General features: G+C 35.0%; 6 protein-coding genes, 2 long non-coding RNA genes and 1 pseudogene across 11 annotated transcripts; 2 read left to right on the forward strand and 7 right to left on the reverse strand.

Annotated features, from left to right (window-relative positions):
- Positions 1-1,106: 1,106 nt before the first annotated feature.
- Positions 1,107-4,083, reverse strand: LOC133700528 (uncharacterized). The gene has a single exon (XM_062124091.1). The coding sequence runs from the start codon at positions 3,925-3,927 to the stop codon at positions 1,360-1,362; it is 2,568 nt and encodes an 855-aa protein (XP_061980075.1). The 5' UTR covers positions 3,928-4,083; the 3' UTR covers positions 1,107-1,359.
- LOC133702027 (uncharacterized) lies at positions 4,003-7,213 on the reverse strand. The gene is made up of 3 exons (XM_062126207.1): positions 7,196-7,213; positions 4,128-7,088; positions 4,003-4,068 (listed from the first exon to the last, which is right to left on the reverse strand). The coding sequence occupies exons 1-3, from the start codon at positions 7,211-7,213 to the stop codon at positions 4,003-4,005; spliced, it is 3,045 nt and encodes a 1,014-aa protein (XP_061982191.1).
- Positions 7,214-7,237: 24 nt separating this feature from the next.
- LOC133700468 (uncharacterized) lies at positions 7,238-7,989 on the forward strand. Its single transcript, XR_009843413.1, has 2 exons — positions 7,238-7,312; positions 7,444-7,989. It is a non-coding gene; the product is annotated as an uncharacterized LOC133700468 (long non-coding RNA).
- An 11,260-nt stretch (positions 7,990-19,249) lies between these two features.
- Positions 19,250-23,107, reverse strand: LOC133702384 (multiple C2 domain and transmembrane region protein 5). Of its 2 annotated transcripts, none has more exons than XM_062126719.1 (2): positions 22,781-23,107; positions 19,250-22,186 (listed from the first exon to the last, which is right to left on the reverse strand). In XM_062126719.1, the coding sequence occupies exon 2, from the start codon at positions 21,750-21,752 to the stop codon at positions 19,434-19,436; it is 2,319 nt and encodes a 772-aa protein (XP_061982703.1). In that variant the 5' UTR covers positions 21,753-22,186; positions 22,781-23,107; the 3' UTR covers positions 19,250-19,433. The 2 variants fall into 2 exon arrangements, with proteins under 2 accessions (XP_061982703.1, XP_061982704.1); XM_062126720.1 differs by lacking the exon at positions 22,781-23,107 and adding an exon at positions 22,281-22,586.
- Positions 23,108-26,910: 3,803 nt separating this feature from the next.
- LOC133702343 (dehydrogenase FPY6) lies at positions 26,911-31,832 on the reverse strand. 2 transcript variants are annotated; one of them, XM_062126668.1, is made up of 12 exons: positions 31,660-31,832; positions 31,447-31,587; positions 30,865-30,913; positions 30,591-30,608; positions 29,602-29,717; positions 29,402-29,515; positions 29,094-29,144; positions 28,406-28,494; positions 28,250-28,310; positions 28,093-28,170; positions 27,796-27,906; positions 26,911-27,287 (listed from the first exon to the last, which is right to left on the reverse strand). In XM_062126668.1, exons 1-12 carry the CDS (start codon positions 31,783-31,785, stop codon positions 27,162-27,164), a joined length of 1,080 nt encoding a protein of 359 aa, XP_061982652.1. In that variant the 5' UTR covers positions 31,786-31,832; the 3' UTR covers positions 26,911-27,161. The 2 variants fall into 2 exon arrangements, with proteins under 2 accessions (XP_061982652.1, XP_061982651.1); XM_062126667.1 differs by having other exon boundaries at positions 26,911-27,290; positions 31,660-31,829.
- LOC133702344 (uncharacterized) lies at positions 27,205-30,244 on the forward strand. Its single transcript, XR_009843708.1, has 2 exons — positions 27,205-27,307; positions 29,803-30,244. It is a non-coding gene; the product is annotated as an uncharacterized LOC133702344 (long non-coding RNA).
- Positions 31,833-32,699: 867 nt separating the features above from the next.
- On the reverse strand, positions 32,700-38,445 carry LOC133700922 (DNA topoisomerase 6 subunit B). 2 transcript variants are annotated; one of them, XM_062124652.1, is made up of 19 exons: positions 38,126-38,445; positions 37,984-38,036; positions 37,782-37,879; positions 37,589-37,694; positions 37,357-37,494; positions 37,151-37,202; positions 36,962-37,026; positions 36,431-36,537; positions 36,063-36,165; positions 35,840-35,925; positions 35,534-35,730; positions 35,330-35,445; positions 35,102-35,187; positions 34,861-34,933; positions 34,194-34,285; positions 33,941-34,079; positions 33,762-33,856; positions 33,478-33,652; positions 32,700-33,046 (listed from the first exon to the last, which is right to left on the reverse strand). In XM_062124652.1, exons 1-19 carry the CDS (start codon positions 38,217-38,219, stop codon positions 32,900-32,902), a joined length of 2,022 nt encoding a protein of 673 aa, XP_061980636.1. In that variant the 5' UTR covers positions 38,220-38,445; the 3' UTR covers positions 32,700-32,899. The 2 variants fall into 2 exon arrangements, with proteins under 2 accessions (XP_061980636.1, XP_061980637.1); XM_062124653.1 differs by lacking the exon at positions 37,782-37,879.
- Positions 38,446-43,405: 4,960 nt separating this feature from the next.
- Positions 43,406-50,495, reverse strand: LOC133701169 (beta-glucosidase 13-like). Its single transcript, XM_062124996.1, has 13 exons — positions 50,300-50,495; positions 50,117-50,186; positions 47,906-47,964; positions 47,683-47,758; positions 47,167-47,244; positions 46,980-47,067; positions 46,134-46,389; positions 45,824-45,939; positions 45,441-45,658; positions 45,305-45,336; positions 44,083-44,185; positions 43,869-43,977; positions 43,406-43,734 (listed from the first exon to the last, which is right to left on the reverse strand). Exons 1-13 carry the CDS (start codon positions 50,459-50,461, stop codon positions 43,566-43,568), a joined length of 1,536 nt encoding a protein of 511 aa, XP_061980980.1. The 5' UTR covers positions 50,462-50,495; the 3' UTR covers positions 43,406-43,565.
- Positions 50,496-52,588: 2,093 nt separating this feature from the next.
- LOC133701492 (beta-glucosidase 12-like) lies at positions 52,589-57,109 on the reverse strand (annotated as a pseudogene).
- Positions 57,110-71,372: the final 14,263 nt, after the last annotated feature.

Raw genomic sequence — 71,372 nt, forward strand, 5'->3', positions numbered from 1 at the left:
ACTTTAGTAATACCCTCTCCCCTTGTCAATCCAAGGACATCCAAAGATGTTTATAGTTGCACAAGATATCCCCCAACATAGACAGCCATTGAATATCTGGCACCATATCACAATTGCTTAGTTCAATGATAAAGGCATCTGCCTCCAAACACACTCCTTGCATTTTCCACTTGAGGCCCTTACATACTGACTTGCACATCATCTTCTCTCCATTAGCAGCTTGTACTATCATTGGCTTAATATTAGTCAGCTTGCACTTCAGCTTAAGAGCTACATCTGTGTTTAGGAAGTTGTGGGTGCTTCCTAAATCCACTAGTATATATTATCTGATTTTATAATATATTTTGTTCAATAAAATTTCACAGGATTTGTGATTCTGAAGTGGGCGGGGGCGTATTTTTTCGATGATGAAGGTTGTTTTCAGAACAATCTGTGGCTTAATCGAGTCTAAATTATTTGATTGAACTATATTAAAATTATACCATTCACATCGACATGCTACATTCAAAGATCTTTAATGATTGTTTCTGGATATTTACACTAAAACTTAAACCTAAAGAATTAAAAAAATGAAACATATTTTCTTAAAATTAAGTTATATATATTTATATATATGAATGTACCTGGATTCTTTCCTTTTTTAATTGATATCTCTCTTTAAAATGAGAGAAATCTAAGGAAAACTTTAGAGGTCATTTTCAAATAAAAAATCAATCCCAATATTTTTCCTTCATATGGTCTATATATCCTCATGGGAAAGAGCGGGGCATGAATGAATCAGATTTCATGCTGCTTCTTTGGTATGTCACAAGTGAATTGTGATGCTCAAGAGTAGAGACACTCTCTTTAGCTAGTAGTCAACCCCAAATTAGATAATCTTGTTTTCCCTTTGATATATGCTATGATAATGTAAATGTCTTGGACTTGTCTAGATTAAATAGAAAAATCCCAGTTCAAATTTGCAGAAATCTCCCACTTTTGGCTAATGAGTTGAGCATTTTTTTTCAAAACGATGTAATTTTAACTTTTTTTAAAAATTTTTGAAATGATATGCGTTTTGGATCAATCAAGTTAACTTACTCCATGATCTATTTCTTGAACAGGACTGGACCGGGTATAATAACTTTGTTGTGAGACATTTTCTAAGTATATTTCAATTTGGCTTTCACCTATGCTTAAGACTTGTAGGCATCGGAAAGAATCATGACAGAGAGAGGCAGGAACCATGACACATTTCCATTAATATACTTTTCCATTTTTAAAATACTGGTAATATATTGGGGAGACCAGCTTTATTCTTAATGCATAAAGAGATAAGTTGGGCGGCTGCTATTTCAGCAGCAGGCATGAACCATTAATTCACATAGACCTAACAATTTCTTCTTTCATGGCAAGAGAAAGAGCACTAAGATTGCCTCCTATTTCTACTCTAACACCAGGCATGGCAATTGCTCTACTCCCTACAAATCCACCTTCTCCAACTCTTATCCTGCCAAACTTAACTTTCCCTCCTTCACCTTCATATATATGTCCAAACAGTAAAGCTTCTTTTCCCACACAACCACCTCTCTCAATCTCCACCATTTCTGGATTCAATGCTGCTCCCATGCTATCTACGTAGGCTCCTTGGTCCAAATCAATGTCTGAACCCATGAGCTTTAGCCATAGCAAAAATAAGATAGACCCACTAGTCATTTCCATGAAGTAGTCCCCTACTACAGTTCTGAAAGCTTGCCACACAGTGTCCATGAAGACTCCTATGCTCCAAATGTGTACTGTTTGGCCTTCTTTCTTTTTCCCCACAAGAATCCACTTGGCCACAACACATGCTAATGCTGCTAGAACTCCTGAAGAAACCCAAACCAAAGGAAGCAACCAATGCATTGTGACTTTCTTGCTTTCCTTCAAGAGAAGAATCCAGTTCAGTGGAGCAAAGATGAGCAACCCCATCAGGAAGTATGGAAGAAATGTTTGCAGCAATGGTTGAGCAAAAATGACCCATAAGGTCTGATACCATTGCCTTGCTAGTGTAACTTTTCCCGAGTCCTTTTTCTCCAATGCTGCTGCCATTGGACAGCCTGAAAGGTCCACTTTAACATCACTTTGTTCTAAGAAGATCCTCCAAGCTTCTGGAAGTGGTTCTCCATTCCTCAAATGCTGACAAATTTCATAGATCAATGAACGACCATGATCAATTGAAGCACTTTGCGAGGATGAAGTGGCCCGGATCACATCCACCTCATGGCATCGAATATAGGGATTAAACTCTAGTGCTTCTGATTCTGCACCGGTGAGATTTTGATCAATGTGAACTTCCCCTATGTCAATGTAAGGGAATTCAGACTCATCCCATGGTTTGGTGCAGTCAAGTGCAATGTCACAAGTGGCATCATCATGTGGAACAGGTCGGATTTGCAGCTGGAAAATGTAGCGAATGCCTCCTGGAGAACTTACCCGGCTTTGGAAATCTTCGGCTAGGAAAAGTAAGGGACGGGTATCCTTTTCATCCCGTGGAATTGCACCTGTTTCTGGTGGGAGAATGCCCATAGGCTCAACTTTACCTGAATCCTCACTTATGTTTTCGTCACCAGGCCGCAATTTGAATTTCACATACATTTCCTGTCCGTCCGAAAACCTGAAGAGCCTGCAGATATTTGAGTAGTAGTGTAGATCAGCAAAAGAATTCGCATTGCGAAGAGACATCCAAACTGCATCACGGATATGTGGGGCTCGCTTCACATGCTGCTCTCTTGCAGGAAGTCCACAAACTAACCATGTTGCAAAATCAGCAATAGTGCGTGCAGATAATGCCTTGCCTGTCTTCAATGTTAGATCAAGAATCGAAGAGGAGTTGCTTCCATTGTCATCTGAAAGTATTCTTATCGCTGCTCCACGTACATCGATTCTTGCATCATCATCAGCACTCATGCCGTTGCTATGCCTGACTACAATAGGATAGCTCTTCCCAGCCTGGAATATCTTGTGGTTTGGAAATCCTTTCAGGTTGTCATAAATCTTCAGGTATCCCTTCCCACTAACACCAATTCGATGGAAATACCTTGCTTTAACCTTCAGAGTATTGGCAGCCAAATTTGCAGCTAAATTGCCAACTATCTTCTTGTATTTGTAGTCCATCTCTTCTATCCTGTCATCCAAGGCATGCATGGTGTTCTTGATCATCACTGGAGTTTGAGATCCAATATAGACACCGCCTTGTTGAAGAACTGAATTTGCAGGAGCCACTGAAAGAGCTCCAAGAATGACATCCTTTTGAACAACCGAACCAGGGAGGATGAGGCTTTGACTCCCGACAACCGAATTGTCCTGCACTTCAATTTTTCCTTGAGTAAACCCACTGGATGAATAGAAGCCAGCAATCATCCGACTGAAGTCACCAAGGTGCACACCATCACCAATTGTAATGAGCTCTGGGTCTGATACAGGATTGACAGCCCTGATGGAACAATGCTCACCGACACTTGCACCCAAAAGGCGCAAATAAATGCAGAATGCTTCTGTTCCTGACAGGAGTTTGGCAAATCTAAGGTGGCAGGCAATGGTAATTCTATGCCGGAGCCAGGCTTTCATGTGGGATTCCCTTTTCTCTTGTTTTTCAGCAAGAAAATGGGTCAAAGTGCATGTGAGGAGGCTGAGTATCAGGCCATGAGCCAAGTAAACAGTAGCAACTGACATTGCAAAGGTGGCTGGGTTTGATGGGACATTAGCAATCATTGTAGCATAAGCAATGATGGTGAATGGAGTCCAGTGAAAGGCTCCAGAGATGCAGAGAAATGAGAAGTGTTGAATGGAAGCAGGCTTTTGAGATAGCCAAATGTAAAGGAAGTAGAAAATGGCTGCTGAGAGAGTGCTGAGGAGACCAACCATGTAGATGCCCATGAAGTGGTAGGTGGCCTTATCAGACAGCATTGCACCCTGAAACCATTATAGAAATTGTAACGAGTATGATCAGTTCTTGTTTCAATTATGTAAAAAAAACATTCCTCACACATGTTTGCAATAATTGGAAAGAATCAAATTAGTGTAAGATGAGAAAACGGGGGAAGAAACCTATAACCTATGCAGTTATGGGTAAGATATAATAAATTGAAAAATATATAAAAAATTACCTTCTGAACATTGTGAGCCTTGCTAGATTTGAGTACAGCTTTTCCACCTTCTGTCTTCTGCAAGGGCTGCACATCTGCTTCTTCTCTCAATGTACTTCCTTTCTGGATTACAGCGTAAGGACCAACTGAAGAATTTCGGCCGATTCTAATGGCTTGGAAGCTCAAGATTCCATTCTTTACCTCATGGCTTTGGAGCAATGCCCCTTCAGCAATTACAGCTCCATCTCCAATTGAAACTAGAGATGGATCTGTAATGTCAACTGTATCAAGCAGAACTGAAGATCCGATCTTAGCGCCGAGCATCTCAAACCAATAATTAAGGAACACAGTTCCTCTCAAATGCTCTGCAAAAACTTTTGCAGAGATTTCTTGGGCCTTGTACAGTGCCCACCACTTGACAAAGTGAATAGACCAGATAGATACTTCAGGGGTCAGGGCATAGTTAGGTTTCAAGAAAGAATTCCCCAAGAAAGCAATGCTAATACAAGTAGAAATGATGCTAAGGATCCAAGCAAGAGGAGCCAATGCCAAGGGAATCAAGTAATTCCACCAGGGAAATTCCTCATTTAGCACAAGACTTGCTGAAAGCAAACTTGTGAAAGCCGAAACTGAAAAATAAGCAGGAAAGCTCAGCATGGCACAGACATAAACAAGGGCAAGAAGTTGGAAAAACCAGACACTGATTAGGCTAGTCGTGGAAACTTCTGTGTCAAACTCAGCAGAATCAATATCAGGTTCTGGTTGATAGGATTGAGAGTTCATGAGCTGTGGTTGAGACTTCATCGCAAGATTCTCTGAAAAGCTCGCCAAGTCTGCAATGCAGGTGGCAGTGAAGATATCGACTGCACCAACTGGCACACCGAGGAAATCTGAAAGTTTTTGAGCCGCTCTGACGACACCAATCGAGTCAATTCCATAGGAAACAAGACTCTCGGTGGCAGAGATATTCTTGATAGGAATTCCTGTTTGCTCAGAAACAAGCCCCTTCAAAAATTCTACTATTTCTTTATTCGTGAATTTGGCAGTTGGTGTAGGAGATGTTGCAAGCCGAGATCGAGGAGTTAATCCCTCTTTAGATGTCCCGGTGGTGAATGAACGAAGCAATTTTCGCTTTGCAAAAAATGGGTCTGGCACTGTGTTTAGAGTTCCATCAGTAAAATGTTTGAGGCATTCGAACCTCTTGATTTTACCAGATGTTGTTTTGCTGATAGTCCTGGGCTTGATCAGCTTGATAGAAGCCACAGTCACGCCATGTTCTTCTGCGACACGACTCCTTATGTTCTCCAACACATCCTTATCAACAGGCTTAGCATCTCTAACCTCGGCAATTACAACCAAGCCAACCTGGTCAGAACAATCAGGAAGTGAAATCCCTTTTGATGACAAGACTTCCTCAGGAACACCAATGACAGCACAGCAACCTGGGCGTAGAAGTTCGGATGCACACTCAACTGTTTTTTCTACATCTGTAGAGTAAATATTCCTTCCGGCTACTATAATCAGATCCTTGATTCTTCCCGTGATGAACACCTTTCCATCAATAATCCGTCCCAAGTCTCCGGTTCTTGTATATTTTCTTCCTGGATGATTTTGAAGCACATTTCTGAAAGTACTTTGGCTAAGTTCCTCCCTTCCCCAGTACCCAATTCCAGCACTCGGACTACTAATCCATATCTCTCCTTCCTTTCCAGATTTTCTAAGCTCCTCATTGGACTCTGGATCGACTATTCGGATGTCAATATCTTCACCATTTGGTTCCACATACCCGCAACAGACTCTTCCTTGCCAGTCTACCAATATGGGCTTGCCTTCTCCATATGCACAGCTGACGAACACACAATTCTCGGCCAATCCATAACCAGGAGCCATTACTTCTTGCGAAAGACCAAAAGGCCTAGTGAGCTCAACAAATCTTTTCAAAGTTCTCTGCCTCACTGGTTCAGCAGCAACCATGAGGAAAATCAAAGAAGAGAGGTCAAAGTTTCGAACCTTATCCTTGTCAGCATACTCCAATCTTCGGATTAGCAGTTCGAAGGCGAAGTTGGGACCGGCACTGTGAGTAGCGTGGTATTTGCTCATGATCTGAAGCCATAGAAGAGGGTTCTTGATAAAAGTCATTGGAGAAAACAAAATTGCTGATCCACCACTAACTAGAGCAGTAAAGAGGCCACCAATTAGCCCCATGTCATGGTATTGCGGAAGCCAGCTGACTAGTACTGTCTTTGAGGTGCTCTTATATATCCTCTTCATCAACTTCACGTTGTGAATAAGACCACCATGAGTTATCATTACACCTTTAGCATCTCCAGTTGACCCTGAAGTGAACTGCAGAAAACACAAATCCTCCGGCTGAGATTCAGATTCATATGCTATGTTTTCTGGAGCCAGGACTTTGGAGTCCTTGAGCCAAGAATCTGTATGCATCCATGGAAGGTTCGGCCATTTCCCATTTTTCCCTGCTAATGAGATTAGATTCTTCACAGAACCTGCCCGAACTGCTGAGTGATAGAGAAGGGTTGACAGAATTGCAACTGCATTGCAAGATTTAGCAATGCTTTCAATCTTCAATAGTGCTTGCCCACCTCTTTGCAGAGGATCTGGTGGGAGGACTGGGACTGGTAGGACCTTGGCTCTTAAGCACCCAAAAAAGGCATCAATAAAGTCCAGCCCTGGTACATAGACTAAGAGGACCCGGTCACCGGGCTTGATAACTGGTTTTCGGCTGGTCAAGAGTTTACGAGCAATGCAGGAAGCTTTCGCATGAAGTTCTGCATAAGTTCTTTGACATACTGCTGCCCCATCTTCGCCAATCCAGGTATAGAGTGTTTTGTCCTTCGTCATACTTTCAGTTCCCCAGTGTTTCAAGTAACCGTCAAGTGTAGAAAGATCAGGAAACTCCACTCCTTCACCCAGTTCTTTTGGATTTCTATCCCAGCAATCCGATTTCAAAGAAAACAAACTCTGCGATATCACAATCAACAAGCAAGTTTTGTTTCAAACTATTAAATTCAAGCATCATTTGATCCACTTATCCATTTATCACTAAAAACTTGTCAAAGTCAAATTACCTTAACATATGGAAACATAGGTACTGAGTTGTTATTTGCAAAATGCTTGCAGATAAGAGCCATGGCATAAGATGAATTTCTCTCCGTGAGTTCAAATGCCATGAGCCCACCAACATAGTAAGTGTTCCTCTGGCCTTGAAGTTCAGACTCCAGTTTGTTATAGAATCCATCCTTCATTTCTGTTTTGAAATTTAAATAAAAATAATGAATGAATGTGGATTCCTATCTGGTTTGGTTCAACGGTGTAGGAACAGTTCGTCAGGCATACCTTGGCTACCAACATGGGGGAAGTACTTGAATCTTCTCTGGAGAACTTCTTCCTCAACTTTTGCCCCCAAGGACATGACTACCTTCTTGGCTAGGTCAGCGACTGTTGGTCCCTTTATATCGAAAGAGTTCCCATAGGACCAAAATAAGAAAATGTCAGTGTCAGCATAGAATTTCTGCATCGCAACGGGATGTCCAATTGTTGCAGGATCTTCCATATATTCACCAAAGTAATAAAATCCAACTGGCATGTCTTCTAGCCCTTTGATCTTTAAAACAGTGGTGTAGTAGTCGATTGTCTGAACTTTTCTGAAGAAATATCTTTCGACTTCACTGAGATCCATCACTTCAGTCTCAGATTCTGCAACATGAATACCTTGTTAGCCATTTCCTGAAAGGAGAGAGGAACTTATAAGGTGGAAATCTAGAGGTATGAAGTTCAAGAAACCTGTAGATTTTTCTGCTGGAAATCTGTAAGTATTTCCATTTCTGAAAGGAAATGAACCAGAGATAATTATCTTATCAAACTCCATTTCTTGAATTTCCCCATTGTTTCTTTTAACATCAACTCTAACACTGTCGGGATTGCGCCTGATGGCCAGCACATCAGTTTTGCAATTAACCTCAATTGGAAGTGATTCACTGATCTTCTGCCAAAGACTAGTGTATCCACCTTTGAAACGCCGAATCTTTCCAGCCATGGAAGTCCGGGTGAACTCATGAATGTATGCATAAGGCATGTCTTGAACAAATCCATAACCAGAAGCAGTATATCCATAAGCCACAGATTTGGGAACAGATTTGAATCCACGACTCTCGAGATACGTAGGAGTCAAGTCTGCAGCTAATTCACTCACAGCATGGACTCCAATTCGACCAGAATCCTTTGCCTTATCCTGCAAACGGTGAAATGAAAATTTAAATTGATATCATTCCTGCAATATAAGAAAAAAACTATGGCTGCACTGAAAATTGAAACCAACCTGCAGTTCTAAGGTCAGTGACATCACAGCTACATAATCATCTGCAACTTTAATGTCCTGATACTTCCCTGTAGAGCTGTCAATATGAGCAAGCTTATGGGAATCCATTTCTTCTAATTCTGATCCAACTTCTTTTGCCAAGTGAAAAATGACAGGTGCACTGTTCTTAGCCAAAACCTGACCACCAAGATCATAAATCCTTCCTGTATATTGCAGAACAGATATAATCATTATACTTGGTGAAACTAAATTTACAGAAAACACTCTTTTTTTTTCTTATCTCTTCATCATGTACCTTCAATGTCTACTGATTCACACATGCCACCCACAGTGTGATGCTTCTCTAACACTGTGACATTCTGATAACCAAGCTTTGCCAATGCATAAGCAGCAGATATGCCACTTGGACCACCTCCTACTATTCCAATTCTTGTGTTCACAGGCAGGCATGGATGTAGCTTGACAAATTGATCCTCAATTGACACTAATGGGTTCATCTTTTGAGTACTTGCAATACCTACTGAAAAGGGCAATGAAGTGAGTCCAACTTCTATCTAATTATAACTCTACAATTTTAGAAACCACTGCTCAAAGGTATCTATGGATAATCCAGGATTCTGGATTTAGTGCATCTTTTCCATGTCTTCTTGTATGCTTTTTTTAGCAATAAGAGTTTAAACCCTTTCAACTTCTTCCCCTTTAAGACAGAAAAACACATATTTAGTCATTATTTTCTTCTGACGTTCAAAACAAAGCTTCTAATCATTTAGCTGATTCCTGGTACCGACACATATCTATGTAACAAAACCTGAGGTGAAGATAAATTCCTTCTGTATCCATATCTGGCCAAAAGTCTTTCTTTCATTAGTAATTAAATTACTACTGAAACCCTTCGTTTTCATTGTGCAATCATGTTTTGAATCAAACGAGACTAAAACAAAAATTCTTCAAGAAGACTACAAGGAGTATTGCTCAAGTGGACAACAGGCTTCCAACAGCAACCATTTCCTCTCACAAATGATCCACGTTCTGCATGTTTCAATCCATAGACATTGAAGACAGAATGGCCTAGCTATATATAGATGTGTTTTTTCAAAATCAAATGTTTAGCAATATAGGTGCCCTAAAAGCATATATCAATCAGCATGCCCCTACACTGAAGGTAAACAGAATGGCCTAAAGACTTACAGAAGGCCAAGGTTTCGAATCCTAGGAAGACATGGAAGGACTAATACAGGAATATGAACCAATCCACCCAACAAGCTAACCACTTCAAGTGAAATACATGAGTAGCTAGGATTGGCAGGGAAGAAGTGAAGATATGGACTAGGAAAACATAGAACACCAAATATATAATTGCTTCAAGAAAGAAGTGGTCAAGAGAAACAAACCTTGGAGACAAAACCAACGCAGGAAATCAATGCACTCCCTGTAAAGCCATTGCCACCACAGCTTGTTAACAAACATCACATGCCAAAACTAAGTACAAGTACTTCTCACATTTTGTTCATTCTCAACATGATCACAAGCGCATGCATTCTCACAAAACGAAGGCAAGAAAACACCATACACACCGTCTCCTCTCTCTCTCTCTCTCTCTCAAACCCTTTTGCTTTTTTCTACTTGAGGAAACGAAGAAAATAATGCAAATATGAAATGTTCAACTTCAAGCATCAGCACAGTAACTCACCTTGGGGTTGAAATGGGTAAAAGGGTGTCGAGTTCACTGCCAAGTGTCAGGATTAAACAGCAGAACACAACCAAAAAAGTTCTCGAAGCCTATTCACCACAATATTTATTTTCTTAATTGTTTTCCTATTTTGGGGGATTTAAGAGAGAAACTACGCAGGAGGGAAATGTGACCGTTATAAACCGTTAGGAACTTTTGTCATATGGATTATATATACAAGTCTACTGGCCTTTTTTTCCCTTGCATATAATAGAAAATGTCATAGCTCCAATTATATATATTAAAGTTGATGATGCTACAATGTTGTCGAGTCTAGCTCCAAATTTTTTATAACATTGATAATAACATCATCACAATATACATCTACACACAGCAATTGAGAAATGGATTTTGAGATGGGAATATAATATTATATTCCTTCCATTAATTAGGTAGACCATCAGGCCTTGATCAAGCAAAAAAAATTTCCCAAATACAATGAAGGAGACCTTTCATGTCACTTTCTTCAAACTAAACAGTAATATTTTGAAATCATTCACCCAAGCAGGATTTATATAGCTTAATTTTATGATAGAAGAGCTAAAAGAGTAGCATTAGTGAGTTAAATTCCTGCCTGTCAACAAGTCATCCTTCATTGTTTTCCAGACGGAATCAGTGTTTAAATACCAACAGAAATGGTAAATACCAACAAGATTTTTTCCCCCCTCCAACATCAATGTTAGAAAGTCCCCTAAACCCACAAAAGAAATTTATTTTACAGGTATTCCAATTCCCAAGCCCAGCTTTCAGCTCATAACAACCTAAAAATTAAAAACTATGATCTTTTCGAGGTTTTAAACAATTTTATCAAATCTAAGAGTATGAAATCACATGTGATGATAGAAACAAAAGAAGATAATTATTTCACTGTTCAATCCATATTGATGCACAATAAAACCTTATGACTTTTAACTTTCTTTCTTTCTAATAGCATGCGGAAAAAGTCCAGTTGTCAACCTCTCATATCAATCTCAGATCGATGAATCTGTTATACTTTTGATTCCGTTAAAAGCAATGCTTTCAATATGCTATCAAACAATAAAACTTTTTAATCGAATAAAACTATATATAAAACTAACGAAAACAATAGAGATCGTTTTTTTTTTTTGAGAAGAAAATGATTCATTAAACTATCTATGAGTTCATGATCACAGAGGGACCTTCCAGCAATTTACTAATGATGATGATGATGATGATGATGATGATGCTTTTTATATAACACAGAATCTCTTTGTTTAAATTATTTCAACATGAAATAAGTTTCTAATAGATATTTAGCATCTCTTAGAGCCGTAGCAATTGCTTAGCCGAGATGCCTGAAAAGTGACACAAACCCCCCCTTTTTGTGTGTGACGTAAACGATGCATATGTTCTTGTAAGGCTGCAAAATTCTTGCTAACCTTAACTGGTGCGGTGCTGCTGATGTGTTTTAGGGTCAGACTGACGACTAAATTTTTCATGAAGAAACTAACTTCGATTCCTTTTTGGTGATATTTGTCGCATCCAAAAACATCAAGCAAAGGTGTAGGAAGCTATGTCATGGATGACTTGAAAAGCCCAGCACACTTGTTTGAGGCACCAGAAATCTATTCACAGACACCAGAGGCTATAACAGTAGCTTTTAAATTGATGTATGGTTGTCAAAGCTGGATCAACTCGTGGCCTCATTCTAGCTTATTAATTAAACTAATTGTATGGTGTTTTCTTTCCGGGACTTCCTATTTAAGATTGTGGTTGCAAATTTTTTTAAAAGTGTTTTTTATTTATAATTGTATCAAATTAATATTATTTTTATTTTTTAAAAATTATTTTTGATATTAACACATCAAAATGATTTAAAAACATAAAGAAAATTAATTTGAAGAAAAAAAATTAAAAAAACTTTAAATTTTTTAAAAAACACTTTTGAAACACAACAAACAGATCAATAATCAAGTCAAAGTATTTATTTAGCTAACTAATTCTGAGATCATACTTAGGGTTAATTTGACTCGATTAATTAAAAGTTGTTAGTACTTAAATTGCTGAGTTAACTTGTGAATTTGTTTTTTTATATATATAATAATCAAGTCAACTTGTAAATTAACAACATGGTGGTGTGAGAGTTTTTTTATGTTGATATAAAAAAATAAAATTTATGTTAATTTATATCAAAATGACATAATAGATCAAGAATTTAACTAATTTATTAGTTTATGGCAAGTTTTTTATTATTATTATTAACATGGATATTCGGGCCAGCTTGCGTCCACCTCAACTAATTTCACGAGCCATAAAGTTAACGACCATATAAGTCTCTAGTGGCTTTAAGGTTTGTGAGACTCGAACCGGTGACTTCTAGGAAGCAAATCCAGAGCCTGACCAGTTGAGTTACATCTTTCAAGCAGGGACGGAGCTGGTAGTATTTGATAGAGAAGACTAAAATTAATATAACAAGATAATTAGAAAGCTCATTTATTTAAAATGAAAAATATTATACTATTCTATACTTAAATACTAAATAATAAAAAAATTTAAAATGTTAGGCCTGAGCCCTACTTGCCTCCTTCCAGTTCCGTCTCTGCCCTTAGGGTTGTCATGGCAAGTTTCTTCTTTACAAACATGGTGGTGTGAGTTTTTATTTTTAGTGCAAATTATTTATAATTATGACAAGGGCAAACATTGATAATGAATAACATCATCCACAATAATACATCTGCACACAGCAATTGAGAAATGGATTTTGAGATGGAAATATTGCATTCCTTCCATTAATGAGGTAGATCATTACGCCTGGATCAAGCAAAATCATTTCCCAAATACGATGAAGGAGACCTTTCATGTCACTTTCTTCAAACAAAAAACAGTTCTATGTTGAAATCATCCACACAAGCAGGATTTATATAGCTTTTATAGATGAGCTAGAAGAGTAGCATTAGTTAGTTAAATTCTTGCCTATCAACAAGTCATCCTCTCCCTGGCTTGTTATTTATCCAAATACTATCGATTAAATCATGATATCATAGCTATATATTCGGTGGTTTGGATGATTGGGATTTGATATTATAGCATATGGAAATGGTATCATTATCTTAACCAGTTTATCTCGAGTTAATATTTAGGATAACATGTTACTATTTTAGAATAGAAGAGAAAAAGAAAGCAGAGTTAAAGGAAACATGTTTTTCTCTACTAGAAAACAACTTAAAGTATGAACGCAATAAGATAATTAAAATAAAATTCTAAAGAAAAATAATAAATCCAAAAATCATAGGAAAATAACAAAGTTGACCCAATATAAACTTCTTGATCTGATTCCAAGAGATTCAATGGTCAGATCATTAACAAAGTAGAAGAGACAAAAAAAGCAGAGACAAAAGAGATATGTCTCTTTGTACTTCCTGTTTTGAAAGTATAGAAATTCACTTCAAAAATATTTTAAAGACAAATTTATTTTATATCTCTCTCTTTACCTTTTCAATTAAACATGTTTATGTCTTGTATATGTCCCTTCTATTTAGATATAATTGTATGAGCAAAAAGGGTTGCAATGTGAGTTTTAAATTCCTAATTTTTTTCTCTAAAAATCAAGTATATCATGTTGTCTTCTCAAGAGGTTTACAAGACTTTTAAATAAGTTATAAAAATCTACATATAGTAGGAATCAACCTAAAGTATGAAAGCATTAAAAAAATTAAAACAGAATCTGAAACAAAAATAATAAATATGAAAATCATAGGAAAATAATAAAATTGACCCAAATATCAATTTTAGGCCTAATTATGAGAGATTCAATGGTCTTATAAGTTACAAAGTAGTTTTCCATAAGAAAATTGCATGTAAAATAACCTGAAACAATTTGAGTCTAATCCAATAGTTAGTTTTCTCGTTATCTTTATTTAAAGATGTTAACCTAATATGACAAGACCATATCTCCTTTTAAGTATAGACTTGTCTCACTAATCCATAAAAATATCTACTAGACTATCTACACAGTATGCATGGGTCAAATTTACATCTTGTTGTTACCCAATTTTTTATTTTATTTTTCAAAAAATAATTTGAAAAAGACCAAAAAAATAAACAAAACAAACTCAAAACGTATGTTCTTGACATATTTGCATCATTTTTAACATCTTTTCTAAAAAATTTAAAATTAAAAAATCTAATTTCGATGCTTTTAGTTTTTAGCGCGTTTATTGAGTCGACGTTGATGTTGTCTTTTTTCAAAAATCAAAACACAAAAAAATCAAAAAATAAAAAAGGAAAAAAATGCATTTATTATTTTAGTAATCTAATTGTAATTATGGAAGAGAGAGAATCAATTTTAGAATTGAAAACCCTCTCACCAAGCAACCTAATTTTTAATCAAATTAATGGTCCACAATCAATATTCTTAATCCTAAGGATCTATATTTCTTTGTTTTGGCTCTAAGTTATTCCTACAAAACAATAAAAATCAAATAAATTGTATAGATTAATTCTTGAAATTTAATGGTTGATTTTGGTTTGCTGTACCTTCAAGCCAAAGAAATTAAAATATAAATTGTGTATTCTGCCAAAAAAGAGTGGTGGCAGCGGCAGCGGCAGCGGCTGGGGGGGTGGGGACTAAAAAAAAAAAAAGAAAAAGGCAAGAATCACTTTTACCACACTTTTCTCTCTAAGTCACATACTCTCTCAAAAAATATATTTTCTTTACATAACTTTTCTTGTCTAAAATCTAAAAGATTAGTTAGGGTTTTTTTATTAACAACCAAAGATCTCTAGATTTGGTTGAGAAGGGTGGCTATGACGTCATATTCTCGCATGAGGGTACTTGTTGAATAATCAAAACCTAACAAAATAACTAATAAACAATTTAATGATGATGACGATGATGATGATGATGATGATGATGCTTTTTATATAACACAGAATCTCTTTGTTTAAATTATTTCAACATGAAAGAAGTTTCTAATAGATATTTAGCATCTCTCAGAGCCGTAGTAATTGCTATTAGCCGAGATGCCTGAAAAGAGACACAAACCCCCCCTTTTTGTGTGTGACGTAAACGATGCATATGTTCTTGTAAGGCTGCAAAATTCTTGCTAACCTTAACTGGTGCTGCTGATGTGTTTTAGGGTCAGACTGACGACTAAATTTTTCATGAAGAAACTAACTTCGATTCCTTTTTGGTGATATTTGTCGCATCCAAAAACATTAAGCAAAGGTGTAGGAAGCTATGTCATGGATGACTTGAAAAGCCCAGCACACTTGTTTGAGGCACAAGAAATCTATTCACAGACACCAGAGGCTATAACAGTAGCTTTTAAATTGATGTATGGTTGTCAAAGCTGGATCAACCAGTGGCCTCGTTCTAGCTTATTAAACTAATTGTATGGTGTTTTCTTCCTTGGCTTTGCACTTTTATCATCAAAGAGAAGGCAAAGTGTTTATTTATCTAAATAATTCTGAGGTTAATTAAAGGTTCTAAGTACATAATTGCTGTGTTAACTTGTGAATTTCGTTTTATATAGTTGTAATACCCGGACATTGCAGCGACCGATTAAAAATTAATCTTGAAAAAAAAAAACAGATATCTAACATTTTGCTCTTTGGGAAAAAAGATCTTATTTAAGGAGTCGCCACCTAATATTATAGTTACTAGAAATCCTAATTGGTCAACAGAGATTTTATGGTACGGGACTGGTTACGCAAAAGACAAGATGTTATCACTCCTTAAGCGTCCTATCTGAGTTAGGCTGCATTATTGGTTTTGTCTAAAATTACTAAGAATTTGTTCTCCTTTCTTTTTTCTTTGTTCTTCCTATATATTATATTCCTGATTCTAGCGTCAGTGAACAGTACCTATAAATATTTACAACTCTGGCATTGGTAAATATTGCACAAACTAAAAAAATACGATATTCCTAACTCTAGCGTAAGTGAATAAGTTCGCAGAATTTTGAATTTTTATTGAAGAAGAAACAATTTTTCTATGCTTTTTTTATTTTATTTCGACCATTTTTTATTGTTTGCTCTTTTTAGACAAGAATAAAAAAAAGCATTGCACAACATATTTCCATTTAACACTAATGATCCATAGATTTAGCACATAGTAGAACAAACACAAAATGTAAGAAAAAAAATACAACAAAATACGATGGGCTGACAAATAAATCAACAGAGATCTCTAAATATTTTTAGAATTTTCTAATATCAAAACATGGCTTGTTTGGCCAGATATCTAAATAGAAAGGGATAAAATACATGAATAAGACATAAAAGTGTATTTTACCAAACATACCTTTAGTCAGCATAGTTTGGGCTGGCTGGACTGAATGTCCAGATCCGACCCATTTTCTATATTGAGCTGGGTTCAACCCAGCTGTACGATCTGGTCTAGACCCGGCCAGCTGGACGGGTAACCCGTCACCCTTTTCTTTCCCCTTTTTTTTCCTTACTCGCAAGCGTGCGTGGACTGTTCACGCACGCTTGCTACAAGAGGAGAGTAATTAAAATTCAGGGAGGGGGGGAATTGAAAGTGACTTCCCTGTTTTTTGCAGCGACCTTTAGCGGCAAGATGCAGGTGCTGGATGTAGCACTCCTTGGGCTCCCTTTCTGCTCCTCGTCTTCTCTTCTTTTTCTTTATGTTTCTGCTTTCTCAAGAGCCAGTCCTCTCCTCCCTTCTGCTCTCTTTTCTTTTTATTTTCTCTCTGTGTTTTCTTTTATTTTCCCTCCTCCGGATCCTCCCCCCCTTTCGTCTGTTCTCCTCTGCCTTTTATAGGCTTTTCTCGAGCAAGGCTAATCCTTATCTTCCCCTGGCGCTGATCTTCATGTGGAGATAGAATTTGAGACTCCGCGTTTTGGTTGGATTGGGACACCAATAGTCCCGCCATTGCTGGACTGTTGGTGGTGGTTTCCTCCACTCGTCAATGGCTTGTTATGGCGGCGAAGGACACGGAAACGAACTGCGAAGCTGGTGATGGAAGTCGTGGGCATTGCAATGTGGTGGTGGGAGTTGCCTGTCGGGGTGCGGCCATTTCTCAATTTGGTCCTTGAAGTTTTCAAATGTTTCATTCAACCCCCTGATCTTTTAATTTCAAATTTTAACCCCTTAAAATTAGATTAAAAGGCAAATGAATCAAAATTGAATTATAACAATAATAATCAAGTCAACTTGCAAATTAACTGGATAATTTATATCAAATTTTTTTCTTATTAAAATGACATTGTGAATCGAGACTTTAATTAAATTTATTAGTTAATGGTAAGTTTCTTCTTTTCAAACATGGTAGTGTGAGAGTTTTTTTTTTTTTTTTTTTGGATTTTTTGGGAAGAGGTATGGACGGAGATAATGTTAGTCAATCACTTTATATATATATATATATATATATATATATATATATATATATATATATATATATATATATATATATATAAATTGTAACTTGTCATTTATTATGTTTTGATTATATGTAAAAGGTGTTTGTCAAGAATCATTTGGAAGTGCTTTCTCACTTCGGCCTTCGATTTGTTTTTTCTTCGGTGTTTCTTCTTTGGGGTCGCTTTGCTTTAGTATGCTATAATTTTGGGCTTGAGGTCCACTAGGGAGAAAAGGAGAGCTCGGTACCACTGCCATAGAACTTGTTAATTTAGGTAAAAATTGATTTGATCAAATTTGAACAGGCTTAAAGCCTGAAAATCTCTCTTCACCACTTGGGTCCAAAGCCCATGTATAAGTGAAGTGAGGATTGATTTTAATACCCTAATTAAAATTCACTTGATTTTCATAGAGTTGGGTTGCTCCATGACAAAAAAGACGAGTAAGAATAAAAGATACATACTTTCCTGTATTTTTTATTTTAAAATATATAAATTTAATCTAAAATTATTATAAAGATAAATTTATATTATGTCATTATCTCCATAATAAATTTATATTATGTCATTATCTCCATCCCGAGACATTAATTCACTTGAAAAATTTATTAAAAAAGATATAAAATTACAAGCTTCCTTTAACTAATAAACAACTTTATATTTAACTTTTATTTACCTTGTATTTGCTTTAAATGTTTTTTGTAAACATATATGTAATTAATATTCTTAGCCATTCAAATTTAAGTTTAAAGTTCAGTCAAAACCCAACCCTGTATATTTAAAGAAAATGTGGTCATATGATTGATTTTTTTTTTTTTTGCCTCACGCTCTTAGTGACTTTTCTCTTTTATATATAAAGGATTTCAGTTTTAAACTTAAGACTAGATTATAGGTTTTAGAAGAATAAGTCAAATGTTTTTAGAATTACAAATTTGAAAGTTAACAGATCAGGATTTTGAATATCCTGATCAACCAATTGGTCTGAATCGATCGACCAGTTGATCCTTTAATAAAAGTTAATTGAATTTGTTAAGTTCGATCAATTTGAATTATGTTCGAGATCAATTGGGTGAATCAATTCGATTTTATTATTACATTTTTTTTTTGTATCTCTAAGCTTAGCATTTTAATATTTTATGTTACTTTTGCTTTGAGTCATTTTTTAGTGTTTTCTATATTTGTTATAGGTTTTGTTGTCGTTCCTCCTAATGATCTTCGGTGGTCTCCAATTCTGCATCTGTTTGTCTTTTATTTTTGTTTTTCGAGTGAGTGGAATAATTTTTAATTTGCAGATAATATAAATAATATAGTATGTTGATTATATGATAAATACAATTTATTAATTCTAGAATATTTATATATGTTGCTTTATTATATGAGTACTCATCTATTTTTAAAATTTATTGTTTAAATTCTATTCGATATGACATTTATTTGCTTTGATAATTATACGTGTATTTATTATGTCTTGATATTGATATAATTGTTAATGACTCCATACTAACAGAGATGTATTTTTGTTTCAAAAAATGATTTTTTCTCATGAATATTTTCATCCTATCTACCCTTTCCTGCCTTTTCTATTTCTTAAAACAAAAAATATTTGAAAAAGAACATGAAATGGAATATAAGGATCAAGTTATAAATGAATTTAAGAGCATAGAGATTAATTATATATAGTTTATAAAACCAAGAGGATTAATTAATTATTTTTGCCAAATTATAGGGATTAAGTTATAACTAACTCATAAAAAATACTTAAATAAAAAAAATGGTGAAAGTTGTTGCCATGTTGGGCTTTACACTTTATAGTTGTGCACAAGAGGGTCCAGTTGCGTGAAGAAAAAAATAACAGGAAGACATGATATATCATAAGAATATATGGCTGGTAGGAGCTAAGCTGGGGGCAGAACGGAGCTTATAGCATGCTGTCAGACCTTGCAGGCAACCTCCTAAAGAAGTTGAGGGGGACGGAAGGGAGCTTGTGGCGGAACCTTGGATGTCTCAACACATAAAGGCCAATGAGAAGGGCTAGAACCTGGAAAGGAGTGACATAGAGAACTATGGCAGCAATTAAACAGAATGTCACAAACAAAGTGGTAGCCCTCGGGTCTCTCCAACTTATCAGAGACTGAAATCTTTCCCCTTGAGTTGCAAGGTCACCGACCACGGTCTGAACCCTCCCTGCGATACTTCTTAGACGATCGTATCGCATTCTGACGATATCTGATGGTCTGGAAGTAGGGAATGAATCGAATTCTTCATCAAGTTCATCGGGATGAGCAGCATCAGCATGAGAGAGTCGGGTGTCCATGTGAGGAGGGTGTCTTGGTCTCCACCGATAGTTCCAGAGTCCGATCAGGAAAAGGTAGAGGAAAATTGTGGGAAGTATTAGCTCTGGATAAAGGACCAAGATTATGAAGAGGATGTGAATTAAAATGGTGGTAAGAGAGTTCTTCCAGTTGCAGATTTGATCAAACCATTTCCCAACAGCAATCAAGCCACTTAGAACAGCCATAATTCTGAAAAAGTTGGCCTTGCTCCTCCTCATGCTCCACATATGTGAATCTACATCTAGCATATATTCCACAACCTCTTTCCTCAAAGGTGGCTCGGACCTGCTCAGCCTCATGGAGACAATGTGCATAGCTTGGTGCCTCAAGCTATCAAGCTGCATTACTGACAATGGATGGACGTAGTGCATTTTTGGTAACAATGGATGTGAATACATGTGCAACATATTAACCAGAGATGAGCATGTGAACCTCACAGCTAACTGAACTTCACCTGTTTTCCTCACCCCAGAAGACTGTATGGCCAGAAGAGGATAGGAGTGTGTATAAACTCTATCAGTTTCTAGTGTGGATAGACGAATTCTGACTTTCCCAATTCTGGAGTCTTTCCCCCCTCCACCACCATGTATGTGACCATTATCAAAAACCCCAATTGTAATGACAGTACACGGGTCGAAAACCTCCCATGTGTACTGCTCATTCCACCTTGGATTGAAGCTGTCGACAATTGTCCTTGTCCGGATCCATTTCTGCCCGTATTTAGCTACACAGTAGGCATCTGTCGTACCTCGGTCATCCTTTTTCTTCATTGGCATCAGCCCCACAGCACTTAGAACCCCAAGTTCCAAAATCCCAATGCTAGACCTCCATAACTGCTTTGCTGTTGGCCTAAGGTCACTGCTGTAGTGAGTTGATTCATCCAAAACATGATACCCTCCATCTAAACAGATCCTCAAATGAATCCTGCTGGCAAACTTGGTTTCTTTCTTTTGTTCTCCATCTACAATCACATGCTTCTCAAGATTAAACCACCTAGTGTTAACTGGCTTGTGGTCTAGCCTCCTCTGCACAAGTTGCAGAGGGATCACGCACTTCCCCAGAACTTCATCTTTATTTGGTCCCAATCTATCTTCGGCAGTCAAAATCAAAGGCTCCTCGAAAGGTTCAGCAACTACAAATATCAAGTCCTCATTCCACATTGGATTGACAGTCTTAGTTTGAGATGTCCTAGTTCTCAATGCTTGATTTCCAAGGGTGCCCCTCACAAATACTTCTGGGAGCCGACTTTTGTCACTAGGCACCAAGTCCTGAGCTTCAATCACATTGACCCTAACATACCAAAGCTTGGGTGAAATATATACCTTGGATCGGATTTTGTTAACGCCATCAGGACCAACGCTGGCTGCATCTGAATGCCAAGCGTCGGGGAATGCCTCATCTGCTTGAGTTCCCATCCAAACAGCCAGCATCAGCTCCCCAGCCTTAATCTTATCTCCCTTCCTATCTTCCAGTCTATACCACTGTGGTGCCAAAGGACTATCCGGCGGAACACGTTTTGGCACATCATTGAGATCAAACATCATCCTACCAATCAAATCATCTAAGACAACATCCTTATCCTTCACAAACACCTCCAAAACTGAAGCTTGAATTCTATCTTTTGAGAAAGCAAAAACCTGATTCCATTCTGGGTTGCTTTTCTTCTCAAAATGTTTCGTAACACCCTTGTAATTTCCAAGCTTTACTTCAACATAGGGATCACAACTACCAGTTATATCTTTGGGAGGCAAATCTTTAGCTTTCACTACACGAACATAAAGATATTGCATTTGCTCAACAAGGTCATAGGTGCAGGAAAGCTTATCTCCTGTAACAGATCCCGCACCAATGTTTGGTGAGGTCTCCTTTAGAGCAAAATCGACTGATTGTGGTGGCTTCTGCATTTTTTTAGTTTACACTGACAAAACCAGAGTTATGCAAGGAGCACTAAACAATCACACAGGAAGACAAGGAGGCTTTCAAACTAAGGATATTGAAACAGGATAAAGATTCAACAGAAGTGAATGGAAATTCAGGAAACGAGAAGGATTCGAATGGTAAGAAACCAACTTTGTTCTAGTGATTTCAAGGCTATTTGGACAAATTTGAGTCACTAAAGTTGATGGTGGAATACAAGAAATCTAAGGGTTATTTTGACCACAATTACGATCACCACTTCTCTCAGTCATGGACTTTATTGAATTCTTCCTCTAAAAGGGTAAAGATGAAGGCAGGGAAACAAAAGAATAAAGAACCTTATAATTCCTCATCCATGACACAGTTACAGAGCAACACTAGGCACTTCAATTGGAAGCTCTAGACCAGAAACCACGAATATCTGTAAAAGCAGCAAGAAAACCACCGGGTCAACATTTACACTCATAGAACAACTTCAACTGCTGAGAAAATGAAAGAAAATGGCATTGCAATACCACATGAGGTGTCATGATATGGGAAATGAAATTAAAATACTCTTTCATTCAGCCTCAAAGTAAACATTTTACTCGATTAAGACCCATCGATGCATACTTCAAGCTTCAAAAGGCCCAAAACGAAAGTTCCTTTCACATTTTCACAACAATCAAACAGTATAAATCACACATTAATCACCGTGGCCTTGTTAGACTCTCAGTAATAAAGAAAGTGGAGTTAGTAACATTAACACAACAGATCTACTTCAATACTTGGGAAACCTAAGTAACCAAATACAACAAGCAACCTTAAACAAACAAGCACTACAAAACACCAACTTTTCCCATAGCTACAAGAAACACATGTAAGCATCATATGCACCCACCATTCCCATTACTTAAAAGAGTGAACAAAAACAGCTTAGGGTCTCAACAACTACTCCAACCAACTTCAAATTACACTACCCTTTGAGTGTCCACATTGCATTATCAAGAAACAAGAAAGTAGAAAAATGCAGTACCTTAGTGGTCAGCCACTAGCTACTGTTGAAGCCAAGAACCCTTCTTAAGAGAACAATAATGTAGCTAAGAGGGGTTGAGGAAGGAGCGAACTCATGTAGAAATATTGAGCATGTGGGGTGATATCTATCAAAGACTGAATCTACTGAGAAAAAGAAAGAGAAAAGATTGAACCTACTCACTACCAACTTTCTTTAAACCTTTTTTACTATAGTTTTTATCCTTTCTTCATTCATATTTTATTACTCAAGAAAAAGATCCATACTTATTACATAATTTATTGCTAAGAGCAATTGTGTGCATAGTTATAAAATTCGCACATGAACTAGGAAATCTTAATAGAGCACAGGCGAAGAGCATGGTCGGTTTAGGCACATGAAGGGACTACTTGGGGTTGGAATTGTTGTTTATTTCTTGGACTTGGGAGATGGGAAAAACTCTTCTTTTCATTTTCTCGGATTTCTCGTTAGATTTACTGCTTCAATGTAGGCACTCTGTGTATTTTAAGATCGTAATAATTTGTTAACTGTGTTCAGTAATGTGATTAATATTGATTTTTCAAAGTATTTTTTATTTATATTAATTTTTAATTTTTTTTCTATAATTTTAACTTTCTAGTATCAAAATCATTTAAAATCACATAAAACAATCATTATTTTAATGTTTTTCATATTAAAAACACTTAAAAATTAGTTTTCAAGAATAAAACTACTTATAAAATAAAATTTGGTCGAGTCGATTAAATTGTACGGGGGAATATAATTGAGATTTGATGTGGGATTTGATAAAAATAGCATATGATATGGTGTATAAAAAACAATTTAATATTTTTTTCAAATAAAATATACTTTTAAAACATATAAAAAACAAAAATCACAACGCTTTCAATCGCACTCCAAATCTATCCTTGATAGGCAGGCATTGGTGCAAGTTGCATATCATTTTGCGGCAAAACATGTAAGTCTTTGGCGTGTAATTCGGTGAAATTAATTAGAGTTTTTTAATAGTTTTGATATATTAAAATTAATTAAATATGTTTTGATAAAAGTCTGCTTTCATTTACTTGAAAAGAGACGGGTAAAAAAACCCGACTTATTCGAGTATGGAGGTGGAGCTGATATCATTTGATTTGATGTGTGTGTAATTTATTATCTAAAATGATAAATATAATTTTTTTTTATTTGTGTACTTTATTTAATGAAAATCGACCATAAAAAAAAATCCTATGAAAATCGGTGTCTCATAATCTTTTGACACCTGGAAGGATGAGTGCGGTCAGTTGCAGGATTTCCGACCTTTACCGGGTGTTTGCAGTGTCGTTTCTTCTCAGCCAAAAACACGCGCGAAATGGATACCTGGAATATTCTACCCAAACACCTTGCATGCTTTTTGTGATTGTACATTTATATATATATATTAATGAAATTATTATTATAATTATATATATATATATATAATTATAATAATAATTTCATTAATAGAGCCCATAAGAAAAATAGTAATTGTGTATGAAATCATAATATTTAAATCATTTTCATTCTAGTAATATTTGGTTAATATTTCGGATAAAAAGGATATATTTTATTGCTTTTATATTTTGAAATGATAAAAATTTATTTTATAAACATTTTTATTATTATATTTCCGTCTCTGCACCCCCAATAAAATACATTTTATATTTTTTGTATTTTTTTTTTTTTGGTAGTCTAGGATTCTAGATGTTGCTCATTGAACAAAAAAAGGTTTAGTATGTGAGGTAAAATTTATACTATTAGATTAATTTATAAGCTCTAACTAAGGCTAAGGTTTATGGTGTAATCAAGTGTATGAAACTCAACATGGTTATTATTTCATGAGTTTTTGTTCTTCAATTTTAGCATTTAAGATACAATTACATTAATTTTATATAATAAAACTAAATCTAAAACAACGTGGTTTTTTTTTTAAATCAAATCAAGATTTAACTGAATTAACTAGAATTACAAGTAAATATATTGGGTCTACCAAATTTAACCAACTCAACTCGCATCTAACTTGTACTAAGTCTTGGACACACCGGGGACAGGCCAAGATTGTTAACATTGTTGAAAAACTTTTTCCTAGACAGTGAAAGTTATTTTAACCTAAGCTTTATGTATCTATTTCCTTACAAAATATGAAAAAAGGTTAGTCCATAAGCAATATAATTAGTTGAGACACATGATTAGATTTTCTAGCCGAGAAGGGTACCCTCAGATTACATGGAGGACAGCAATTATGATGCAAGAGCTGGAAGCAGAAGAGGGAATCGATTTTGTGTTGTCACCTTGTAGATTGTCCATACCCAAAATTACCATTTCTATGATAGGCTAGCTTCATGGGGCCAGAATTGAATTCTTGACAGTAACCTGTAACCTATTATTGTACCCAATGTCATCAATGTTTTGTGCATGATTTTGATAAGAATATGGGAAATGGTATGTCCAATCCTTTTCATTCACAGTTGAGAAAATAATGAGAAAGAAATGGAGTTAGGTGAAGTTGGTTTTGAAAAGGGTGCTGAGCTGCATGCCTTCCTATCTCTGTATTATGTGCACATTCAATCCAATATCGCCTCTAGCTTGTTGCCGTCATGTTAGGTTTTGCTACTCACCTGTACTGGAAAAAGCAGGAACTCTGACGTTGAAGATTACAATTTCACAAAACTTGTAGACTTTATATGTTTGTATATATTAAGAGTTTTGTGAAAATGATTCGATTCCCAGTTTTAGTTGAACAAACTGTTCTATGACGACAAAAAAAGGAAAAAACTTGCCAAGAAGTTGAGTTGATTAGGGTTTGCAACTTAATCTTGAATGTTTTGATCTTGACACTTGGGGATGTCAAATCTGGATTTCCATTAGGTGGAGATTGGGGGAAAGGATGGTTTAGAATTGCAAAGGATTTATCTTTCATTGTTTAAAATTCTAAAATCCCATCAAAAAAGAATTTAATCATGATACAAAGAACAAAATACAAAATCTTGAAGTTTGATGTTACTCTCTCTCTCTCTCTTCTTAGTTGTTGTTGTGGTGGTGGCTAGGGCAACTGGACTAACACTGAATTCAAATGCATTTTGTCCTTTCCTAGCTTTGTAGATATGAATACGACTACTATTAAGCAAAGATTCCATCCATAATGTAACCCTTTCTTTGCCATTAATATATGGTTTCCTTCATGACAAAATATACCAGACTAAAAATATCACTTGTTTTTTTTTTCCCTCTTATCTTCTTATAATCTCTCTTTCACTGGACACTAGAGCTAGGCTAAGTTGCTGTCTGGCAACTTGCACTTTGTGCAGTTGTAGAATTGCAATAATGAATTGCTGCTACCACCTCTGAGAAGCCATCCAACAATTCAATGCTATAGACATGGCCATTGTGCTAACATGCTACATTGTATCCCGTCATTATTTGTTCTATCCTATTCAAGAACTGACCTGGAAAAGGGTTTGTGGTGTTAGGTCACTAGATAAACTATTTTTATTAAAACAGCGGTAATCTGGCCTGGTTTGGACAGGTCAACAGTTCAACTAGCAACCCGGCTTGAGTGGGGCTCTAGGTTTCGAGTTTTTCAAATCAACTCGCCAGGTCAGACCACGTTTTACAACTATACTATAAATAGATCCCATAAAGGTGTAACTCAAGGTAGAAATATATAGATATAGACATGCAGATTTCTTATACCAAAGAGTCTAGCAGCATCAGTCCAGCAAACTAAACGCAATTTCCTTACAAAAGCGCTAGACACCAATTCAATGTGGTTGTGGTTCCCCTAGTTATTTGTTCAGTAATTGAAGGTTGTCTGTCAAAAGACTGATAGAAGACAAAAAAAAAAAAAAAAAAAAACCCTACAGAGTGCAGTTGGGGGGATTCAACTTCCACACCATGATAGAAACTATCTTCTTTCTTGGTTGAAGTCTTGGCATCTTCGGATTAATCTTCGCATACCGAGACAAGTCTCTTCCCAATAAGGTTCTAGACATGCTATCCATGCTCATACTAGTGCATTTTACAGTAAATTTCTTTCTCGAGGCCTCATTTTAGATTTGAACCCTAGTTCAAGTAAAGAGCAAACCCGCTCGTAGCCTAATCTGAGGGAAGCTCCCAAATACACAAGTAAACGAGTCTGCAGCATTATTTTGATTCAATACATCAGTTTAAACAGCACTCATGCAATTTTCCCCTCTCTACATACGCACTAATTATTCTTAAGAAATATGTATTATCATAATAAGGATACATTCATCTTAAAAATTGTAAATTTCTCCATAGCTTTTCAACAATATCTCCTTTCCCTACCCTTCTGTTTGCTAGGTCTCAGAAGTGTTTTTAGCTGCGTGAAACATGATGAAATTGGTCCTTAAAACTTTTTCACCTGAACTAGTGCTCCATTCTTGTTTCCAGATTCAAGCATTGCGTCTAAAACTGCAACATCTCTGGCTCCTTCAATAAAAGAGAGTCGAGGCTCAACTTCGTAGCTACTTCCCTTCTGTGACAGATAAAAAGGTATTTAATTGAATGCATCAGTTAAAGCAAGTAGCATTCTAGCAGAATCATTAAATTTTAATTCCTGTTTAGTTAAAGAAATGGAAGTTTTAGTAATCCAACAACAGTCACCCGAGAGATCATCAGTTAAAGCAAGTAGCATTCTAGCAGAATCATTAAATTTAAATTCCTGTTTAGTTAATGAGATGGAAGTTTTAGTAATCCAACAACAGCTACCTGAGAGATCAGGCTGTTGTTGACAAAAGAAGGCAACAAGGGTTAATAAATGAACAGTAAGCTCTGAATTTCCAACTAACAGAATGTTTTGTTGTCAATCAAATGAGTCAAATTCCTCTAATGTCGAACAAAACAACCGAACTGAAGGTAATCTCCACTCAAAGCACATTAAGACTAATAATAAAAAGCTAAATGTGAAGACTACCATGCTTATGGTTTATGTTTGAAGCGAACCGTGACAATGCACACAGGAGCTTGTCATCTTATATTACCTTAAGGTTGGCCTGTGAAATGTCATGTAAAAATGCCTTAAGTTCAGCGGTCACTCCACTAAATGGGTAGAAGTTGCTTTTACAGTGTCCACCAGCTCCATAAAAAGAAATCTGCCACGGCATTGTAAGATATCAAATGAAGGTTACTTCTCAAATATAAATGCTACAAGTTAAAGGTAAGAAATCAATTATTTTGAAATTTAAAATTTAGCTAGATAGCTCAGACAAACTAAGATCCCAAGACTATTGCAGCCGATGAAGATCTAATTGACCACAACCTATTGGGTTTTGGCATACCGTGTAACCATGCTGTCCACCTTGGTTTCCACGCCCAATTTCCACTGTTCCGTTTATGCCAACAATTCTCCATAATATCTAAACGAATTAAAAGAAATGAGAAAGAATAATTTATTTATCAAGAAGTTTGAAGTAAAACCATCAATTTACCACTTGCCTTGGGTGTTTTGGAGGATACAACCATTGCAAAAACTCCAGAACATCCATTCTCCAGGTGACTAAAATAGGAAAAGTTCATGCGGTGACTTTTATGCTTCCAACAGTATCAGGAAATGATTTGGTTGAAAATCAACTTCATGCATAAGAAACTTACAAAACTGAGGATATGTTATCAGGTGGAGGCAAAGTTGTATCCACATGAGAGGTCATAGCTGACACTGACGTCACCTCACATCCAACAAGCTGTTCAATTGAATAGAAATGCATAATTTAGAGGTCAAAGCTGGATCTCAGAGAGCAATAAATAGTGATTAACATGCAAGCCTAATATCCATTTTAAAAAGCTTAGGTGGCCTCAATTATACAAGTTCTGATTAACATGCAAGCCTAATACCCTTTTAACAAGGCTTAGGTGGCCTCAATTATACAAGCTCTATTTACACAGAGAAACACTACTGATATAACATTTGTGGTGTGTCCAGAATTAAAAGCATGCAAAGGATATAAGAACTTATTCTAGATATAGGAACAAGATTTTGGAAAACTATAATTGTGTGAATGACTTAACTCTAGGACAAAATAAACTGCAACAGTGTTAAAATGGAGGAATGAGAAGTTAGAGATAAAGAAGTGAAAGGAGAAGTGCCATTAACAATAAAACTGTAGTGTGATACATTGCTAGCACAAAATTCAGAAGACCATATGAAGTCTGTGATATTTTATAAAAAATATACACTTAGGAAGTCTGTGATATTGTAGTAGCAGAACATCATCTTTTAATAAGGATAGCAGGAACCAATGTCACTATTTATCAATAAGGTATATTTAAAATGAGAGATTACCATTCTCAGTCCTGCAATGAAGTGCACTCCCATATCTAGAATGAAACCCCCCTGCCAAAACAGAAGATGCACTGGTCAATAATAGCAATGGTAAATGGCTTAAGCATGGTAAATCAACTAGTAAAGGAGCATCTGATATCTAGAAAGATAAAACTACTCCTCTCATATTTCAGGGTATATTTCTCGATTATAACATAGATAAGTAGCTTGGGCCATAGAAGTTGAAAACATATGCACATTACCAAATGCTTTTAAGAATCAGTAAAAAATTCTGAGTAATATAACTCAGTTATATCATCAGCACAAACCGTGTAATTCCGCCGCCAAGAGCTTGAGAAGTAAGGGTTTGCACTATTCATTGATGCTTCAATTATAAGTTGGACGCTCATCATTTTCCCAATATCAGCCAATAATTTCTTGCTCTGTGAAAGCAATAGCAAGTATATTGGAACGTACAGTATCTTACTATCTTGAACATCAACTCAAATCAGATATTTGAAACAATTACCTCTACAAGTGCAGGTTCAAACCTATAGTTCTCTGCCACAGCCCAAATTGGATAACCAGGTGAATTTGCACAGATAGATTTGTAGCTTGATAGGCTGGTTTCTATTTCACTAATAGCTGCATTATCCAACCATTATCCGAATGCACACAAACTCAAACTTTATGAGCATATTGTATGCATAAAAGTGTTCATCTTGAACAGGGACTACTAATGAATATGTTTTGGGCCGGAGATTTCTTTCAACAGTGGAAAAGCTTACTACTGATAGATGCAAGCAATCCTAGTGCGATGGGTGAATATGGGACTTTGTTTGACTGGAGTTAACTTTCTTGCCAACAAAAGTTCTAGCAGTCTTCCTCATCAATCTATGATGGGCAGATAAGATACTAATTATGTATAGTTCAGAAGGAAAAGAGAGTCACATTAATAATAGAAGCATATTTTCTTGTCCAAAACAATGCCACTATCCCGTTATGATCCTGCCAAACTGAATATAATCAAATAATGACTCTGTTTGGACAAATCTATTTGTGTGAACTTTCAGCTCTCAAGACATGATTGGCCTTTGTGGTTTGAAGCAAGGATGGCCCCTGTATATATTCTTATAAAAAAATAACACAATAATCTAGATCGATTATTGGTATGATCAGACAATGATCTCACACATCAACCTCAACAATAAATGACTTCATATCTCTTTTATCATCTACTCCTTAATGCAAAATTCACAGTTACATTTTATCTATTCTTCATACTGTTTCACTACTGACTAAAAAAATGAAGAACTATTCCTAGTGCCACTATATCAATTTGTAATATGTAAATTAAATTCAATAGCATGAAAAGAGTTTCTATGCAAGAGAATCTATATGTGCAAGAGTTTTTAAACCTGCAAAAATTCCACATAAATTTAATCTAGTGGGATGATTTCTATTCCTAAATATCACGGAGAGGCTACAAACAACCAGAAAACGTTGTAGTTTACTTACAAGATGCCGCTGGTTTCTCTTCAGATCATCCAAGTTATTCAAGAATTGCAGATGACATGCCAAAATAAAAGAAGATTAAGAACATTGCACAAATGAGAAATATAAATACAACAGCAATATCAACAAAAATATCACCAGTAAAATATCCATCTTTATTTATTATTCAACATTTTTTAGATTGTTTTTGGTTAAAATTTGGGAATGTCTTAGGAAACAACCCACATCAATCTGAACTGAAAAATGCCTTCATTTTGCGACTAAGAGCTTATATTACCTTGGAGGACATGCTTCCCTGCCTTTAGTAGCTTTAGTGACATATCAACCTGCATGAATTAGTTTATGTAAGTGAAAAATTTACTGAAAACATAACATGTCAAAGCAAAGCAAATTCCTTAAAAGAGATGGAACATATAAGATGACATCCAAACTGAAATCACAGGATAGTCTGTCGAGAAAATTTCTCTAAACACGGCCAAAGCTCATCGCCAGACTCCAGTACATACATTTATCATTTGCCACGTTGCCTGCCCAATTTCTGAATTACATTTTAGCTTTGCACTAAGCTTATACTGACAAAATGACTAACAGATAGGCTCCTTCTCGAAATTCTTTATAACCAGCAATGAATTCGATCATTAAGAGTCAAATTCTTGATTCAGAACTAGAAAATTCAGCAACCAACGCATGGAAATGCAACAAACAATAGCACCATGGTAGCTATGATTTTACAGTTTCTTGTTAAAATTGTTAAGAAAAATCTAAGATCGCTTAGTGACAGCCATATCAAGAAAGATTCTAAGCCTTATCACCATAAAATAATCAACATTTGAATAAAGAAACAAAATTGATGACACACCTGATATTGCGCAGCAAGAACCACAGCAACACCAAGAATTGACTCATCTTGAATGATCTCATCAAGACCCTTATCACCCCACTTGCATTCCACACCAGGAAAATGCTCCTTTGCTACCTCCACTGCTTCTCTTGCAGATTCCTGAACATGTAAATAAATATATAAGCAAGAAAGATAATCAAGAAATGAAATGAGTAATGAGCAATGAATCACCTCAGAGCGACTCCAGATGGATTTAAGAACAAAAAGATGAGAGATCTCAGCTAGTCTTGGAATGTATTGAGTCTTGACAAAGATGCCAGCTCCAAGAACGGATATCTGGGGAAGTTGGTTTGCCATTTCTTGAAAATCTTGGAAATGGGTTCTTGATGAGAGTGATATTATAATGAATATATAAAGGAAAAGAGAAGCACAAAAAATAAAATAGATTTTGCTTAATGTTTTAATAATGTGTTAATTTAATCATATTTGTCGTTCTAGGAAATCAATTCAATAATTTATTAATTTAAATCTTGACTAAATTTAATATTAAACTAGATATTTTTACTCAAAATAATATTGTTTTTGTTAAAAAAATAACCTAGTCTCGTTAACTTGTATTTTAAATATAATATAACATAATACTTTTATCAATTTTATATACTTTTCAATTTATTTATTTTTACTTTTTTTATTTTGGTAAATGTGGAAAAAAGTAATTTGATGAGAGAAAAGAGACAATTTTGAAAAGAAAAAAAATGCTGAGTTTGATAAATACTAGTAAAAAAATTATTTAATCATCTCTGATGCTATAGAGATCAAACTAACTACGTATGCTAAAACAAATTGTGGAAAATTGACACAAGAAATGTTGACGTTTTGGATGTGGTTACGCAAGGTAAGAAAATTCTTGGTGTTAGGTCTTTGATTGCGAGATAGATTGACAAAATGTTTGACTATACAAGTACGTGAACTAGTTGAATTCTTTTTATTAGATATTTAGATTAGTTTGTGTATATTTTAATTAATTTTATAAATCATAAAATTAAAAGATTTAAAATCCGATTAGACACCTCAGCTAGTTGAATCTTTCATCCAAGACGTAGTTGTAAAATCTTTACTGTCATGGCATGGCAGATCGCCTAGGGACCTGCCGACCAAGGGTTTATACCGATTTGGGTTGAAGACAAAATATAAGAAAGAAAAAACTTATTGATTTGCCAAGTTGATCTGCTAATCAACCGTGTATTAAGCTCTTTCACAGCAGCACCCAGTTTCTTCTGTTACAATATCTATCATGCTTCAAATTGTAAATACAACAGCAGTTTTAACAGATAATTCATACAATCACATTTGATCTTAAGGCTGCAGTTTAATCAGATACAAGTAAACAATGAAATCGACTGTGTAACCAGAGTTTTGAATCTATAGCAAGCAGAGGATGAAGGTATTCGAAGTAAATGCGGACGCATTCCTAACATACTAGTCTGAAAACAAAGATGGGACTTTGGAATTCGATGAACTTATTTTCAGGATCAAGGGTTTGGATGAATATATCTTCTCTTGGTTCTTCGGTCACTCCACTTTGTGTCGCATATTCCAATGCCATTTCATGGTCCACCTGCAAATAAAATTCATACATGTCAAAGAAATATAAAATTTACATGCAAGGGAAAGAAAATATGCGAGGGAGGACTGGGATAGCTAGGAAATTTGACTTGAAATCGAAACATTGGGCTGTTATAAGCCTGTCAGAGAGCCAGCTGTGCCGGAAAATTGAAAGACAGATAAAATCTTTTCCTTGATGTTTCTAATGTCAGTTTTCAATACGTAGCAACATCTTTACATCTTTTGATTAGAATCCCGTATTGAGTGATTAGTTTGGCATATTTTTACCAAAGAGTTGGAACTTGGTTTGGCAATAGGAGAATCTTATAGTCTCTAATCCCCCATTATTAATGCAACAGCCATCCAAATCATAGCTAAGATGCACCAAAAGGCCATTCAAAATTGTCAGTGATGGAGGATCCACAAGTTTCAATTAGACCTCACCTTTTCAACATGCTCAGCAAGCTTTTCCTTGATTGTCTCTTTTGTTATCAAATTAGCTGTTATGTTGCCAAGTATTTCCGCTTCCTCACCGCTGTAACGCTTCTTCTTTGATGCATGTGATTGTGACATGTATTTCAAAACATCATATACAGCATTGGTAGCATCAGGAATATACCTGCCAGTGCATTAAAATTTGGTTTCAGACTTCAGTACATGCAAATAGGAAAAAGAATAGGACATTTTGGACAACTCTTGAGAGAACAGGTCAGGTCAACAGGAAGTACCTGCTTAGATTTCGTTTTCTCTCCTGTTGCTCACGGGCCAGCATTTTCTTTATAATTTTGGATTTTAGCTGGATGCAGCATTGCTGAATGGCAGACTGGAAGGCTGATTTTATTAGCTAACTTGTAAATTTCTACTGCTGTGATCAAAATGACAGAAAATGGGAATAAAAAAAAACCACCTTCACAGCTGTAGCTATCTCATTAATATCATCTCCAATATACTCCTTGCCAGTCCCTTTAAAGGGGATTTTTGTGCTCACGACACTGACAAAGACACCAATTTTGTCCTGCGTCTGGTTAATCTTGTAACTCCCCCAACTGAAAGGACATTTTAATAAACCATTTTGTTGCATTAACTGTGAGAACATTCCATCTGCCTCCCACACCCACCCCAAAACTATCAAAAGAAATGGCTGTACTGTTATATCTTACTTGATTCTCTTAAGTGCAGTCCTGGTGACAACATCTGCACCTTGCTCAAATAGAAGTGGAATGCGGTTTGCAAATCGAAATATATTCAAGCCCTGCAGTTTAGAGAAATAGTTTTGCAGGATAATATCAACTAGGATAGAAAATCAGAAAGCAATTTAATTAGCATAAAGCATGAAATACATCAGACCAAGGGCATTAAATACACCATCACAGAATTTGCAGAGTTGCCTTTAGAAACCCACGATCAAGTATCATGCGCAAGCAATTAACATCATATTGCTTTTAAGAAGCTAACTGGCAAACCAGTGCCTGATGCTTTTACTTCCATAGATGGAATGGTAATTCCTTAATTTATTTTATTTTACCAAAAAAAAGAAAGAAAGAAAGTAAAATGTGTATTTTTAAGCTCATAAACCAACCCAATAAATACAAACGCCTGTCTATTCAATTTCACAAAGCATTGCTTACCAAACTGGGATGTACAAACAAGGTCCAATTGTCCCGAAAGCAACACAAGCCAGCACTTTCAATGGTGTTGGTTTGTGAATCATAAAAATCCTTAAATTCCTGGTTTTAAGGTGCTGGAATTGATCAAAACCTACACATATTTCCTAAGCTAGCCTGATTTGTTTCATCACAATCACAATATTAAGAGAGACACACTTACTTGCTTAACATCCTTTCCACCCACACTGACACCAGCTTCTACAATAAATGGGTGACCCTCAAATACTTGAGCACTGCATATAATGGTAGTAAAGAAAGGCCACATTTAGAACATTGTTTATCCATTAGCAGAAAAAAAGATTAGTAATATTTTTTTGGTTCCGATACCAATAACTATTTTACCATGCAGGTTGGCTTTAGTTAAAAAAAATAGATATAGCAAACAGAGATTCAAACACAACCTGCCTGAATAAGTTGCAACCATATCTGGATGCAGCTCCTTTATAATTCCAAGACGAAGATTGTATTCCCCTGCAGGACTAAGACACTGAAAATGGCTTATCAGTAATGTGCTAAGCTATAAAAGCTGTATTATACAAGTAGAGCACCACACAGTATGAAGTGAGGACAAATCACATCAGCAAAATCAATGGCAAATAAATTACATTCAAAGCCTAAAAGCATCTTACATCACCAGTAGGGTCGTCAAACTTGGCTTGGCGAAACAACTGATTGATGCGAACTATCTGCTGATCAGTCAGAGACTTTACAACCATTTTTGGGCTAAATTCTGGACCCATTTCCCCTAAAAAATTGGGAAGGATTATTATTACAACCACAGAATTTTATTGTTGAATTGCATACTGATAGAATGTAGATATTAATTTTCTCACCAATTAATCGTTCAGCATGTGACTTTCCTATGTTTACAAATTCATGCTGTAGAAACTGCAAAAGATTCTGTTTTGAAGTTTCCGCAATGAGGCGTTTGATCAGCAGTAAATCAACAGATGATGGATGGTGTTTTGTCTCGAGAGGAACTGGAGGCATCACATCAGTTCTCCGTGCAAATTTTATAGTAACATTCTTACTGCAAAAATGGAAGTAGCATGTGCTTAACAGAATGATGATGCACAAGAATAGAAGCATGAATGTGTACACAAGAGAGAGAGAGGGAGAGAGGGAGAGGGAGAGCATACTCTGGTGCATCTGACATAAATCTGAAAAGAAATTGGGCATAAGGAGTGATAACAGCCATTTGCCGCATGTAATGCAATATCTTGGACTGCACATACAGGACAAAACACCACTATTAAAAACTTAAAATAGACCAAACAACATTGCTGAACACAACTGCAATGCATTGCATAAATTCAAAGTGTACAACGAAATGTTAACATAGGCAAATTATGGTCTACATACACGATAAGTTGTCCAATTTCCCTCAATAACAACTTGAATTTCAGCTCCATGCCAACAATCATCATTGTTCCGTTTTTCATGTAAATGAATGTGAGGAATGTTCCTGGTTATTTAAAAGAAGCACCATTAATAGTCTGATAGAAGCTATAACCTCAAGCATTTTTTCCATGGAATTAAAAAGTTGCCATATATTCTTGGAACTAAATATGAAACTCAGCACAATACACATGTGGATATGTAACAACAAACACATAAACAACCTAAAATATAGAAAAATACCATCACTTATGAAATATGTAACATCTATGTTTATAAGACGATCCTTGAAAACATTGTGCCTTCTGTGTATTCCTAAATTTGAGTCATACCGATGAATATCTATATCCAGCCTGCAGAATGAAATATAGCTTTGGGCCTTCATTGATGACGAGATCTCTATAGGAAGCCCTGTACTCATTTTTGACCATATCAATGCCTGCATAAGTAAAACACAGTAAATTAACATTAACTTCTAATCTATAACATGATAAGTGTAAAAAATGTGGACCAAATCAATCAAATAAGCTTCTGAACTGAGACAATGTGAAGCATTGTAGCTAAAAAAGCTTCCCTTAACTTTAATCATTTGCCAACAATCATAATATGGACACTGTTCATTTAAGGCAGCATCAAAATGGCCAATCCATGATCATAAGATGCAATTTAACTGATATTTTGTTATCCAATTTCCATAAGGTGGTTGGACAGATTCAAGGATATATCCCAGCACAAGAGCTGGGGGAGGAAAAAAGCAAATATAATGATGATGTAGCATCAACATTCGCGGGATAACTTATTCCAAATGGCAGTAACAAAGATGCATAGTCATGCATGCAGCAAACTGCAGAGAAATTCATTACCATTTTGGCACCAAGACCAAACTTGCCACGAGTCTGCTTGAGACCATACTTTGTCCCGGACAAAACTGCATACATAAGTACACTCAAAATCAAGCTCGTAAAAATTATGGTAGTTTCAGATATTTGTTCATATTTAAGTAACTATTCAAATGTGCATGCACAAGCATAAGTTGCCAAGTGACAACCAACCTCGTCCGAACATATTTGGGATATCATCATGTGGCATTCCTTTTCCATTGTCCTGCATATAAAATCAGTCAAGAGTCATTAGAATTCACACCTTCAAAGAGAATTTTGGCAATAACTCAGAAACACATTAACACCACCACAAAATTAAGAAACACGTATGAAACAACAAATACTAGATAAAACATTGAGTGTAAAGTAAATCACACCTTGCATGTGACTCTGTAAAATGAGGCCTCACCTCGACCCTTCATGCCCTTAATAGTCGATTGTTCTTTTACTTTCTTCCCAAGAGCAGCATTCTTCGCTTGCACTTCTTGAGCACGAGCTTCCTTCGCCAATCTTTTCTGCACAACTCAAAACACACCACAAACAGCTTAATTTCAACAAAAGGCCAAAACCCAATATCAGAATTCAGAATAGAACCCAACACACACACACCTCGCGAGCCTTAGCTGTCTCGTAGTCATCATAAAGTTGCGCATCAACACGCTCTCGATCAACAAGACCAATCATTGAATTAAACTTACTTTTCCCTATCTCCTCACTGCAACAAACCAGATAAAAATTTGACCAAGCTTAATAATTCACACTTTCACATACACAAAAAAATATCATAAACTAAAAAACTGACATCGTAATTTCTACGACAGGAAGTTCCGATATCGATTCCGCCGAATCAAGCGAATTTTCTACAAGTTCTCTCACTGTAGTATAAAGAGATTTCCCTGGCTGAAATTCACAATAACTTTCACCCAATCAAAAAAAAAAAAAAAAGCCCACTTACTATCAAAACAATCACAACGAATCTTACATTATCAAGAACTGAAACTTACATTATCAAACCCGGCAATGTTCTTGTTCTCTGCGAAAAATTCAGCTGGAGATTCTGCAAAAAAAAAAAAATCAAACTCAAAAAACAAAAGGGTCTAACCAAAATGGGATTTTTATAATGAATCCATAGAGAGAAACACTGACTTTGTTTGAGAAGGCTTTCTTTGGGTTTCCTTGGAGTCTTTGATTTGCCTTTCTTTGTTTCATTTTGGCTTTCACTGCTTCCTCCGATTTCCATTCGAAAATATCAGACTCTAAATCCAACCGGGTCTAATTAAAATTGGTTTTTTGAAAAAAATATTGTTGATTTTGTGATTGAATTAATTTGTTCTTTTTCAGCAGGAGAAATGCACAAACCTAATGTCATAGGGTTTAAGAGTTTTTAGAGGAGTTTGGTTATGCAGTGTGGTGAGATGTGGGGGGAAATTGTGTGTGTGTTATGCTCTACGGTTGTGATTAAGTGTACTTCTGATTTGAGTTGGCTGACGGTTCAGATTGGAAGGGAGTTTATGGAAGGGTGGTGTTAGGGCTAAAGAGTATAAGAAGCGTATGTGTGAGCTCTGCAGCTAAAAACTTAACTGTAAAAATATTTTCCCGCCAAGAATCTAGACGTTTTATCTTGGAAATGGAGAGGATTAATGCTAAAAAGACATAATTAAGAAGCAAAGAAGGGGGGAAACAATTGCTGTTTTACGAGAAATTCATAAAAATGGATTATAGCATGCACTTAAACCAAAGAATTCTAGCATAAATTCTACTCGGTTGATTTGTCTTAAATTATAGATTAGAATGTCAAACTCAAGTTAAATTTTTTTATATAGAAAAAATAATTAAGATAATATCATTTTGATATAATTTTTTTAAAATACTTCAATAAATTTTATTTAGATTGATCAGGTTAAAAGTCAACCCTAATTATAATTAATTGAGATAAAATAAATCAATTTTTTTATTTTTTTAATTTAGAATAATTTAAATCACAGGTCCCAAATCAACTCTAATCATTAACTAAAATAGATTAAATTAACAATTTAAATCGCAGCCGCAAACCAACCATGATCATTGATTAGAAATTCAAGTAATCTCTTTACCATGGCTTCATTTTTGGAGAGTTCAAATATTGTTAGCGTTAGATGATGTAAGAAATATTTTCAACAGAACAACTAAACTGAAAATTTTTACTTGTTTTTAAGTAAAAAGTAATAGTGAAAAGTATCATCATTCTTACTTGGTAATGTAAAAAAATCCTACTGTCAATAAAAAAAACTTTCCCAGTTAAAAAAAAAAGCTGAGAATGTTACTGTCCTTTTAACGACAAGAATGCACTGAAATACATGACTGCTTCAATAGTCAATGAGATCGGCTTTTAGTCAGCTGGTTATGTTTGGTGGGGTTTTTGATGATGTTATTTATATGATGATGTTCTTAGGTATTTGTAATAAATTTTCAAAAATATATTAAATTTTCCCACAAAGAATATATAGACCATATTAATTAATTGGGCTCCCAAATAATTATGGGGGACATTAACGGTTGATGTAGAGATCCTAAGCTACACTTTAATTAATTAATTTAATGTCATCTTAAACAATCAAGAATATCACACATCGAGCTAGCTAGAATATCCTATACATACCATCCGAATATGAAATCCAGTGCTCTCTTGGCAGCATTCCGGTTATCTTTGGCAGACGAAAGTGGCACAACCAATTGAGAATTTATAGCGTGTTTGGAACGGTTACCTTTTAAGATTAATATAAATTATATTATAATTATTGAATGAAGTTATTTATTGTTTTAAACATAATTGTTAAAAACTTTACCAAATTAATGATCTTGGCCACTTAATTTTTGAGTTAATTAGTAAGTTATCAAGTCAATCATGTTAATTATTTTATCTAAAATAATATTATTTTAATTTTAAAAAAATATTTAAAGTTGACCTCACTAAATTTTATCTAAATTTAACAGAATTTCAAATTTACTCATAAGCTATCAAAATTCAAAGCAAAATATGGTCAGGTTACTAGCTATTTTTATTTTTTTGAGTTTTGCTAGCATCAAGCTAGCCATCCCTCTGAGTCAATATTTTTTAAAAAAAATTCAAGAAAATCTCATTCCTGATTCGAACTCGAGATTTACTATGCAGATCTCAAGTCCTTTACTATAACATCACGCTCCTTAGGGATCCTTGGAGTCAATATCGATTATTCATAAGAAAACAATGCATTTTACCAACTAATTTTTGTGATCCCTGTTGTAACCCATTTTTGGGTCCCCAAATAAATGAAATAAAATAAATAGCCAAAGGAGGTTAGAAAAATAACAGGAGGCAGAAGCGCTCAGCAAATGGTCAGAAAAATCAGTCAAGGAGGTTAAAAATACAAAGATTGGATTTTTGACAGTATATTCTTGAAGGATGAGAGCCCTGTTGAGAAGGAAAATTTGAAATTTGAGGAGAAAAGCCCAAATTTGGAGGTTTATGGACTTAATTGGATTTTTAATTGAATTTATAGGGGATTTGATTGCAAGAAAAATTGATTTTTAAGTCAATTTGGGCTTTAATTAGAAGAAATTTAAGTTCTGGGGCCAAAATATATTTTTTAGGAATTTATTGGGTCAAATCAGGGGTTTAATTGAATAAATATTGAAGTTTAATGATCAATTAGGGGTTTAATTGAAAAAACCGAAACCAGGGACCAATTTGGAAAAACCGGGTAAATAGAGGGGGCTGTTTTATTTGGAAGTTTATTGATCAATTGAGGGCTTAATTGCATAAATCAGAGGCCAAGGACTAAAGTGAAAAACGCGGCCAACTATGGGGGCGGAGATCGAATTTGGTAGGGATACAATTGAAATGAACAAGAAATGATAGAGGACTGATTTGAAGTTTGGCTCATTTAAATGAAACGACGCGTTTTATCCAAAACGACATCGTTTCATTAAAAAAAAAAACAAAAAAAAAAAGAGGAAGGCCAGAACGGTGTCGTTTTGAACGACACTGTTCATCTTCCTCCTTCCCCCGTCAAACAACAACAGAAGACAAAAACCATTTTCAAAAAAACCATCCCGCCTCTCTCTCCTCGTCCCCACCGAAGCCCCACACCTTTAGACCACCGAACGGGTCACTGGCCGACCAGCCGTTGCGTGATTGAAGGCGCACCTGCTCCATTTTTTTCCTATAAATAGAGAAGAGAACAGACACAAGAAGAGGGGAAAAAAAAAAGAAGAGAGAGAGGAGAGGAGAAATAACACAGAAGCAGTAGAGAAGAAGAAGAGCCGACCTTCGGTCAGCAACCACCAGCAAAACCACCACCAGCACCACTGTCAGCTCCTCTACCCAAGCTCATCGTCGCAGGTAACTCTTCCCCTGTTCATCTTCTTGTATGCAGAACGTGCACTGTGCACGTTCTGCAAGCAAGAAATTAATTAGCTGGTTACTGTGCAGGGGCACAGTAACCGGCTAATTAATTCCCCCGGTTACTATGCAGGTCTAATTAATTAACATGTTACTGTGCAGGTGCACAGTAGCCACCTAATTAATTAACGGGTTACTGTGCTTATGCACAGTACCTCGGTCACTATTTGTGCACAGTACCCGGTCACTATTTGTGCACAATATCTCAGTCACTGTTGTGTACAGTATCCCGTCACAGAAGAAGCATGATGGCCTGTTGGGCCGAGATCGGCCCAACCCAGTCTGGGCCGAGATCGGCCCAACCTTTCTTTGTTGGGCTGAGTCCGGCCCATTTATTTGGTCCGTCCCAACCCGATTTGTTTTTATATTATATATTATATATTATAATATGTTATGTGTATATATGTGTGTGTATATATATATATATATATATAAAATATGATAATTAAAAATATATATATATATTTGGAAAAATCTAAAAAAATATGGTTGATTTTTCTGCATTTGTTTTATCAAAGTGGATTAATATTTGGTTATATTTTTATACTGTAAGAATACAAACCCAGTATTAAAATACCCGATTTGCGTCAAAACATCAAAAAATACATAATTACAAAAAAAAAATGTTTTGTTTTCATGCATACGGCCTAGTCTCTCCAATATATATATATAAATATTATAACAACATATTTTCACACAACAAAGGAAATTTCAAAAATCAATATATGTATTAGCATGCATTTTGGCTTTAATAACCAGTTTATTCAAGCCATGAGAACTAGGCTAATATTTCAAAAATTCTAAAAAAATCTTTTTGTCTTCTTTTAGTATTTGGGATTAAGAATTTATATGTAAAATGTATTCCTGATATTAAAAATATAGCTTTTTTTACATAGACATTAGGACGGTTAGGTTTTACCCGATAAGATAAGGACCTCCTTATTGAGGAGGACTTTTCTTGAACCATGGATGGCCCAACAACTAGGAAACACAACGAGACCTTGAATTTTATCAGACAAATAAACAATGCAGCTTACCTTAGGTAGGGCGTATTTGGGGTGTTAATACCTTCCCTTTACGCAACCAGTCCCCGTGCCCGATCTCTGAGACCAGTTAGGGTTCCTAGTGACCAAGATACTAGGTGGCGACTCCCACACCTTTTTTTTACTGCTAAGAGACAAAGAACTCCTTGTCTCACCATATTTACTAGATATATACCCCCCATCACACATTCGAGGGTGGACGATCGCCGCGACTTCGCGCACCCCGCGACAATCCCAATTAATAGTAGATTAAATTTAATTTGATCAAGAACATTGTAATGGAGTTATTGTCCATAATCATGATCATATGCTAATAATTCACTTACATGCTCCAAGATAACACTTTAATCCAGCATTATGTTGTTTCTTCACACACACACACACTGTTTAATGTCATTAAATTAGTTTAGTTAATGTTAATCATGTAAGCAATTTTGCCATGTATAATATGGTATGGTAATGAGATATTAAAGCACAATACTTGATGTCAAATGCAATTAATTCAGATTTCCTCTCTATATCCATTTTGCGGTTTAATCTTTCAAAATCTTCAAGACTTTTGGGAAGCCATATTTCTTGAGTAAACTTAGAATTGTTAGTTACAACTTTTCTACTATTTATCGGATGGTTAAGATGTAGCGTAAATTCAAATCTTTATTGTATAAAGACTTCAAATTAAATTTTGAAAAGCTTAGAATTGTTTTATCTAGAAAGGAATCATCGTAGAATCAGGATTTTGACTGATTATCTATCCATTAGGATTAAGATTTTGCTTAGGCCTAGTTTTTCTTAGAATCATCTTGCATGTTCTTGTGTGCTTAAAAAAGAGCTAACAAGAGAATTTTATAATGTGTTACAAGGATTAAGTATATTATTTGGGATTCATATTTGAGAGTTCTTGATCAAAACTTGTATTTGCTTCGATTATAATAAAAAACTTCTCTTCGTTTGTGGATGTAGACATAGCAGAACAACTCAAGATCACTGCATTGCATGATTGTTTCTTTTCTGTTCATCATGGTAATATTCTCTATTTTCTGTGCGATCCTTCGCACTAAAAAAGTACTGTTCATCAAGGTAATTTTCAAGAAAATTAATTTATTACAAGAAGAGACATGTATGTCTATTTTTTGAGGAAGCTCTTAAACCAGTGAGCTGAAAGTTTAGGATATCTCTTCAATCCATCTTTATAATCTACATAGTTGATGCCAAATCGTACGGTGTAACCTGCATACCATTCAAAATTATCCAATAACGACCATGCAAAGTATCCTTTCACATTTACACCATCCCTGCAAAAGGAACAAATGATACGAATTAATCGTGTTTTATATATATATGTTAAGACTGGTCGCTGTCTTTCTCAGGGAGAGGACAAAGAAATTAAGCAGGAAAATGAATATTCCAGTCCATATATAGCACTTACTTGATTGATTTTCGAAGGAAGTCAAGATGATGATAATAGTAATCAACCCTCATGGTGTCAACAAGGGCCTCTTTAAGAGTCAACGAACCATTATTAAATTCATCAACACCTAAATGAAAAAGGAAAAAAAAAAGGATATTTCATTTGAAATTGGCGTTTTTGCATCTTATATTTTGCTTTGAAATAATCCCGGCTTTAATGAGAAAGTATTTACCATTTTCAGTGATGTAAATGAGTGGATTTCTGTACTCTCTCTTCACATAGAGCAAAAGGTCTCGAATTCCTCTCGGATAAATGTAAAGCCAATCTGAAGCTGCCTGCGATATTTCATTTCAAGAAAACACAACAATGTGGTGAGGAGGAAGAAAAAGGCTGAGAAAATAAAATCTTCAATGAACCCTGGTGGACTTGAAACTTAAACTATCAGTACAGCTGACAATTGCAAAAACAACAAGGATAGGAAGCCATGGCGTATATAAATATGCAGAGCGTGTTCAACTCAATCAACATGATGGCAAAGGGGCGGAAAATGGTAACTTACAGTCATCTACTAAAGGGAAAGGAACCCTACGGTTGAGTATTGGCGCAGGTCTAGTGAGTTAGCAGCATGGTTTTAGTTTATTTTTCTGAACTTGCTGTATGATCCTGCGAGTAGCTCACTGACTTTTTTGGCAGTATAAATCTATGGCCATAGAACTATAATAAATGGGTTGATTTGATTAATGATTAATGGTTTCCATTTTTGAAGTTCAAGCGACAGAAGATGAAGAGAATCACAGGTTTGAGAAGAGTGTTTGAAGAGAAGTCTTTCAGTTAGACAATATATCAAACAGATGATAGGCAGATCATTATTATGGAATTTTTTTGGTTGAATATGGTGATAATAACGCCAGAAACAGAGATTAGAATAGAGAAATCACAAGCTCACAAGATACTAACAATCCAGAGCTCTGATACCATGAAATCTAGCAAGAATTGATACAGAGATGAACAAGAAGCAAAATAGAAGTAGGGAAAGATGCTGCTGTAATGCAGAGGAAGAAGAAAAATGTCTATGTGTTTTTATTCACTTTAATACGTTCCCAGCACTGTTACATTCATTTTATATCAACAGAAGATGAGAAGCTTGGTTACGTTTTCTACTCAACTGTAACAGAATTCATTAACTGCCTAACCATATTAACAAACTCGCTAACCATTATATTCTCTATTCTCTTTGACAGGTGGCTGAAGCAGAGGTGGCTGAAGCAGAGCATTTGTTATCTTGACATGGCCTACGTCTCAAGCCATTATAATACATGAGATAGGCCTACCACGCCCATTCCATTCCCAAAGCCATGGGTCATTTAACCATTAAAATTTTAATATTATATAAAAAAATATCTTAATTTTAAATTTTAAATTGTTAATTAAAACTTTATTTAGTTGATACGTACCTTTGGACCTATCAAAACACCATGCCGCTCAGCTACATATAAAAACATGAAAAAGGAATTATATGATATTGATAATGATGAGTTTACTTACGAATAAACACTCGAAATTGTTGGTATAATTTCTGTTGATGCTTACTTGAAAGATTAGCACGAGAATCTGTTAAATAGCTTGCATTCGGAGAATTAGAATGGGGCATATAAGCTGCATAATTAGTAGTATAGTAATTCAACCCAAGAAAATCAAATGATCCTTTTATCATTTCGGATTGCTCTCGAGAGAATTTAGGCAATCGGTCTCCAACAAGAGATCGCATTGTGTGCGGATAGTCACCATTTGTCAATGGATCCATGAACCTGCAAGTATATATATATATATATATATATATATATATATATATATATATATATATATATATATATATATAATTTCCAAGCTGAGAATTATGACTAAATTAGTGTGAATATAAAATAACAATAAATAAAATAATAATAAACCATGATCAAGAGCTCAATACATACCATCCCAACATGAAATCCAGTGCCCGCTTGGCAGCATTCTGGTCATGTTTGGCATCAGAAAATGGCACAAACCATTGAGAAATTAATGTGATCCCTATCACTCCCTTTTGAGTTTTCTGCAGAAGTTCAAAACAAAAAAAATAAATAAATGAAGTAATTAAATGTCTTTTTTGTAATGTTTAAGGCTGAAACTAATCATAGATAGCAACAAAAATACATTTTTGTGTCTTATATACGTATATGTTATTTCTATGTCAAAGACAATCTTAAGAGAAGTTAAAAATCTTGCAGAATTAGTAATGTATTGAACCTGATATTTTTTCTTGTACAAATGTACAGCTTTGGCATGGGCAAGAAGCTGATAATGTGCTGCCAAATATGGCTCTGTTCCTGAATCTCCTCCAGTACAATCTAGTCCTTGCCAATCTGAACATCGACCTGGTGCTAGCAAACCTGCAGCATAACCACCCATGCTATAGGTCCATGGTTCATTCAAAGTGATCCAGTACTTTACTCTATCACCAAATTCTTTGAAACAAATCTCTGCATAGTCCTCATAATCATTCCTACATATGATTAAACAAATGGTATTTGATTAGTAAAAAACAATTTACACCACACTAATTCTTGTGAAGAAATTCCATCCCAATAATTAATTCTAGATAACTATCAATCTGATCGACAGTATTATAATGGGATTATACGCCCTAATCATGATCATATGTTAATAATTCAATTTATACGTTCCAAGATAACAATTTAATCAAGGAAATTATATCACCTTCATCACCATAGGTGTCGAAAATATTTCATCATTCGATGACGAATCCAAAATCTTCATTATTTGGTAACAATGCATCAATGGCTACAAGCCCATTGGTACTTTTGCCACAAAAAAAAAGGTGAAATATTTATCAATCAATAATTAATCTCAGTGAGATGTGGGAAGGACCTAAACATTTAGATGCACCAAGTGGGTAGATCATAAGTTTAAAACCTTGACTTAAAATCTTCTAAGCAATTGCAGATATTTCATTTTTCTGTAAATAAACATTTAATTTTTTAAGGGTTATCTTGTATATGACTGTTTTTTAATTAACACACTCAATTATTAAAAACAAAAAGATATATTAAGGAATTTAGTTAAGTTACTTACACAATTCTAGGGCTTAAGAAACCCCCATACTCATCCTCTAAGGTATGGGGGAGATCCCAATGAAAGAGAGTTACAAATGGTTGTATGCCTGTGTATGACAAAATTAAAGAAAGAAATAATTTATTTGCCCATGGCGCCAAGATTTCTTGAAAGAAAATTAAAAAGAAATTATAAGATTAATTAAAACCATTGGCTAGTAGCTCATTGATGAGGTTGTTGTAGTATTGGATTCCTTCTCTATTAACACCTCCACTTAGCTTTCCATCTGAGAGGATTCAGGTAAATAAATATTAGATTCGAAAGATGTAATTAACAAAAACTTTGGTAACGTGAAGACAAAGCTGTATTTTTTGCGTGTTGTTATTTTTTTGCGGTTTATTATAATTAAAGAATTTAAAAGTATAGTAACAGTTGTTTTTTAAAATATTTTTTTGTTTAAAAATATATTAAAAATATATTTTTTATTTTTAAAAAATTATTTTTTATATCAATACATCAAAATAATTCAAAAATATAAAAAAAAATTAAAATTTATCCAATTCTCATTTGAAATACAATATAAAGGAGAGCTTAATCTTATTGTCCTCCTTGTTTTTTTTAATTATAACCATACTGAACTTGAGTCTTTGTAGACTTGTATTTTGTTTTCTTGACCAAATTCTGGCGATTTAATGCAATATATATATATATATATAAAGCTTACTTGGTAATATTCTAGACCATGATATTGAAAATCTATAAGCATCCAAGTCCATCTCCTTCATTATGCCAACATCTTCCTGTGAAATAATTTGACAACAAAATTGCATTAACCCCTTGATCTACAAGCAGTTGAAAAGGATAGTATATAACTCATAATTAATACATTGAAATCCTTGTAATTTTTGTTTTCTTTCCCTTATCGACAATTTTATATATATACGTACCTTGTAGCGATGATATGAATCAATAGCCACATCTCCATTGGATCCATCCTTTATCTTGCCTGTCATTTCACCACCATGCACGTATTTTTATGAAATAAATAAATAAATATAATAGACAACATGGCGCGCAAGGCAAGAATCGATGCCTATATATTTTATTAAATTTGATCTGTCCAGCACAAGAGACAACTTGGGAAAGGCGAAGGGTGTCTCTCCCACTTGTCCTTTACGACAATAAGTTACTAGAATAATCAACTTCTTAAAACATGAAAAAAAAAAAAAAAAAGAGTAACGACAGGATACTAATTTTATATATATCCAATGTAACTATAGACAATAATGGTAATAATTAAAGATGATAATTATTCAAAACTAGTATTAACAGAAATTAAGTCTCGGGGCCAAAACACTACAGCTTTAATTATTGTTCTTCCATTCACAAATTATTATGAATTGGTATAAATATTTAAAATTAAAATTTTATTTGGTTATCGATTTTTTTTCCCACAATTAAACTATTTTGAATTCAAATTAACACTCAAATATATTTTTTTATGAAAAGATTGAAAAGTTAAAGGATCAAACTGAAAATAAAAAGTTACATATGTGGTGGCTTCAAATCTCATATATTTTATTTTGATTTTTTATTTTTTTTTATTAATTATAGGTGTCTAAATTAACTTATATATATCTCAACTAATTCTTCAAGATTTTAAAGTTAATGATTATGTAAGTTTTCAATGACTTTGAAATTTATGGCACTTGAACTAGTGATTTTTAAAAAGTAAACTCAAGATTTGACTAGTTAAATTACATCCTTTAAAATAAATCCCCTATCTTTATAGAGGATTGTTCAACCCTATAGTTGCTAGGCTTCATGCTGTTTCTCAAATCAGGTTAGGCATTGTTCATTAAAAATATGAAACGACACTAATTAATATATTGTCCTTAATATGTACGTTATATTATGGTCATGAATACGAGAAGTTAACGAAGGTGTAACCCAATAATTTTAAATTTTGTTTATTTTTTTCTAAAAATTCCGAATCCAAACATAAAAATAACAAGAGTAAAGCTAATTGTTATGGATAATATTAGAGAATTTATACGATTGTTTGAGAAAATGTGCTTACTTTTATGATGTAAAAATTTCTAATCCTACGGTAAATAGTCATTTTGTTTTTTAAAGCAAGTGTCTGCTATATTTTGTCCATAACGTTGTGTCCAAAGACAATAATAAGATAAAAAGATTGAGGCTGTCAAAAATTTGAATTTCATGGCCAACTTGATACAATATTGTATATCATATACTTCGTAAAGATAATAAATAAATAAATAAAACATGTTAGGATAAAAAAAAACCAACGTTAGGATATTATAATCACTTAGATCCTATAGTCAATAAGATTCTTTAATTAATAGGTGAGCATTTCTATTTTTTACTGGTCAAGGGTGACTGCGGCATCAAAATTAATTAAATGGGGCATATGCAATATGCAGGTGAAGTTGAATATATGTACTTTTTTTTTTAGTATATGGTATCTTCAAATCAATTTATATGTCACCTAATATTAATTTTTGTAACAATCTTAATAGTGCATTTATTATATTGGTCTGTTCAGAGAAATTTAATAATTCTTTTCGGGGATGACTCTATAAGATTTGAAAATATAAAATTAAATAATAAAGCATTAATTTCTTAAAACTTAAGATGTAATCAATCTATATATAAGCATTAATTATTACGTATAAAAAAATCAATAAGAAAATAAACAGTTGGTGCCTTAAAATTTCAACATGGCTGCTGTAAAATTTCAATAATATTAGAATGGAAGGGAAATTTTTGGGATGGGACATGCATCTGACCCGTTGTTCAGATTAAAATTATAGGAGGAATTATTCACTAAGAAAAAAAAAAGATCAATTAAGGTTAATGGATATTTCATAATAAATTGTATATATTTACATTAAAAAAAAGTAAGAGAGCATCAAATATATCTAACAACTTTTCACATGTAATAATAATAATAATAATAATAATAATAATAATAATAATAATAATAATAATAGCAAGTTTAATTGTTTTCTATAGCAAATTTAATTTGTTGTCCAAGCACTGAATTCTACCGAGAGGTAAAAAGCAGAATTAAATAGCAAAAAAGCAAGTAGATTTATCAACCAAACTAAAGCTACAAATTAAGAGAGGAGAACCTGGATATCTATGGGTGTACATATCCCATATACTGGGTCCTCGGCCTCCTTTAGCTGCTGCACCTTCATACTGGAAAACAAAAACAAAAACAAAAAATCAAGAAGACAGCTTTTCCTATCAACATCTCATCAGGATTTCAGAACCTAGGAGAAAACAAACCATAATATATATATAATCCTAACCTGGTAAGCTGATGATGCTGTCCCAAAGATGAAACCTCCTGGAAAACTACTACGGTTAAGAGAAGCAATGTTAATGTGGCTTGGTGCAGCAGCTGCTACATTTGAAGTCACTGTGCCAAGAACGAGAAGCAGAGTTGGCAAGAAACAGTTTTTGGTTGCCATAGCCTGTCGTTGAGCTAGCTAGACAAGAGAGACCCTGCGGCCTTCATATATATATATATATATATATATAGGAGTTAGATATGCCAAAAAGCATGCAATATGACAGGTAATATATATATATATATATATATATATATATATATATATATATATATATATATATATATATTAATCACTGCCTAGCTAGCTTTTGAAAAACGTACGTAGTGTGTGGTTTAGCGTGTTTTTTTTTTTAATTTAAAATGTATTAAAATAATAGCTTTTTAGATTTTTGTTTTATTTTTGATATAAAAATATATATTTTTTATATTTTTTTCAAGTAAAAATAATTTAAAGATAATTTAAAAAGGGTTTAAACCACAACAGTACCAATCACACCTTAGCTCATCATTCTCGTGTATTTTCCCGATTTTTACTATGGTGCACGTGTTGTGATAGCTCCGAAGAAAGCTACAAATTAATGGTTCAATTTCTGGAATAAGGCAAGTGGACCCCAGTTCATGGGGACCCGCTTTGAATCGGCTGAGCTTCTTCCAGCTCCAAGAGTATGATTTCAAGGAATACAAGTTTTGCGAAAGTGGTAAAAAATATTCATTAAGTTAAATTAAATTAAATGAAAAATATCATGTATAAGAAAAATCCAATTAGATCCCTACATGCATTTTGTCCAAATTGTATATTTTTTTTTCTCTATCATTTCTTATTATAGAATATTGTAGACGGCCTCTTGGCTGGCATGTGTTTTGCTACTTGTATTAACTGATTTATACAAATAAAAAAAATGAAAAACCATATAATTAAATCGGACGGTCAGAAAAAATCAAACGAGGGGAATACGAAAAAATAAAGTTATAAAATGATAGAGAAAAGGCAAACAGAACAAATTAAGGCGTTTATTAGAATAAATAAAGTTATTTTTTTTTACTCTTTCTATTTCTTAAAATAATAAATCAATATGAAATTAAGAAATAATATAAAATGGAATTAAATAAAGTTTAGATCATTATATATATATATATATATATATATATATTGCTTTTATTTCTAGGAAGACAGCAACGTTTATTACCATTTTCAGTGATGTATTTCTTCTTTGTGATGAGTCATTTAAAGAAAATAGAAAAAAAAAACTATGAGTACTTGATCAAACTATAAATAAATAATATAAAATTAAAAATAAATCAGAGGATGGCTTACCGGTTAGGTGAAAGAGACCACAGAGAAACCTTTCTAGTTGTCTTCTCTTTCGGTTTATGACCTTCCAGGGCCCATGCTCGGTACAGTGATTTTAGCTTTTCTTTATCCGCTAATTAAATCACATCTTATTCATTGAATATATATAGAAAATTCTTGTAAAGATCATAAGTATTATAATTGTTGCAGTTGACTTTCTAGAGATGTAAATAAATTATTTTAACCTAAATCTTAATGCGAGCAAATTAATCATCATTATCTTCTCTTGGGTATAATTTATTTCTTTTTAATTAGAAAAAAATAAAAATTATAGGAATCCAACTTATAACAATTTAGTTATTAAAATCTTAATTGCTAAAAAATAATATAAATCATGTCATAAAATCTCACTTAAAAGCTTAAGTATTTATATTAAGATAATTATTTAATATGATACAAGAGTCTTGTAAACCAAAAAATCATGAATTTAAATATTATTATCTTTATTTTTTTTAATTAAAATTAATTAATAACACAAGATAATATCTATCTATACAAATTTTTTAACACCATATTAATTATATTTGAGAGTGTATATTAAATAATAATATAAATTATATTTTGAAATCTCGTATAATATTATTATGATATTAAAAAATCATCTTAATTAAAAAATTTAAACGATTAAAGTTTTATTTATATTAACTCTATGGTAAACGAACACACAATATATTTAGTCGAATGATGTTGCTATTTATTTAATGTAGTAAAAAGAATACAGTGTACAAGCTGGAGAGCTCTGCCAACAATGCTTATTCTGGGCAGAAAAATAATAGGGAAAAAAGGAGAAAAAAAAAAAGAAAAAACCAGAAACCAAGGCTTCTGTTTTGTCCTCTCCAACATACAATTTTATCGCTTAATCTATAAAAAAATCAATGGATCATGCATGTCTCCTTATTTCTTGAGAAAGTTTTTAAACCAACGAGCTGAGAGTTTTGGATATCTCTTTAATCCATCTTTATAATCAATATAAACGATCCCAAATCTAACTGTGTAGCCTGACTTTCATTCAAAATTATCCAAGAGTGACCATGCAAAGTATCCCCTCACCTTGACACCCTCCCTGTCAAAGACAAATTAAAAAAGTATATATATTAAAATTAAAACATAATATCATAGAATTAATATCTTAATGTTAATTATGAGCTATGTACAAATATCAATTAAGAAGTACCTACTCGATTGCTAATTTCAAGAAAGAGAGATGGCGACTGTAGTAATCGATCCTCATGGTGTCATGTAGGGCTTGCTTAAGCGTTAAATTGGCATTATTTACCTCACTTACGCCTAAAACAAGGGATATATTTCACGTCAAATATTTAATGGGCTTTTAGAAAAAATTAGAATGGTAAATCACGTAGTTAATTATGATAATAGAAGTCTCTTAATTACCATTCTCAGTGATGTAAATAACTGGATCTTTGTATTTCTTCTTGGTGTAAAGCAAAAGCTTCTGAATCCCCTTCGGATAAACATGGAGCCAAGGTGATCCTGTCTGCATTTTTTTTATAAAAAAAATTATGAAATTAATAAGTTGTGAATTTAGTGAATAACTTCTATACTCCTCCTCCTACTTCACACATGTGATTCCATTGATTTATAGTTTAAACTAGGTCGGATTGAATATATATATATATATATATATATATATATATATATATTGACTAACTCGGTGACTTGGTCATAACCTGACCACTAACTGACTGGTAATCTAAATTTTATCTTGAGTCAGCTATGAATAACAGAAGAGAAAGTCACATCTTAGGTCACGATCGAGTCATCCTTAAGACCAGGTCTACTACTTGATATATAAAACTGGACCTCATGATTTGACGTGGCTATACCTAACTAGTAATGGTAATTAGTTGTGATAACCCAAGCCTTAATTATAATTAAACACCCCCACCTACTTATAAAACATAAAAAAATATAAAAATATATTTTTTTATTTATTTGATTATACACACCTGTGGACCAATGAGAACCCCATTACGGTCACCTATATGCACAAAAAGACAGGAAAAAAAAGGGGGTTAACGTAGGACCAATGAGGTAATCAACATATTAATCCTCAATTATCTTTGGATTTTTTTCAAGGCGTGCTTACTCCTAGTGGTGGCAAGACTATCCGTCAAGTAGCTTGGATGTGTAATATTAGATGCAGGCAACTGGGCCGAATAGAAAGCAGTATAGTAATTCAATCCAATGAAATCAAATGATCCCTTTATTGACTCGGATTCCTCCTTCGTGAATTTGGGCAGTCGTCTTCCGACAATAGACCTCATTGAGCGTGGATAATCGCCATAAACTACTGGATCCATGTACCTGCAAAGTCACAACAAAATATGATTCTGCAATTAGTTGTCATTTGATTTAAATCAATAGAGAAATAAATAAATTCCAACACCTGCAACACATACCATCCATACAAGAAATCTAGAGATCGTTTTGCAGCATCTAGGTCTTGTATAGAAGCAGAATATGGCTCCAACCAATGCGATGCTACTGTGATCCCTATTATGCCCTTTTGAGTTTCCTGCAAGAACGAAACATTCGATAACTTATCGTGCTTGAGACCATTTTTGTGAAGATTTTGTTTGATATTTAGAGTTTATAATTCAAGTTTACCTTGAGGTTAGAGGATGAATACATTTCTTAGAGGGGCAAGAACTAAGAAGGAATGTCATGCCACTTTAAAGAGGAAAAAAAAGCTAAACTTTAGGGATTAATATTGCATTCCTGAATTCTTTTGCGTGGGGGGATGGCCCCATCAAAGCTACACTATATGCGGCCATGAGTGCACGTCATTAAGAGACAACAATTCCATTTTCAATGCCTCTCAACACATGCCTACTTGCACTGTTTTTCTTTTTACCCTTAAGTTATGGTTTGCATAAAGAAGTAAAAAAAGGTTTCCCTTTAATGTCAAATATGCCTCTTAAGGCAATTATATGTATATAGTTGTGTAGGATTTTGAAAGTTATACCTGATATTTTGTCTTGTATAATTTTACAGCAGCAGCATGAGATTTAATCAGATTGTGTCCCACCAAATAGGGCTCTGTTGATGAATCTCCGGCAGTACAATTTAACTCTTGCCAAGCCGAACATCGATTTGGTGCATTTCCTTTCGCATAGCCACCTTGACTAAAAATGTTTGGTTCATTTAATGTGATCCAATGCTTAACTCTATCTCCAAACTCTCTAAAACAAATATCTGCATAGTCCGCAAAGTCTTTCCTGTAATTATAGGTTTAGCTAGGTTAATCACAATATCATGGAGAAATAACTCAAATCTAATGAAGAAAACTAATCATGTTAGTACTTACACAATCTCAGGACTTAGGAAACTGCTATACCCATCATCTAAGGCTTGAGGAGTATCCCAGTGGAAGAGAGTTACAAAGGGTTTCAAGCCTGAACATTATAGCAAGGATCAAAATGAATTCACTTTGCCCACATGGTATTATAATGTCAACTTAATTAGATGATGGAAATAATTATTATAAGATTGAATCATAGCCATAATACCATTTGCTAGGAGCTCATTAATGAGGTTGTTGTAGTATTTGATTCCTTGCTTATTCACGCCCCCACTTAGCTTCCCCTCTGAAAGTATTTAGTGATTAAGAACAAAAAGGTTCCATGTTAGAACATATAACCATTTGAGTTTTAAAATTTGCTGCAAAAAATGGTGGCAGTAACAGATGGGTGCAAGTGTTACGCAGATCTAATTAATTGAATCATCTTACTTGGCAATATTCTTGGCCATGAGATTGAAAATCTGTAGGAATCAAAGCCCAAGTCTTTCATGATCTTGACATCCTCCTGTGACATTCAATATATGTATATTGGAAAATAGATAAATAAATAAAAACAATACCCGTCATATATATCACTACAAAATATTTATTTTTGACTGATTATGATTTTCAATGTTCCTAACAATTTCTTTCTTTCTTTTTCAAAGTTGTATTTGAGTTCTTATTACAGAGAAATATTATGGACATGGTTAAATGTGGAATATTAACCCGAGACTCATAATTCATACTAGAAAACCCTGTTTGATAATCTTCGTTTTCCTATCTCTCATCATGATTAATTACCTTGTAACGGTGGTATTGATCAAGAGCCACATCTCCACTGCTATGATCACTTATCTTATCTGCATTTCACCATGCACATATTTCTCAATTAATATTTTTGCACCTATATAAATAAAAAACAAAATAGTCACTCACAATATCACAACTCAACGAGCTAGAGTTCGTCAAGATGTAGCCCTTAGACACATTCGATGCGTATAGCATTTAACTCCCCAAGGATTTATTGAATCCCCAGGGCAAGGCGCGCATGCATGATCAATCATAGAAAATGCTCTGTGTATCTAATGTTAAACTCATCGATAAGATAGAAGAACTACAGAACCACGTCCACCAGGGCTGAATAAAGAAAAAGGTAGACAGAAAGGAACTTGTGCTAAGCTGTCATTTTGTGTGCGTGTGTAGCTAGCGGGGATCTAGCAATTTTGCCATGGGTAGGGTAGCAAACCACTTGTTTTATATATATATATATATATATATATATAGTATTACTTGTTAAAGAGTGATGGACGACGAATTATCTGATCAATTGCTGCAAAACAGTAGGGTTAATAATTAATGCACTATAGGGTGCGATCATATCAACACCCATGCGTGCACCAGATCCAAAAGAATCAATCAATCAGAATAAATAATGCATTACATATTAACGAAAATGAAGAAAGATAAGAAAGCATTACATAAGTTGATCTTAACGTTTATCCCACAAACAAAATTAAGGAAAAACTCTAAATAAAACATTATGACAAGAAAAAGAAACCTGGAAAATTATGTGTAAATGAGTCCCAGATACTTGGCCCTTTGTCACCTTCAAAAGCTGCACCCTCGTACTGAGAAAATGTACAACATAATAGGGTTTAACGTCTGAATTTATTTATTTATTTTATTATAAAGGAGATATTAATTGAACGCAAAATAATAAAAAAAAAACATAAATGCCGCATCATGATATCAAATATACATTTAAATATTTATATAAACAGTAACAACACAAGAAAAATACCAAGCTTAAGAAACACCCTGAATAGAATCATCACTTTGAAAATAGAATCAAAATTTTAGTCAGTCCAACAGGAAAAAAAGTTATGTCTTTTAAGGTAAAGTGGTGTGTTGGAAAAAAAATCCCATGCATCATGAACAAAGTAAAATCACTAGATGATGGAAAACTAAGACTTAACAATGACCTGGTAAGCTGCAGATGCAGACCCAAAAATAAAACCTGGAGGAAAACTATGACGATTAAGAGAACGAATCTTATGGTTTGGTGTGGTAGTGGCTATAGCATTTCTAGCCAACAAGCCAAGAATGAGAACGAATAACGCGGCCATGTTTGTTTTCTCTGTACGTAAACGAGAATGGGAACCGATAGCTAGGTGATGTGCTTACAAAGAGAGGCATGAGACCTTTATATAGAAATCGAGCACGACCATGGAAACTATGTGCTAACAACGAGTACTGCGCTTTCATCAAGTTTTTGTACGAGGTTTAATTGACTTTCATACATGTCTATATGTCAGGGATACGCGTAAAGATAGAATATATATATATATATATATATATATATATATATATATATATATATATATATATATATATATATATATTCTATCTATTTTTTATTGATTTATTGGTTAATTTTCTGGTGGTTTTGGAGGGCTTCTGCTTGTTCAGTATCATACGGTTGAATTAATATATATATACCGATTCTCAAAATTAGAAGAAAAACAGGGATAATTAATATATAAATTCTTAGTTAATTGTGTGCCACGATAAGTACTTGAATCTCTCAACTACTAATCCAATTTCTTGAGACCTTTTAATTACTACGCGGTCCATAATCATACCTTAATCTATAAGATAGGTAAAGCATGTCACGGAAATAATAAGTTATTGAATGTATATCTATTTTTTATAAATTTCTTGGACACAGAAAAATAAAAATAAAAGTAATTAGCGTTGATGCTATTGCGGCCATTAATTTGGAAGAAAATTAACATATTAAAGAGTGTTTTTTAATTATTTTTTTATGAATTAGTCTAAGTTGGTTATAAATTTTGTAATTATTTTCCCCCTTTTTTATATGATTCTTTTGACCAAATCCTCCACCACCAAAGTGCTAATCTAGTTAAATAAATTCAGCAAGAATTTGAATGTTGAAAAGCTGGCAATTGGCAGTAGCTATCATGAAGAAATTTCATAAGAAGTGTTGTAACCCTTTTTTGGGTCCCCAAATAAATGAAATAAAATAAATAGCCAAAGGAGGTTAGAAAAATAACAGGAGGCAGAAGCGCTCAGCAAATGGTCAGAAAAATCAGTCAAGGAGGTTAAAAATACAAAGATTGGATTTTTGACAGTATATTCTTGAAGGATGAGAGCCCTGTTGAGAAGGAAAATTTGAATTGGAGGAGAAAAGCCCAAATTTGGATGTTTTTGGATTTAATTGGATTTTTTAAATGATTTTATAGGGGATTTGATTGCAAGAAAAATTGATTTTTAAGTCAATTTGGGCTTTAATTGGAAGAAATTTAAGTTCTGGGGCCAAAATATATTTTTTAGGAATTTATTAAGTCAAATCAGGGGCTTAATTGCATAAATATTGAAGTTTAAGGGCCAATTAGGGACTTAATTGAAGAAATCCGAAACCAGGGACCAAATTGAAGAAGGCGCGTAAGTATAGGGGCTGGAATTATTTGATTCAGGGGCCTAATTGAAGAAATTGGAAGTTATTTGATCAATTAAGGGCTCAATTGCATAATTCAGAGGCCAAGGACCAAAGTGAAAAACGCGGCCAAATATAGGGACGGGGTTCGAATTCGGCAGGGATGCAATTGAAAGGATAAAAGATGATTGAGGGCTGCTTTGTAAATTGACGCGTTTTGGCGTTTTGCAGGTTTTAAATGAAACGGCGCGTTTTCTCCAAAACGACGCCGTTTCATCCGTTCAAAAAAAAAAAAAAAAAAAAAGGTAGAACGGTGTCGTTTTGAACGACACTGTTCATCTTTCTTCTTCCCCCCGAAACAGACAGCGGGGAAGAGGGAAAACGGTGCTTTTTTTTTTTGAATTTTTGCCGGCCCCCTCTCTTTCTCTCGCCTGGAGCCCACCGACCGAACACAATGGCCGACCACCCACCGCGCACCACCCGCCGAACCTCGACAGCCGCGCCCATGGCCGACCAGCCGGCTGTTACCCATGAGAGCCGAAAAAGAGCCACTCACTTGGCTCTATAAATAACACCGACCCAGCTGCAAGAAGGAGGGGGGGGAAAAAAAGAGGGGGGAAGAGACCCGAAAGAGGGAGAAAAAACGAAAAAACAGAGGAGAGAAAGGGAAGACCGAGAGAGAGGACCAAGAGAGGCGAAAAAAAAAGAGAGAGAGAGAAAAAAAGAAAACAGACCGAGAGAAGAGAGGGAAGGGAAGAAAGAAAAAAGACCGAAACATTGAAAGAGCAAAGGAAGAGTTGAAAACTTGAGGGAAACCAAACCGGGGAGGGTCACTGGAAAATACCGAAAAACAGAGCACCGCCGCTGCTGCCTGGAGCCGCCGTCCGTGAGCCACGACACCGCCACCGGCCTCCGCCGCAGCACCGCCAGCGAAGCCGACAGACCAGCAACGCTCCGCCACAGCCCCGCCAGGTAACCTTTCTTCCCCTATATCTATAGCATTTTTTTCCTTCTCTGCATGCAGAACGAATAGCGTTCTGCATGCAGGGGTGGGGGGAAATTAATTCCCCCCGCCCGGTTTAGGCTGCTGGGCCAGGCGGATCCTGGCCCAGCCATCTCTTCTGGGCCGGGCCTGGCCCAGAAGAGGATAATTGTGCGGGCCGAGATCGGCCCAATCCATTTTGGGCCGAAATCGGCCCAATCCATTTTAAGGCTGAGTCCGGCCCAGCCCAGTTGGTTGGGCCGGACCAGCCCAGCCCGTTTAATATTATATATTATATATTATTTTGTTTTAGATTATTTATATATAGATATATATAAAAAAAAATTTACCAAAATTCTTCAAAAATTATTTCAGAAAATATGTGTTTTTTCTATAATTTTATTATTGTACTTTGATCAATTTTGGTTTGTATTTTTTATGTTATAGAAATACAAATTCGGTTTTAAAATACCCGGTCTTCGTCAAAACATCAAAGATTTTCAAAATAAAAATGTCTTTTGCTTTCAAAAATTTCCTAAATATTTTTAAAAAAATATTGTTGATTTTTCTGCATTTTTATCAAAGTGGATTAATATTTGGTTATATTTTTATACCGTAAGAATATCAACCCAGTATTAAAATATCCGATTTACGTCAAAACATCAAAAAAAAATGTTTTGTTTTAAAATACGGCCTAGTCTCTCCAATATATATATATATAAATATTACAACATCATATTTTTCATACAACAAAGAAAATTTCAAAACGATATATGTATTAGCATGCATTTTGGCTTTAATAACCAGTTTATTCAAGCCATGAGAACTAGGCCAATATTTCAAAAATTCTAAAAAATCTTTTTGTTTTATTTTTTAGATATGGGATTATGAATTTATACACAAAACTTTTTCCTGATATTAAATATGTTTTTTTGTCATAGACATTAGCACGGTTAGGTTTTACCCGATAAGATAAGGACCTCCTTATTGAGGAGGACTTTTCTTGAACCATAGATGGACCAACAACTAGGAAACACAACGGGACCTTGATTTTATCAGATAAACAAACAAAGCAGCTTACCCTAGGTAGGGCGTATTTGGGGTGCTAATACCTTCCCTTTACGCAACCAGTCCCCGTGCCCGATCTCTGAGACCAGTTAGGGTTCCTAGTGACCAAAATACTAGGTGGCGACTCCCACACCATTTTTTTATTGCTAAGAGACAAAGAACTCCTTGTCTCTCCATATTTACCAGATAGATATATCCCCCCATACACACACCCTTGAGGGAGGACGATCGCCGCGACGTCGCGCACCCCGCGACAGAATGGCGACTCCACTGGGGACCTTGTGGACTAAGCTTTGTTTTTGTCTGATTTGTTTTTGTTTTCGTGTGTTTATTGTTAATATGCCTTTCCTTTTGTTATATGCTTATATGCTTTAAATATTTTTACACATTGTTCATGCATTTGTGTAGAACTGTCTTATACATCTTATAGAACTGTCACATGCATCACATACTTTGATTATTGAGAGCACACACAAACTTTAAGTTAAGTGGGGGACTAGCAGCTTACCTTATGACTGTTAGTCAAGGTTTAAGTTTGTGTAAACCCCAACTCTTCGCTGAGTGCTTAGACTGGCAATAGTTGGTACATGTGCCATCTCATTGCCTACAAGCCCCCATATTGCCTCCACGAGGGCAATCACTGGGACAGCAAGAGACCCTTTTAGAGACTGAATAGCCAACCTACCCTCGCCAAGCATAAAAGAATTAGAACCGGCTATAGGGTGTATGCTCCACAAAATATTTTTGCATAAGACAAAACCTAACCATAAGGCATTTGGTTTTCAGGTCTTTTCAGCTCACATCATATATTCATCATGCATTGTTCTTTATCATACATTCATTTACATTTTTCCACGCACGCCAGATCGTGAAACATAGGTCCCACATCCAAAGTCCACCACACCCGGTCTAGATCAAGAATGGAGAACGAAGAAAGAGCTCACTTAGAGTCACATTATCAGACCGAGTTGGAGTCCGTAAAAAATGAAGTTTCTCGGCTAACCAACTTACTCGAGCAGCTTTTAAGAGCTAAGAATGGGGAGGGAACATCAGCACAACATGAAGGAGCGCCAGTAGCTCACATCCCTCAAGCATCTCAAAACCAGGGGGCAAACTCGGCCAATGAACAACATTTTGTGCCTATCACCCCTATCCAGCCAACTCACGCTCCAATCACTGTGGACTTAACAGCGGAGGGAATCCCGGATAATAGGTCTCCTAGTTTGATGGACCAAGACAAACTGTTTGCTTTGGAAGAAAGATTAAGGGCAGTTGAGGGTAATGACTGGTTTGACCCTATACGAGCATCCGAAGTATGTTTGGTACCAAACATTGCGGTGCCAAAAGATTTCCGGATACCAGAATTCATTAAGTATACCGGTTTGGAATGCCCAAACACTCACCTTCGATCCTACTGCAACAAAATGGCGGAAGTAATCCATAACGATAAATTGCTAATCTATTTCTTTCAAGATAGCCTAACAGGATCCGCTTTGAGCTGGTACATGAGGTTAGACAGTGTCAGGATCAGGAGCTGGAGAGACTTGATGGAGGCTTTCCTTAAGCAGTACAAGTTTAACATGGAAATCACTCCTGATCGAACAAGTCTAATGTCAATGGAGAAAAGGAGTCAAGAGTCGGTAAGGGCCTATGCGCAAAGGTGGAGGGATGAGGCAATGCATGTCCAACCCCCTTTGATAGAAACGGAGATGGTGACCTTGTTTGCCAATACCTTTAAAGCACCATATTATGAGCACCTAATGGGTAGCTCATCTCAGCATTTCTACAATGCGGTACGCATAGCTGAAAGAATAGAGCAAGGGATTAAAGCTGGACGTATAGTTGAGCCATTGGAGGCGAAGGGTTTTATTGGAAGAAAAATGGAAGGTCACATTTACGACTTTGAAGGTGGGTCCAAGGGCAATATAGTGGATTCACTCAACCCACAAATACCTACCTCTCATGTTGCCCACATAAACTTTAACAAACCATTTTCCTCTAATCGAGCAAATAACCAGTCAAACAACCAAAACAACTACCAAAGACCAAATACAAGGTACATTGCAGAACAACTACCGCCATTACCCATGCCTTTGAAGGAAATGTATGCCAAACTACTGAGCATTGGACAAATAGCTCCTATCCCTACATTACCACTACAACCACCATTCCCCATCTGGTATAAGCCCGAGTTGACTTGCGAGTACCATGCTGGTATTCCCGGACATTGTCTTGAAACGTGCTACGCTTTCAAGAACATGTTGTTGAAGCTCATCAAGATAGGATGGGTGTCGTTTGAAGACACACCCAATATCAATTCAAATCCATTGCCTGGTCATGACAAAAGTAATAGGGGATAAAGGGTTGGAAAACCTTGGTCAAGAATCGTCAATAATGAAGAAGGCGAGATCGAAGGAGAAGACAAGGAAACGCAAGTGGGGAAGGAAGATGAAGCATTGCCTCGGTTGACTTTCCAGAACGGGTTGACCCAATAACTTCTCGTAGTTTTCAAAATGTAAAACAACTTTATTTGCCTTAGCATGTTTTTGTCATTTGCTTTTGTCATTACTTTTATTTTCTCTATTTAGCAATCAGGGCTCATGTTTTCAGCCAGATTTTATGTTTGTCTTTGAGCCTACCTTTTTTTAATAAATGATGAGATTATGCACTTTTTGAACAAGTTTGAGTGGTTATATCATAAAATGGTTTAATATGAAATTTAAGAAAAGCTAACCCTGAAGTACATCCCTACCTCTGATAGCGTAATGAATGGATAAATGATTAAGTGGTGACTTTATAATCATCTGTAATTGTCTTTATCGACCATAACAATGTGCATTTTGAAAAAAAAAATCATCATTATCCCTTCACGCACTAAAAAAGTTTATCATTGGCTGAATGAATAAAAGCCCAGACTAGGATCACACCCCTACACTAGGGGCAAAACGAGTTGTTTTTTGAAAAGTTTTACGTGTTTAAAATTGGTGGGAAGCCCATAGTTTTGAAAATCAAGCTAAAGCATTTGACAAAAGCATGACAAAGAGGCAAATACAAGTCATACATTTTGAGAAAAGGACTACTTGAAGAAAGTCAAAGACTTCTTCTCCAAGAATATGATAGGCAACACGAGAGATGAATTCAGCATACGACTTCAAAAGTAAAGTTCATGTTAAGAGGGAGTCTCATGAACTAGAAGAAGAGGATGGGGCCTATGTTTCAAAACCAGGTACGAATGCATGCATTGCATCTAATCATAAATCATTGCATATATGTTTTTTTGGATCGTTACAGAAGGAGATCTTAGCGCATTCCAACAAGATTATGGACAAAGAAAGAATCATTGAGTTGATTCTAGAACAACAAGAAGATAAGATAATGGTTTTCAAACCATGCCAGCAGGAAGAACGACATCGATAGCATTCGGTAAAAAGGAATCGCCAAATGGGATTCCAAGTTGTTAAGATCGCTAGAAGGGATCTCGTATTTCGATGGAGGTCGCCAGAAGGGACCTTAAATTTCAGCTTTTGTATAAAAGGAATCGCCAGATGGGATTCCAAGTTGTTTGGATAAAGGAGATCGCAAGAAGGGATCTTGTATTTCGATGAAGGTCGCCAGAAGGAACTTCATGTTTTAGCTGAGGTAAAAGGAATTGCCCGATGGGATTTCAAGTTATTTGAGATCACCAAAAAGGATCTCGTACTTCGACATTCATCAAGGAAGGTCGCTAGAAGGGACCTCGTATTGAAACTATTTCTTAGAAAAGCATGGAGTTTACTAAGAATTCTTCCCCTTGGGTAGGTCACCCATACAATGAGACCATTATTTTTCTTGGGTAGGTCACCCATACAATGAGACCATCATTTTTCTTGGGTTCGTCACCCATACAATAAGACCATCATTTTTCTTGGGTTCGTCACCCATACAATGAGACCATCATTTTTTCTTGGGTAGGTCACCCATACAATGAGACCATTATTTTTCTTGGGTTAGTCACCCATACAATGAGACCATCATTTTTCTTGGGTTAGTCACCCATACAATGAGACCATCATTTTCTTGGGTTCGTCACCCATACAATAAGACCATCATTTTTCTTGGGTTCGTCACCCATACAATGAGACCATCATTTTTTCTTGGGTAGGTCACCCATACAATGAGACCATTATTTTTCTTGGGTTAGTCACCCATACAATGAGACCATCATTTTCTTGGGTTCGTCACCCATACAATGAGACCATCATTTTTCTTGGGTTAGTCACCCATACAATGAGACCATCATTTTTCTTGGGTTCGTCACCCATACAATGAGACCATCATTTTCTTGGGTTCGTCACCCATACAATGAGACCATCATTTTTCTTGGGTAGGTCACCCATACAATGAGACCATCATTTTTCCTGGGTAGGTCACCCATACAATGAGACCATTCTTCATTTTTTTTTTACCTGGGTAGGTCACCCATAATAATGAGACCACTCTTTCCTTTTCCCATTCGGGCAGGTCACCCGTCATAATGAGACCACATACGTGTTTTTTGTATTTGGTTATGGGTAAAGGAATCGCCAGATGAGATTCCAAGTTTTTAGGGTTAAAGGAGATCACCAGAAGGGATCTCGAGATGACTAAATTTTGATCATAGTTTTTGGGTTAAGGAGGATTGTTGTAAGGACAAAGTTTCAGAGCAATCGAGCTCCGGCTAAATCAGTTTCGGGAGCTCAGTTTTGGTTTATCTTTATAAAACTTACTGCGCAGAACCTCTGCTCCATAAGCTTTATAAAGAGGGGGCATCTGTTGTAACCCTTTTTTGGGTCCCCAAATAAATGAAATAAAATAAATAGCCAAAGGAGGTTAGAAAAATAACAGGAGGCAGAAGCGCTCAGCAAATGGTCAGAAAAATCAGTCAAGGAGGTTAAAAATACAAAGATTGGATTTTTGACAGTATATTCTTGAAGGATGAGAGCCCTGTTGAGAAGGAAAATTTGAATTGGAGGAGAAAAGCCCAAATTTGGATGTTTTTGGATTTAATTGGATTTTTTAAATGATTTTATAGGGGATTTGATTGCAAGAAAAATTGATTTTTAAGTCAATTTGGGCTTTAATTGGAAGAAATTTAAGTTCTGGGGCCAAAATATATTTTTTAGGAATTTATTAAGTCAAATCAGGGGCTTAATTGCATAAATATTGAAGTTTAAGGGCCAATTAGGGACTTAATTGAAGAAATCCGAAACCAGGGACCAAATTGAAGAAGGCGCGTAAGTATAGGGGCTGGAATTATTTGATTCAGGGGCCTAATTGAAGAAATTGGAAGTTATTTGATCAATTAAGGGCTCAATTGCATAATTCAGAGGCCAAGGACCAAAGTGAAAAACGCGGCCAAATATAGGGACGGGGTTCGAATTCGGCAGGGATGCAATTGAAAGGATAAAAGATGATTGAGGGCTGCTTTGTAAATTGACGCGTTTTGGCGTTTTGCAGGTTTTAAATGAAACGGCGCGTTTTCTCCAAAACGACGCCGTTTCATCCGTTCAAAAAAAAAAAAAAAAAAAAAGGTAGAACGGTGTCGTTTTGAACGACACTGTTCATCTTTCTTCTTCCCCCCGAAACAGACAGCGGGGAAGAGGGAAAACGGTGCTTTTTTTTTTGAATTTTTGCCGGCCCCCTCTCTTTCTCTCGCCTGGAGCCCACCGACCGAACACAATGGCCGACCACCCACCGCGCACCACCCGCCGAACCTCGACAGCCGCGCCCATGGCCGACCAGCCGGCTGTTACCCATGAGAGCCGAAAAAGAGCCACTCACTTGGCTCTATAAATAACACCGACCCAGCTGCAAGAAGGAGGGGGGGGAAAAAAGAGGGGGGAAGAGACCCGAAAGAGGGAGAAAAAACGAAAAAACAGAGGAGAGAAAGGGAAGACCGAGAGAGAGGACCAAGAGAGGCGAAAAAAAAAGAGAGAGAGAAAAAAAAAGAAAACAGACCGAGAGAAGAGAGGGAAGGGAAGAAAGAAAAAAGACCGAAACATTGAAAGAGCAAAGGAAGAGTTGAAAACTTGAGGGAAACCAAACCGGGGAGGGTCACTGGAAAATACCGAAAAACAGAGCACCGCCGCTGCTGCCTGGAGCCGCCGTCCGTGAGCCACGACACCGCCACCGGCCTCCGCCGCAGCACCGCCAGCGAAGCCGACAGACCAGCAACGCTCCGCCACAGCCCCGCCAGGTAACCTTTCTTCCCCTATATCTATAGCATTTTTTTCCTTCTCTGCATGCAGAACGAATAGCGTTCTGCATGCAGGGGTGGGGGGAAATTAATTCCCCCCGCCCGGTTTAGGCTGCTGGGCCAGGCGGATCCTGGCCCAGCCATCTCTTCTGGGCCGGGCCTGGCCCAGAAGAGGATAATTGTGCGGGCCGAGATCGGCCCAATCCATTTTGGGCCGAAATCGGCCCAATCCATTTTAAGGCTGAGTCCGGCCCAGCCCAGTTGGTTGGGCCGGACCAGCCCAGCCCGTTTAATATTATATATTATATATTATTTTGTTTTAGATTATTTATATATAGATATATATAAAAAAAAATTTACCAAAATTCTTCAAAAATTATTTCAGAAAATATGTGTTTTTTCTATAATTTTATTATTGTACTTTGATCAATTTTGGTTTGTATTTTTTATGTTATAGAAATACAAATTCGGTTTTAAAATACCCGGTCTTCGTCAAAACATCAAAGATTTTCAAAATAAAAATGTCTTTTGCTTTCAAAAATTTCCTAAATATTTTTAAAAAAATATTGTTGATTTTTCTGCATTTTTATCAAAGTGGATTAATATTTGGTTATATTTTTATACCGTAAGAATATCAACCCAGTATTAAAATATCCGATTTACGTCAAAACATCAAAAAAAAATGTTTTGTTTTAAAATACGGCCTAGTCTCTCCAATATATATATATAAATATTACAACATCATATTTTTCATACAACAAAGAAAATTTCAAAACGATATATGTATTAGCATGCATTTTGGCTTTAATAACCAGTTTATTCAAGCCATGAGAACTAGGCCAATATTTCAAAAATTCTAAAAAATCTTTTTGTTTTATTTTTTAGATATGGGATTATGAATTTATACACAAAACTTTTTCCTGATATTAAATATGTTTTTTTGTCATAGACATTAGCACGGTTAGGTTTTACCCGATAAGATAAGGACCTCCTTATTGAGGAGGACTTTTCTTGAACCATAGATGGACCAACAACTAGGAAACACAACGGGACCTTGATTTTATCAGACAAACAAACAAAGCAGCTTACCCTAGGTAGGGCGTATTTGGGGTGCTAATACCTTCCCTTTACGCAACCAGTCCCCGTGCCCGATCTCTGAGACCAGTTAGGGTTCCTAGTGACCAAAATACTAGGTGGCGACTCCCACACCATTTTTTTATTGCTAAGAGACAAAGAACTCCTTGTCTCTCCATATTTACCAGATAGATATATCCCCCCATACACACACCCTTGAGGGAGGACGATTGCCGCGACGTCGCGCACCCCGCGACAAGAAGTTCAATATTTTATATTTTCAGTTGATTTAGAGAGTTGTAATAGCAATTATTTTTTAATATAATTTTGGTTAAAAAATATATTAAAATAATATATATTTTTTATTTTTAAAAAATTATTTTGACATTAACCCATCAAAACGATCCAATAATATAAAAAAATTAATTTTTTTTAAAATTTAAATTTTCATAAAATATCATTTGAAATATTCAATTATAATTAATATGTAAAATTTCATAAGATTTTCATATTAAAAGGATATGTTCTATATTGGGGTTCTTGACGTGACATGAAATTTAATGGTGCTCAATAAATAATTATTAATATTATATTAATTACTCTTTAAAACTAAAAAAATATAAGAAAAAAAATTCATAATTCATTAATAACAATAACAATATCTCCATTTATTTTTCACTCTCTATTTTTCAAAAATAAATTTCAAGAAACAATCTATTAAATATCATTTCTTACTTCTTAAAAACCATAAAATATAAAAAATTTCTATTTTGTTGACAATATCTCCACGCGGAACATGACAAGGTGTGTCATATATATATATATATATGTGGGTAATGGATAAGCTGAGCCGCATTTTATTGAAAAAGCTGAGTTGACTATTGAAATTTGGAAGTTTGACATTGATCGTCCTGTACAATCATTTCTTCCAAGACAGTGCATTCAAAACTCAAACGAATACGAGTAATTACTCTTAACGGCTGCTAGATTTGATGATTTTGCACCCCTTTTTTTTCATCCCTTGTTCTATTGATTTATATATATATAAGAAAAAAGAAGATAACAACACGGTGTTTACTTTCCAAATCAAAGGACGAGTAAATGACTTTTAGAATTTCAACCTTTCACGATGCTGGTATGAACTCTTAAAATTGAAAAATCATTTTGATGAATTTATTCTTAAAACAAAGTCTATTGACTAGAATGATTTGGCTGCGGAACTCAGCTACTTTGTCATTGGGATTACAATAAGTAACTTAGTAATGTGATGGATGAATACAATGATGATATGTTCGATTAAAAAGTTCTTGATTAGAACGTTCAAAGCAAAATAATAACCTAACGTATCTAGGTTTGGCAGAACACTAAACCTAGATGATATAGATCTGACTTTCTTTTAATATCAATATTTTTATATTCAGCTATGTATGGATTTTAACTACATGTGAACTTGGTGTGGTGCTAGATTCAATCTATTTGAATTTAGATATATGTTGATCCCAAGTGCATTATATCATACATGGGAGTTTGATAAAATGTCAAATTCAATCTTTTTAGGTTCACATACATGTTGACAATAAGCATGCATGGATCTGGCAAGATGTCATACACAATTGTTATTCTAGGATTAAGACAACAATACATCTATGGGGGTGAATTAAAAGTTCCACTAATAATAATAAATATTGTAATTAATTTAATTAAACACAATTAACCAGCAATATAATTAAATTATGTAAAGTAAAGAGTAAAGAGATAGAAATTGCAAACTTGATTTTTAACGTGATTTATCAAGCCTATATCCATACCTCAAGCATCATAATTGGTCTTAAGTATTATATTCTTTAGTAATACAAGCTAAAGATAACAACGTCCTTGATGAGTCCTCACCAAACCCCTTTTCACCATGTGAAGAAATACTTTCTTCAAGAATTTTCACTTTGGTGATGTATTTCAGCAATAACCAAGAGTTTTTCATTTAAACTCTTAAAGCCTACATCCATACTTGATAATTGTTTGAAATGTAACAACAGTCTCTTAAAGAGTGGATAATACAATTAAAAACTATAATCTCTATAAATCACTCAATAGTATTTAGAAAATATGAAAGTATTTAAGTGTAATGAGTGTGAGAATTTATACTCTTGTGTTAGAATATGAAGGTTCAATTTAGCACAACCTTAGAATATAATAGGATTGGTGATTTATAGCTAGTTTTGCTTTTAAAGTAGTCTTTATATATTGTATGTCCAGAATTATCTTCTATTTTTGCAAGAATGAGAGTTATTTATAAGTTTTTAAAAGAAATTAGTTGTTTCTAGCCATTAGTATCCTACTAATAGTTAAAATGGTCGACCGGTTCAGATTGGTCAAGTCAATTGATCGATCGGCTCTTGTAAATTCCTAAGTATTCATCCATGATGAACAAACGACCAACCAATTCATTTGGTATCACCAAACAATCGACTAGTTTATGCAAAATTTTAGTTTTGATGATTTTAAACTTGATTAATTCTTATAATCTTTTTATCAATCCTTTTAAATGTATGCAAAGTGAAGTGTGCATTCATTTTAATTACTGTTATCAAGTAGGATATAAAGATTTACATAAATACTAAAATGAACACTTAATTCTTAATCTTTACTTACTTTTCTTGAGCTTATTTCCTTTTTGCTTGTTGATATATTTTTCTAATAAACACGTTTAAACTTATTCTCAACAAGACAATATTAGTTCATTTTCTTTTTAGTTGTTATCATTAAAATATAGAAGAATATGAATATGTGATCTAAAGGTCAACACCAATGTTTTTTGGTCCGACTACGCGTTTAGCTTAAGTGTATGTGGGTTTAGCAAAGTGTCAAGCCCATACATTATTAGGTTCAACTACGTGTTACACCTAAGTGCATGTAAATATGGCAAAATTCCAAACTCAATGTTGTTGGTTTTCAATTACAAGTTGAGCCCAAATATATATGGATCTAAAAAGATTGTAGACCAAATATCATTGAGTTTAACTATGTGCTGAGCTCAAGTGCATATGGGAACGGGAAAATGTCAGAACTAGCTTCCTTATGTTCAGCTATGAGCAAAACCCAAGTATGTCTAGGTATAGAAAGATGACAGACTCAACATCTTTGCGTCCAGCTACATGCTGAGCTAGCCCAAATGCATGTAAGTCTAACAAAATATCAAATCTAATTGCATTGGGTTCAAGTACGAGCTAAACGCAAGTATATTTGGGTATGACAAGGTTTCAGACCCAACATCCTTAAGTTTAATTACATGTTAAGCCTAAATGTAAGTGGGTTTGACAAAAATATCAGACTCAACTGCCTTGTAGCCGACTACGTGCTGAGTCTAAGTGTATATGGGTCTGGTATGGTTTCAAGATTCATCACCCTTGAGTTTAGAATCATTTCAATCCCAAATATATATAAGTTGATATTATTTTTAGACCCTATGTTGGGTCACAAAGATTTATTTGTTTATTCTTATGTTTTTTAATATAAAATGTTAAAAGTAAAAAAATGATTATCTCCCTACCTCCCTAAGTACATAAAAGTCTTCTAAGGACC

This window comes from Populus nigra, chromosome 8, assembly GCF_951802175.1.
Source record: "Populus nigra chromosome 8, ddPopNigr1.1, whole genome shotgun sequence".
Classification (NCBI taxonomy): domain Eukaryota; kingdom Viridiplantae; phylum Streptophyta; class Magnoliopsida; order Malpighiales; family Salicaceae; genus Populus; species Populus nigra.

Bases quoted from the DNA above. Each gene is read 5' to 3' on its own strand.
- LOC133700922 (XM_062124652.1), bottom strand. From the start codon at position 38,219: ATGGAAATCGGAGGAAGCAGTGAAAGCCAAAATGAAACAAAGAAAGGC. The intron at 37,695-37,781 runs GTCAGTTTTTTA...GGTTTGTTGCAG, and splicing joins CCTGTCGTAGAAATTACGAT to TGAGGAGATAGGGAAAAGTA. The intron at 33,653-33,761 runs GTACTTCCTGTT...ATGCACTGGCAG, and splicing joins AGAAAACGAAATCTAAGCAG to GTATATTCCTGATGCTACCA.
- LOC133702384 (XM_062126719.1), bottom strand. From the start codon at position 21,752: ATGCAGAAGCCACCACAATCAGTCGATTTTGCTCTAAAGGAGACCTCA.
- LOC133702027 (XM_062126207.1), bottom strand. The intron at 4,069-4,127 runs GTAATTTTTTAT...CATAGGTTATAG, and splicing joins AGGCTCACAATGTTCAGAAG to GTTTCTTCCCCCGTTTTCTC.
- LOC133701169 (XM_062124996.1), bottom strand. From the start codon at position 50,461: ATGGCAACCAAAAACTGTTTCTTGCCAACTCTGCTTCTCGTTCTTGGC. The intron at 46,390-46,979 runs GTAAGTAACTTA...AATCATATGTAG, and splicing joins TTCTTAAGCCCTAGAATTGT to GAATGATTATGAGGACTATG. The intron at 43,978-44,082 runs GTAAATACTTTC...TTTTTCATTTAG, and splicing joins CATTTACATCACTGAAAATG to GTGTTGATGAATTTAATAAT.
- LOC133702343 (XM_062126667.1), bottom strand. From the start codon at position 31,785: ATGGCAAACCAACTTCCCCAGATATCCGTTCTTGGAGCTGGCATCTTT. The intron at 28,311-28,405 runs GTAAGTTTCTTA...TTCCTATTTTAG, and splicing joins GATAACATATCCTCAGTTTT to TCACCTGGAGAATGGATGTT. The intron at 27,907-28,092 runs GTATGCCAAAAC...ATGCCGTGGCAG, and splicing joins GTGGACAGCATGGTTACACG to ATTTCTTTTTATGGAGCTGG.
- LOC133700528 (XM_062124091.1), bottom strand. From the start codon at position 3,927: ATGCTGTCTGATAAGGCCACCTACCACTTCATGGGCATCTACATGGTT.